Consider the following 72,089-nt stretch of genomic DNA (forward strand, 5'->3'; position numbering starts at 1 on the left):
GTTGCAAACTCAGGATGAAGACATTGTTTCAACTCTTTCCAGATGTCTACAGTACATTAAAACAAATAAAATTAAAATGATTGAACATTGATACTTCAGTACATTAAAAAAAAAACATAAATAGATTACTGTTGATATTTCAGTATATTTAAAAAATAAATGCATTAATGTTAAATATTCAGGACATTATAAATTGAAAATTAAATAGATTAATGTTGAAACTTCAGTCCTTTAAATGATAATGGATTAATGTTGATACGTCAGTACATTAAATGATAATGGATTAATGTTGAAACTTCAGAACATTAAATGATTAATAGATTAATGTTGACACTTCAGTACAATAAAAAATAAATAGATTAAAGGGACATACCCTAGTTTCAACCTGTGAAAATTAACACTAAGTTTAGTTAATCTACAAACCTGTAACACATTTGGATAAAGTTACAATTGAATGAAACATGAGTCTGTGACTTTGAAATGGTGAAATACCCTCTAAAAATAGACTAAAACTCGACTCCATAACTGTTATTTCTCAGACACTCGTGCGTTTTTAAAAAATATGACAAATGCATTTTGTGATATTAAAAACACCAGGATGACCAAAAATACTTCGAATGTACGGAAATTGATAATCTAAACCATAAAATCTAAGTAAAGTATGATTTCAGATATCAAAAAACGGCTATAATAGACAAAAATATGTGTTAGTGTTTAAAAACTAGGGTATGCCCCTTTAATGTTGATACTTTACAGTATATTAAAAAAAAAAAGGATTAATGTTGCTATGTCAGTACGTTAAATGATAAATGATTAATGTTGATACTTGACAGTACATTAAACAATAAATGGATTAATGTTGATGCTTGACATTACATCAAACAATAAATGGATTAATGTTGATACTTGACAGTACATTAAACAATAAATGGATTAATGTTGATACTTGACAGTACATTAAACAATAAATGGATTAATGTTGATATTTCAGTACATTAAAAAAATACCTAATGGTTTAATGTTAATAAGTACTACAGTACATTCAAAAAATACCTAATGGATTAATGTTGATACTTGACAGTACATTAAACAATAAATGGATTAATGTTGATACTTCAGTACACTAAAAAAACACCTAAGGGATTAATGTTGATACTTGACAGTACATTAAACAATAAATGGATTAATGTTGATGTAACTTCAGTATATTAAAATAAATAGAGGGGACAAAAAATATTGTAAAAACAACAAAAACAACTACAAAACTTTAAAAAGCTATACAGTTAATTAACTTTTTTTGTCATAGAAAGTCAAATAAATCTACATTCATATATATATATATATATATATATATAAATTAAAAAATTAAATATTTGTAAGTACAAAAATGTTACATTAACAATTAAAAAAGTAAAACCAACAATATACTTTTGAATTTAAAAACTTATACACATATACTGACAATTTATTTACATTCCCCAAACTCAACATAAATTAAAGAACAAAAACATTTTTTTTTTTAAATTAACAATGCCAATAAAATAGAATACTAACTTTTTCCACCTGTCTCTCACTCTCTTTACGTAATCGAAATCTCCTACACCAATATTAGCACACGTGAGTTACACAGCCAAGGAACCAGATAAACTGAACCATTATTCAGAATCTACAGCCACGCCAGCAATCTTTCCTCCATCCTGTGCGGCTGACCCCTGATATTTGAAGACACGGGCCAAACGAGTGAAGAGCCAGCAATTTGACAGTTGGGTGCTGTAATACATAGGATATATTCAACGATACAGATATAAGTTATAACAAGAGCTGTTTATAGAAGTGGCATGCTATGGTGTGTGTATATATATATATACAAGACTTCAAATTTCTGTTTATATTAGACAAGAATGGAAAGATACTTTCTTTGTATTAGGAATTTTTTTGTTTATATGTACATGCATGCAAATATAAGGAACAATAAACAATTGTTTATCTCGAATGGCACTGACCCTACTTTATAAGTTCTATTTTCAGGTAAATTGAGAAAAACATTAAATCATTAAATTACCTGTATATATTACTTCCAGCATTTTGCTTAAATTATCAATTTTGGAAAATCCATTTTGTTTCTGGTCATCCCAGTCTTTGTAGTAGGTTATCAGAGATAAAGAATGTTAAAGTTTGTTTTGTTTAATGACACTACTAGAGCACACTGATTTGTTAATCATTGGCTATCGGATATGTCAAATATTCTGGAGATTTTTTACATAATCTTAGAGAGGAAATCTGCTATGTTTTTCCATAAGCAGCCATATGCACTTCCCCACACAGGACAGCACATACCACAGGTTTTTTTTATATAGCAGTTCACTGGGCTTACCCTGGATCAAAAATACCTGTAGCCAAAATATTAGCCAAATGGAATTTTTATTAGCCACATTGAAAATGCTTTAGCCAAATTTGTTGTGAGACATTGGTTGGGACCACTGAGGTGGTTTCATCCTACGATGCGAGCACGGCAAGCATGTGCTCTACTGACTGAGATAAATCCTTCTCTCCAAAAATGTTTATTTAATGACACATCAGGGGACAATATTTCCAGTTAAAAGTTACAGTTGGTTTGTTTAATGACACCACTAGAACACATTGATTTATTCATCATCGGCTGTTGGATGTCAAATACTCAGTAATCATGACATATAATCTTAAAGGAAACCTGCTACATTTTTCCACAAGCAGCAAGGGATCTATTACATGCATTTTTCAACAGACAGGACAGTACATACCACACCCTTTGATATAGCAGTTGTGGGACATTGGTTGGGACGGAAAAAGCCCATTCACAGAATGGGTCCCCCGAGGTGGTACGAACCTACGATGTAAGCACCTCAAACAAGCGCTCTACCGACTGAGTTAAATCCCACCCCAAAGATGTTTGTTTAATGACACATCAGGGGACAACAATCTGATTAAAATCAGCTCCACTGGCCTATACTACCGTAAAGCCTTCAATAGAAAGAAATAAAGAAGTGTTTTATTTAACGACGCACTCAACACATTTTATTTACGGTTATATGGCGTCAGACATATGGTTAAGGACCACACAGATTTTTTTAGAGGAAACCCGCTGTCGCCACATAGGCTACTCTTTTATGACAGACAGCAAGGGATCTTTTATTTGCGCTTCCCACAGGCAGGATAGCACAAACCATGGCCTTTGTTGAACCAGTTATGGATCACTGGTCGGTGCAAGTGGTTTACACCTACCCAAAGAGCCTTGCGGAGCACTCACTCAGGGTTTGGAGTCGGTACCTGGATTAAAAATTCCATGCCTCGACTGGGATCCGAACCCAGTACCTACCAGCCTGTAGATCGATGACCTGCCACAACACCACCGAGACCGGTCCTTGAATAGAAGCCTGCCTTTAATAGAAGCCTGCCTAGATTAGGACCCGGGTCTCACAGCGTTGCAAAATAGATAGAAGACTGCCTTGAATAGAAACCTACCTGGATTAGAGCCCGGGTCTCACAGCGTTGCAAAATAGATAGAAGACTGCCTTGAATAGAAACCTACCTGGATTAGGACCCGGGTCTCACAGCATTGCAAAATAGATAGAAGACTGCCTTGAATAGAAACCTACCTGGATTAGGACCCAGGTCTCACAGCGTTGCAAAATAGATAGAAGACTGCCTTGAATAGAAACCTACCTGGATTAGGACCCGGGTCTCACAGCGTTGCAAAATAGATAGAAGACTGCCTTGAATAGAAACCTACCTGGATTAGAGCCCGGGTCTCACAGCGTTGCAAAATAGGTAGAAGACTGCCTTGAATAGAAACCTACCTGGATTAGAGCCCGGGTCTCACAGCGTTGCAAAATAGATAGAAGACTGCCTTGAATAGAAACCTACCTGGACTAGGACCCGGGTCTCACAGCGTTGCAAAATAGATAGAAGACTGCCTTGAATAGAAACCTACCTGGATTAGAGCCCGGGTCTCACTGCGTTGCAAAATAGATAGAAGACTGCCTTGAATAGAAACCTACCTGGATTAGAGCCCGGGTCTCACAGCGTTGCAAAATAGATAGAAGACTGCCTTGAACAGAAACCTACCTGGATTAGAGCCCGGGTCTCACAGCGTTGCAAAATAGATAGAAGACTGCCTTGAATAGAAACCTACCTGGATTAGGACCCGGGTCTCACAGCGTTGCAAAATAGATAGAAGACTGCCTTGAATAGAAACCTACCTGGATTAGAGCCCGGGTCTCACAGCGTTGCAAAATAGGTAGAAGACTGCCTTGAATAGAAACCTACCTGGATTAGAGCCCGGGTCTCACAGCGTTGCAAAATAGATAGAAGACTGCCTTGAATAGAAACCTACCTGGATTAGAGCCCGGGTCTCACAGCGTTGCAAAATAGATAGAAGACTGCCTTGAATAGAAACCTACCTGGATTAGAGCCCGGGTCTCACTGCGTTGCAAAATAGATAGAAGACTGCCTTGAATAGAAACCTACCTGGATTAGAGCCCGGGTCTCACAGCGTTGCAAAATAGATAGAAGACTGCCTTGAACAGAAACCTACCTGGATTAGAGCCCGGGTCTCACAGCGTTGCAAAATAGATAGAAGACTGCCTTGAATAGAAACCTACCTGGATTAGGACCCGGGTCTCACAGCGTTGCAAAATAGATAGAAGACTGCCTTGAATAGAAACCTACCTGGATTAGAGCCCGGGTCTCACAGCGTTGCAAAATAGATAGAAGACTGCCTTGAATAGAAACCTACCTGGATTAGGACCCGGGTCTCACAGCGTTGCAAAATAGATAGAAGACTGCCTTGAATAGAAACCTACCTGGATTAGAGCCCGGGTCTCACAGCGTTGCAAAATAGATAGAAGACTGCCTTGAATAGAAACCTACCTGGATTAGGACCCGGGTCTCACAGCGTTGCAAAATAGATAGAAGACTGCCTTGAATAGAAACCTACCTGGATTAGAGCCCGGGTCTCACAGCGTTGCAAAATAGATAGAAGACTGCCTTGAATAGAAACCTACCTGGATTAGGACCCGGGTCTCACAGCGTTGCAAAATAGATAGAAGACTGCCTTGAATAGAAACCTACCTGGATTAGAGCCCGGGTCTCACAGCGTTGCAAAATAGATAGAAGACTGCCTTGAATAGAAACCTACCTGGATTAGGACCCGGGTCTCACAGCGTTGCAAAATAGATAGAAGACTGCCTTGAATAGAAACCTACCTGGATTAGAGCCCGGGTCTCACAGCGTTGCAAAATAGATAGAAGACTGCCTTGAATAGAAACCTACCTGGATTAGAGCCCGGGTCTCACAGCGTTGCAAAATAGATAGAAGACTGCCTTGAATAGAAACCTACCTGGATTAGGACCCGGGTCTCACAGCGTTGCAAAATAGATAGAAGACTGCCTTGAATAGAAACCTACCTGGATTAGGACCCGGGTCTCACAGCGTTGCAAAATAGATAGAAGACTGCCTTGAATAGAAACCTACCTGGATTAGGACCCGGGTCTCACAGCGTTGCAAAATAGATAGAAGACTGCCTTGAATAGAAACCTACCTGGATTAGAGCCCGGGTCTCACAGCGTTGCAAAATAGATAGAAGACTGCCTTGAATAGAAACCTACCTGGATTAGGACCCGGGTCTCACAGCGTTGCAAAATAGATAGAAGACTGCCTTGAATAGAAACCTACCTGGATTAGAGCCCGGGTCTCACAGCGTTGCAAAATAGATAGAAGACTGCCTTGAATAGAAACCTACCTGGATTAGAGCCCGGGTCTCACAGCGTTGCAAAATAAATAGAAGAATGCCTTGATTAGAAGCCTGCCTAGTTCTGCTATTCTAGCTTTGTCACACAAAATTACCATGTTACACTCGTCACTTCCATTGCATGACGTCACATTTTTAACCACATGGCTAGACAAGCAGGACAGGAAAATGATTTTGAAAAAAATAGAAGCCTGCCTTGAATAGAGACCTGCCTTTAATAGAGGCAGGGTCTTAAAGTGTCACGAAAAAAGAATAGATTCAATGATTTACGGTAGTTAAAGGAGCTGAGTTTAATAAGCTTGCAGGGGACAGATGTATTTAACAATCTCAGTTAACATGAAGTTGATTAACATGAAGTTGATTAACATGAAGTTGATTAACATGAGTTTTACCTAAATTATATTGAAATTATATTGGATGGTTTTTTCTCATTCTAGCCAGTGCACCACGACTTGTATATCAAAGGATGTGGTATGTGCTATCCTGTATGTGGGATGGTGCATATAAAAGATCCCTTGCTGCTAATGGGTTTTCTCTCTAAGACTATATGTCAAAAATTACCAAATGTTTGACATCCAGTAGCCAGTGATTAATAAATCAATGTGCTCTAGTGGTGTCATTAAACACAACAAACTTTAATTTACTGGATGTTTGTTAAATCATAAGCTACCAAATATTACTAACTCACTCTGTGTGGGAGCCAGTACCAGGATATGAACCCAGTACCTACCAGTGTGATAGCTTAACCACTAAAACCACTGAGAAAAAGAAGGAAGGAAATGTTTCATTTAACAACACACTCAACACATTTTATTTACAGTTATATGGCATCAGATATATGGCTAAGGACCACACAGATATTGAGAGAGGAAACCTGCTGTTGCCACTTCATGGGCTACTCTTTTCGATTAGCAGCAAGGGATCTTTTATATGCACCATTCCACAGACATGATAGTAAATACCACAGCCGTTGATATGCCAGTCGTGGTGTACTGGCTAGAATGAGAAATAGCCCAATGAGCCTACCAACAGGGATCGATCCCAGACCGACCGCGCACCGAGCGAGCGCTGTACCATTGGGCTACGTCCTGCTCCCCACTGAGAAAAGAGGCACAGGACTAAATTCTCATATGATTCATCTTAGTACATTTCTTAATAATTTATAAATGTGTGTATCAAAAGTCCAAAGTTTTCAATGTAGAGCTAAATACTTTTTGTTTTCCCAGGTAGGGTAATGTTAACAAACTCTTTATTATTGTTACATTATAATGTTTAATTTGGAAATATTAAAATGTAATTTATAAAAAAAAAAATAATAATAATTCAATACAATAATATTCAAATCAAACAGCTGTTTTGGGGATAAAATATTTCAAAAGTACTAGTAGTCTAAATTTAATTTACAATAAATCCATGGTATTACATTTGTCCAAAATTCTAAAACCCAAAGATATAATCACTTACAAATTTGTTTTTGTTTCTGTTTAACAACACCACTAGAGCATATTGACTTATTAATCATCGGCTGTTAGATGTGAAACATTTGATAATTTTGACATAGTCTTGGAGGAAACCCACTATATTTTTCCAGACAGGATAGCACATACCATGGCCTTTGATATACCAGTTGTGATGCAATGGCTGGAATGATTAGTAGTTCAATGGGTCCACCAACTGGGGATCGATCCCAGATCGACAGCACATCAAGAGAGTGCTTTTTCACTGGGCTACATCCTACCCCTCACAAGGTATGTTAGTATCCTTACGTCGTACCTGTGGGTTTTAGCAGATATCAATAGGTTTTAAATATACTAGGAAATACTTTATTTTAATAACTAATGTTTTATTTCAAGTTGTTTACAAGTATAAAAAGCTAAATAACAGTCAAATGACCAAATATGTTTTAAGTAAATAATGATTTGTTTCAGGTTATATAAAATACAGGCCGTTCTTATATATATTTAACAAGTGGGGATGTAGCCTATTGGTAAAGCACTTGCCTGATGCATGGTCAATCTGGGATCAATCCCCATTGGGCTTTTTCTCAATTAAACCAGTGCACCACAACTGGCATATCAAAGGTTGTGGTATGTGCTATCCTGTCTGTGGGATGATCCATTAAAAAAAAAATCCCTTGCTACTAATGGAAAAAATTTGCGGGTTTCTTGTCCGAGACTATACGTCATAATTACCAAATGTTTGGCATCCAATAGCCTATGATCATAACAAATCAATGTGCTCTATTGGTGTCGTTAAGCAAAACAAATTTTAACTTATTATATTTGACATTATACCTATTGTATTTAAGTATATGTAATATGGACCGAGATCATAGGTCAGCTTTTCCTAACCTGTCATTCAACACAGTGTGACACACAACAGTCAGGGTTTCCTAACCTGTCATTCAACACAGTGTGACATACAACAGTCAGGGTTTCCTGACCTGTCATTCAACACAGTGTGACATACAACAGTCAGGGTTTCCTGACCTGTCATTCAACACAGTGTGACATACAACAGTCAGGGTTTCCTGACCTGTCATTCAACAGTGTGACATACAACAGTCAGGGTTTCCTAACCTGTCATTCAACACAGTGTGACATACAACAGTCAGGGTTTCCTAACCTGTCATTCAACACAGTGTGACATACAACGGTCAGGGTTTCCTAAGCTGTCATTCAACACAGTGTGACATACAACAGTCAGGGTTTCCTAAGCTGTCATTCAACACAGTGTGACACACAACAGTCAGGGTTTCCTAAGCTGTCATTCAACACAGTGTGACACACATCAGTCAGGGTATCCTGACCTGTCATTCAACACAGTGTGACACACAACAGTCAGGGTTTCCTAACCTGTCATTCAACACAGTGTGACATACAACAGTCAGGGTTTCCTAACCTGTCATTCAACACAGTGTGACACACAACAGTCAGGGTTTCCTAACCTGTCATTCAACACAGTGTGACATACAACAGTCAGGGTTTCCTAACCTGTCATTCAACACAGTGTGACATACAACAGTCAGGGTTTCCTAACCTGTCATTCAACACAGTGTGACATACAACGGTCAGGGTTTCCTAACCTGTTTCTAACCTGTCATTCAACACAGTGTGACATACAACGGTCAGGGTTTCCTAACCTGTCATTCAACAGTGTGACATACAACGGTCAGGGTTTCCTAACCTGTCTCCCAACACAGTGTGACATACAACGGTCAGGGTTTCCTAACCTGTCATTCAACACAGTGTGACACACAACGGTCAGGGTTTCCTAACCTGTCATTCAACACAGTGTGACACACAACGGTCAGGGTTTCCTAACCTGTCATTCAACACAGTGTGACATACAACAGTCAGGGTTTCCTAACCTGTCTCCCAACACAGTGTGACATACAACGGTCAGGGTTTCCTAACCTGTCATTCAACACAGTGTGACACACAACGGTCAGGGTTTCCTAACCTGTCATTCAACACAGTGTGACACACAACGGTCAGGGTTTCCTAACCTGTCATTCAACACAGTGTGACATACAACAGTCAGGGTTTCCTAACCTGTCATTCAACACAGTGTGACATACAACGGTCAGGGTTTCCTAACCTGTCATTCAACACAGTGTGACATACAAGTCGGGGTTTCCTAACCTGTCATTCAACACAGTGTGACACACAACGGTCAGGGTTTCCTAACCTGTCATTCAACACAGTGTGACACACAACGGTCAGGGTTTCCTAACCTGTCATTCAACACAGTGTGACACACAATGGTCAGGGTTTCCTAACCTGTCATTCAACACAGTGTGACACACAACGGTCAGGGTTTCCTAACCTGTCATTCAACACAGTGTGACACACAACGGTCAGGGTTTCCTAACCTGTCATTCAACACAGTGTGACACACAACGGTCAGGGTTTCCTAACCTGTCATTCAACACAGTGTGACACACAACGGTCAGGGTTTCCTAAGCTGTCATTCAACACAGTGTGACATACAACAGTCAGGGTTTCCTAACCTGTCATTCAACACAGTGTGACATACAACGGTCAGGGTTTCCTAACCTGTCATTCAACACAGTGTGACATACAACAGTCAGGGTTTCCTAACCTGTCATTCAACACAGTGTGACATACAACGGTCAGGGTTTCCTAACCTGTCATTCAACACAGTGTGACATACAACAGTCAGGGTTTCCTAACCTGTCATTCAACACAGTGTGACACACAACGGTCAGGGTTTCCTAACCTGTCATTCAACACAGTGTGACACACAACGGTCAGGGTTTCCTAACCTGTCATTCAACACAGTGTGACACACAACGGTCAGGGTTTCCTAACCTGTCATTCAACACAGTGTGACACACAACGGTCAGGGTTTCCTAACCTGTCATTCAACACAGTGTGACACACAACGGTCAGGGTTTCCTAACCTGTCATTCAACACAGTGTGACACACAACGGTCAGGGTTTCCTAACCTGTCATTCAACACAGTGTGACACACAACGGTCAGGGTTTCCTAACCTGTCATTCAACACAGTGTGACACACAACGGTCAGGGTTTCCTAACCTGTCATTCAACACAGTGTGACATACAAGTCGGGGTTTCCTAACCTGTCATTCAACACAGTGTGACATACAAGTCGGGGTTTCCTAACCTGTCATTCAACACAGTGTGACATACAAGTCGGGGTTTCCTAACCTGTCATTCAACACAGTGTGACATACAACAGTCAGGGTTTCCTAACCTGTCATTCAACACAGTGTGACATACAAGTCAGGGTTTCCTAACCTGTCATTCAACACAGTGTGACATACAAGTCGGGGTTTCCTAACCTGTCATTCAACACAGTGTGACATACAAGTCGGGGTTTCCTAACCTGTCATTCAACACAGTGTGACATACAAGTCGGGGTTTCCTAACCTGTCATTCAACACACATACAGTGTGTCATTCAACACATACAAGTCGGGGTTTCCTAACCTGTCATTCAACACAGTGTGACACACAACGGTCAGGGTTTCCTAACCTGTCATTCAACACAGTGTGACATACAACGGTCAGGGTTTCCTAACCTGTCATTCAACACAGTGTGACATACAACGGTCAGGGTTTCCTAACCTGTCATTCAACACAGTGTGACATACAACGGTCAGGGTTTCCTAACCTGTCATTCAACACAGTGTGACATACAAGTCGGGGTTTCCTAACCTGTCATTCAACACAGTGTGACATACAAGTCGGGGTTTCCTAACCTGTCATTCAACACAGTGTGACACACAACAGTCAGGGTTTCCTAACCTGTCATTCAACACAGTGTGACATACAAGTCGGGGTTTCCTGACCTGTCATTCAACACAGTGTGACATACAAGTCGGGGTTTCCTAACCTGTCATTCAACACAGTGTGACATACAAGTCGGGGTTTCCTAACCTGTCATTCAACACAGTGTGACATACAAGTCGGGGTTTCCTAACCTGTCATTCAACACAGTGTGACATACAAGTCAGGGTTTCTGCCAGACGGTAAAACAGGTATGGCGCCATACCCAAATGTTTTTGCAGATTACCAGTTGTGGAGCACTGGCTGCAATGGGTCCACCGACAGGAATAGATCCTTGACCGACCACACATCAAGCGAACACTCTACCACTGGGCTACTTCCAGCCCCCACCTATTGTCTCATTCTATTCTTTCTGTTGGCTTTCAATAACTGTTCTGACCTCACTATTAACTGTACTAACAGGACAGATTTAGGTCAGGTCAGGTTATAGGGTTTTATGTGCACCCTTTCTGACCTCACCATTAACTGCACCAACATGACATCTTTGGGTCAGGTCATAGGGTTTAACGTGCACATTCAGAGCAAGCTGTTGTAGCGCACGCCTGTCATGGGCGCAGGTACCAGCCGTGGCTGGCTCCTCTGTCCAGGACAGGAAAAGGGTTGGGGTGGGTGGGAGAGGGGACTGCCCGTACTGGCAGGTGAAAAGGAGCACCAGCAGCCCGACCGGGATCGGAAGCGGGCAAGGGTTAGTTTTGGTGCTATTGAATTGTGAATGTCCCGTAGGAGCAAGTCAAAAAGAAAGGTTGCACAATTTTTATGAAGGAAATTTGGTATGTTTTTGAACAGTTCGCCAAAATATAAAGGGGGATGATAGATTTTTATCTGACAGCCAGATAAAGCCCTGAAAGTTTGCTTTGTTTAACGCACCACTAGATCACCTTCATTTATTAACCATAAGCCATCAGGGCCGTACCCTGATCAAAATCCAGGGACTACTTTTTATAAACAAATGAAACACTATACAAATTAAACCCGGAGATGTGTATGCTATTTTCTGGGATAAAAAAAAAAGTGATACTCTCAGGGTGGCAATTGCCCCCTGCCCCCCCCCTCCTCCCTGGAGAGTACAGCCCTGATTATCTGCCCCCCCCCTCCTCCCTGGAGAGTACAGCCTGGTTATCTGCCCCCCCCCCTCCTCCCTGGAGAGTACAGCCCTGGTTATCTGCCCCCCCTCCTCCCTGGAGAGTACAGCCCTGGTTATCTGCCCCCCCCCCTCCTCCCTGGAGAGTACAGCTTGGTTATCTGCCCCCCCCCTCCTCCCTGGAGAGTACAGCCCTGGTTATCTGCCCCCCCTCCTCCCTGGAGAGTACAGCCTGGTTATCTGCCCCCCCCCTCCTCCCTGGAGAGTACAGCCTGGTTATTTGCCCCCCCCCCCTCTTCTCCCTGGAGAGTACAGCCCTGGTTATTGAATGTCACACATTTGGTAATTTTCTACTCATTGTCTTAGAGGAAAGCTCTACATTTTCCCATTAGCATGAATAAAATGAATGTGATCCAAAGTCAAAGCCACGGGCGTCAACTTAAATTATAGAAATATAATCCTGTATAGTATGTAATAAATAGTACCATTGGAAGAAAAGTAATTTGTAAAATAAACTTAATGATAATATTCCTTTTAAAGGTAGGGTCAACTCAAACAAGAGCCTTATGTGTTGGAAAGATGCATACCCGGACCACCAACACATACTGACACTTTAGCAAATGAAAAACGCGTAATTTTAGAATTAATAAAAAACCATGATTATTCCTGCTAACTGGGAGCAGCCATTTTGTTTCGTTTTTGTGACGTCCAGTGGGAAGGCTTGGGACGAAGTGACTTCAGCTCCTGACCATCTCCTGTATGTACAGTGTAAACAAAAGCAGTAATTTTCGACAAGGCGCTTCTCTTTGATCAACCTGACTTGTAAAACAGCATAAATGACGTAATAATATAATAAACTATTTAACTAAATATATTTCAAGTTGCATTAATGGAACAAAATGGGGTTAAAGTATTTTTCTCTGTTAAATAATCCAAAGAAAAAATTTACACTATTAGGCCTATTGATATGCTACGTTGGAGCAAAAACGACAACCCACGATACCCAAGTGATAATTTTATTTTATTTGGGACTACGTAATTGGTCAGTTCTGTGGTTTTAGATGGAATAGTCTACTTAATCAATAGTTTTACAGAACTATTTACAGTAATAAACCATGTCCATTACAATTTTAGGGGGCGACAGGTAATATTCCACAATACCGGTAGGTATTTTTGTGTCTAGACAGCGTCAATTAATTGGCTCGTCCGGTTACCAATCAAATACACACCTGCCAATCAGGAATCACAGGTAGAAGCAACTAACAGCATAGACCAATTAACTAAGAAAACACTCTGTGTATCATTTCAGTACGTAGGTTAATGCATGGGCAAAACATTGTTAATTGTTTCGACTTGTTGTGTACCCACTTTGACAATGGTATTTTATTTTGTATTGAAAAATAATATATATAGTGCTGGATATACTTATTGCTGGCTTACTGGGATGTGTATTATTACAAAACATTGCAATGTATGACTATTTATCATCCCGCAAAAACCAGGTAGATTGTGTTTCTCTAGTTCTAAGGCTCATTCCTGATGTTACGCGTTAAGTATTACGTAACCACCAGCTCGCCAGAGGGCGTACTCACTGAGATGGTACAAAATGGCTGCACCCGTTATATATAATAGCCGTCACATTTAACCGTTTTATTAATTAACTATACGTTTATACTTGTTGATATTAAGCAATAATGTGCATTATATATTGTTGAATATGCATACCAGGCCAAATGCCTTAATTGTCCTCTCCTTTAAGTAATTTTAAAGCCAGTAATGTTAATTAATAAACAGGGAACATTTTGTTTTCAAAATCTTGATTAATGATATTTTAAGTCAATTGAAAATTTATTAGCAACTACTGTTTAATGTTTAAAATTGTATGGCGATCTCTGAAAGTTGTGTTGCTAATCCTGACAATACCAACAAAATATTCCCTGATAAACAGTAAATATATAGGTCATTATGATTATTAGATAAAAGTCCCAGATATATGCTGTCAGCCTTTAGGAGCTAATTTTTACAACAATACTCACAAGATTCTTATGATTTGTAATTAATGAGTAACAACTACCGACCACTCTAATCAGAAGAAGTTTATATTAAAGAAACATTTTAAATCAACACTAGTCATATAGTAAATATTTTTATAACAATTTTACAACTTGTCAAAATTCCTCGACACCTGTAGTTGACCAAGTTTATTATAAATCAGTTTAAATAATGCATATAATTATTTAACGATAATTTTATGCTTCTAAAATTAAATAAAATTAAGATGATACTTTTTCATTGAGATTATAATACGTAAATCTTAGAATACCTGGTAATGTGATGACCCGATTCGAGCTCGCTTTGTGACACTTGACATGAAAATGGTACAACCCACAGCCACATAAATTGTCGGCTAACTTCGTTAATGATCGTAAGATACTGCGCAACATAATATATAGAGGATGATAAACGAATTTCCAGTTATTATCAAATTTATGTCCCGTGTGAAAAAATTTATTGGATATGTACGTGACAAGATAAATGCTAACGGTGTCTATTCATTACATATAAAAAAAATAATTTTAAAAATCAAATTTAAAAGCTTTTTAAACGTGTTTGGTTTTTTTTTTTTTTTTTTTTTTTTTTTAAACTAACATTTATGGCACTTGCGCCTACAAAGTTAACTGAACGTTAAGCATAAAACACACCAGAGCTGGGTCTGGCTCTGGGTTTGGCATGTTTGGCACCAGTCGAAGAATAATTTAGCACTATGAATAGAAACGTGACAGAACACACGGTGTCTGCTTACTCAAACTACAAACCTGGGAGCATTGAACATGCGCTATACATTATATTGTTTTGAAATATTTTATTGAAAAAAAATTGTCCAAAAGGATTGCACAACAGGCAGAGCCTATATAAGTGGTCTCCTAAACAAGATGGTCATCAGACAATAATCAATATTAATAATCATATATAAAACATAATAACATAATGTCCAACGGCATATAAAGTATTTAACATAATTAATATTTATTAATATATAGTAATAAAAGGTAGAGAGTAGATAGAATAGAAATGGGATAGTCGAGAAAAATTATGATAGTGATGATCCTATTGTTGGCGCTAAACCTTATATGATTATATTCACAGCGCCAGACACGCCAAAGGCAGACCCAAATTCGGTGTTTCGGGCCTTAAAGGTAGCAATCAGTTTCGGTAGTGTTAATTCCAGTGTACAGTTTTTCTTTTACATGTACATGTAGCAAGATTATCTCCATTAACCAGTCAGTAGATCACAATTCTCAATATAGATTTGCAACATTAACTAATGCTTATAGTTATGAGGACGATAATGGTGGTTGTAATAATAAAAATATCAGAAACTGGGCCCAGGAGTAGCCTACATGCCACTGGTAGGGCCTAATTCTTTGTTATGCAAATGTACTGAAATGGTAATCAAATTAATGTTATTGTAAGTAACCAATACCATAATTGGTCCGTAGAAATGATATTTGAAGTGAATGGCATGATCAACCGTATTTTCCAAACAATATTTTACACAGGGCCTATTCATTTTCGGCTATTTTAAGGCATATTTTTCATAGTAGGGCCTAGAACATAAGGTAGGCACCTTAATATTTTGGTCCTCTTGTGTGTGTGTGTGTGGGGGGGGGGGGACTGACCGATCTGTTCATACGGACTTGGATATAATGGATATATATATCATTAATATTTAGTACCGGCCTCGGTGGCGTCGTGGCAGGCCATCGGTCTACAGGCTGGTAGGTACTGGGTTCGGATCCCAGTCGAGGCATGGAATTTTTAATCCAAATACCGACTCCAAACCCTGAGTGAGTGCTCCGCAAGGCTCAGTGGGTAGGTGTAAACCACTTGCACCGACCAGTGATCCATAACTGGTTCAACAAAGGCCATGGTTTGTGCTATCCTGCCTGTGGGAAGCGCAAATAAAAGATCCCTTGCTGGCTGTCGTAAAAGAGTAGCCTATGTGACGACAGCGGGTTTCCTCTCCAAATCTGTGTGGTCCTTAACCATATGTCTGACGCCATATAACCGTAAATAAAATGTGTTGAGTGCGTCGTTAAATAAAACCTTTCTTTCTTTCTTTCTTTAATATTTAGTGTTCATTGGTCCTTTTATATGCTGTCCCGTGTACATAGCTATTTCGTATCAGTTGAGACATCATACACGGCACCTGGATATATAGCCACTACCGATGTGCCTAGTCATTTCCGGTTTCGGTTGTTGCAGACGAAAGTTGTGCAACTTTGACACTGGTAGTTATGTTGTTTTTGTTTATGGTAACTTTAAGTCTTTAATTTTGCTTTAATACCACAATCATTACTACAAACAGATGTATTTATTTATTTCCATTTATTTAGATTAATAAGATTATGTCAAAGTGATTTTTTAAATATCCGAAATGTTCCTATAATTATCTAAATCCGTCATCCATGATGATGATCAAAGTAAAGTTTGTTTTATTTAACGACGCCACTAGAGCACATTGATTTTTTATCTTATCATCGGCTATTGGACGTCAAACATGGTCATTCTGACACTGTTTTTAGAGGAAACCCGCTGTCGCCACATAGGCTACTCTTTTTACGACAGGCAGCAAGGGATCTTTTATTTGCGCTTTCCACAGGCAGGATAGCACAAACCATGGCCTTTGTTGAACCAGTTATGGATCACTGGTCGGTGCAAGTGGTTTACACCTACCCATTGAGCCTTGCGGAGCACTCACTCAGGGTTTGGAGTCGGTATCTGGATTAAAAATCCCATGCCTCGACTGGGATCCGAACCCAGTACCTACCAGCCTGTAGACCGATGGCCTGCCACGACGCCACCGAGGCCGGTGATGATGATCAAATGATCGCTTCGATGGTTGTGAGTTTGTTTTGTTTAACGACTGATTGTCTTATACTGCAGTAGTCTTAGAGAGTAAACCCGCTACATTTTTCTATTAGGTCAGGTCAGAGAATTTAACGTGCACATTCAGAGTAAGCTGTTGTAGCGCACGCCTGTCCTGGGCGCAGGTATCGGACTCAGCCGGCTCTCCCGTCTAGGACAGGATTTTTTTTTTTATATTAGTAGCAAGGGATATTTTTTATGCACCAACCCACAGACAAGATAGCACATCCTGGACCAATTGAATTCCGTCCCATTAACAGGAAAACGTTACTGCGCATGTTCAATCCAACAACCGGATAAATTTAACGATATCATTGTTTACCAGTACAAAGTAAAATAATAATTAAAATGTGTTATTACTTACTTTTGTTGTCAATGAATGTAAATTTCCCACCAGGAAGAGAATATTTGTAAAAAAAAAAAAAGTAACACCATCGAAATCCATCCCATGTGAACGTCACAAACGCGGAATGTATGAAAGACCACACCCATCATAAAATTGAGGCAACAACAATACAAATACAAATTCATTTCATTTATTTCTGTATATGAATTATAGACATAAATAATAATATCAACATCAAAGAAAAAGAAAAACAATACATGTTATAATGGTTACAATATCCTAGCACAATTATAATTTATATACTAGTAACAATATTTAACAAGTGGCAATGTCATTAAGTAGGAGGTCTTGCAACTGAAAGTAAAAGACGTTTGAGCCACCTCAGTGGATCCATTAAACTGATTGTGTTTTATCTCATTCCAACCAGTACACCACAACTGGTAAAGGGCTGTGGTGTGTGCTTTCCTGTTTGTGGGATTGTGGGAAAGTGTATTTGAAAGATCTCTTGCTGTTAATGGAAAAATGTGGCAGGTTTTCTCTGATGACTGAGTCAGAATTACCAAATCCAATAGCTGATTAATTAATGTGCTCTAGTGGTGTCGTTAAACACAACAAACTAAAATTTAAACTAACATTCCTTTCCTTTTCTTATAAGTGTTGTTATGCTTCAATTCCAGAACTAGACATGGATGATTATAACAAAGAGCATCACCAGACGTTGGTTCGCAACAAGCTCAATGCTGATAAGATTAAACTCTGGTTGCCGCCATACACTACAGAAACTGGTGGCAAAGGACTCGTGCCTCAAGTGTGTATATATAACAAGTGTTTTTATTTTGGTTTCTCACAGGCATTTATCAAGGCATTCTGTGGGTCCGAACATACATGTAGGCCCCTTCCAAAAGAAGGTGGCACAGAAAATTCAATTCCTGTACTTAAAATTCCCAATATATATATATAAAATTATGTCTACAGGTTCTAATAAATTAATTGAATAGTTGTTTACTGCATTATTCAGTGGACTAAAACATAACCCAAGTATGATTTACTGGCACTATTATATTATTAATATACAGGGTTTCTGCCAGAGGGTAAAACGGGTATGGTGCCATACCCAAATATTTTTGCAGGTTTTGTTTTTGAAGTTAACCTTTTGACAAAATTAATTACTCTTATCATTGCTGTATGACTTTCTTAACCCTAACCCTAAACGTAACCCATTTTCTTTCAGGGAGAGGCCCCCCCCCCATGCCTCCTGTTGACTTGTTACATTCAATTCCATAGCACCATACCCAAAAATGTCTTTCTGGCAGAGACACTATATTATAGTATATAGTATATTTTTCCTAATTCCCTCAGACATAGGACCCTGGTAAAATATCCTAGACAAATCCCTGTCTCAAATAGATTTAGTGCAGACCAGTGATGGTAACATAGTTAATCTAACATAAAATGTCATTGATTGGGGAAATTTGCATGATTTTATCGTAATTGGGATGGAGTGTTTTGTCTATTGAAAAATGTAATGCATCATTATTACATTAATTTGCAGTGTTCAAGATTAACGGTATCCTGATATCCCGGGGATACTAGAATTTAATTTTGGATACCAGACTCCAAGAACCCAGTATCCCACCAGGATACCATATAATGTTGTTTTTTGTTTTTTAATCCTGCGTTTTTATTTTTCGCTAAACAATGAAAGCCGTCATTTACTGGTGAAGTTAAGTAACAGTATTTTCAAGCTCGTACCCAGTCTAATGCTATGCCATAACAATATCTCCCCCAACTAATACCCAGTCTAATGCTACACTGGGGAAATAATGGCGTAGCAATAGACTGGGAACCGCTAAGTTGCTATTGTTTTTGTTGGATGTTTCCTTCCTTCAAATTTTATTTTTGAGATATTGATTCCACATCTGCAGAAAATTGATACAAGTAGGTTTATCATTAATAATGTCAGAATCACTTATAAATCACTTCTAAATATTAATATATGTTAATATTATTCAAAAATAGATTCCGTTTGATTGCAAATTGCACAAATTCCGCGATTGCAGCGTTGCAATAGACTGGGAATGAGAACAGTGTCGTCCAAGTTTGTTACGATGTTATTTATGAATTTCATTTAAGTGAGATACTAAATTGTCAGGTGGGATACCAGATTTTGAAATGTCAGTATCCAACTGGGATACTGCCCCAAATTGTGAATCTCGAACACTGATTTGTCATAACGGACATGATTACAAAAATATTTACACATCAGATTTTAAAATGTCACCTGCTTTTGGAAAGGAGCTTATGTTTGGTACCGTAGAATGCCTGGATAAATGCCTGGCTCTTAGACCCTCAAGTGTTTTCTATCTAAGCAAATGTAGAAGATAACATTCTCATTGAAGGTATTGGAAATTCAAATAAGATACTTTTTATGTGAAGAGTTCATTGCCGATCTCTGTACGTTTGTGTTTCTGACCTTTGTTAGACATCCAATAATGATATTTGTTGTGGTTTTAGCATCATTAAAAGGTTTTTTAAATTAAATTTCTCCATACTTTTGGATTGCAGGAACTTATAACTAGGTATGCGAAAGACCTTTCTTTCCCTGAAATAGAGGTTGAGGAGATTCTAGAAACTCTCAGACTACACGCTCTTCAGAAGTTGGCAGAACGAAACAAGTTTGAAAATGCTGGAATTGCTACACTGAAAATTAAACTGGCAGGACAAGTAGAAGGGGTATGTTAGACTTATTTTTAAAATATAGACATATGTAATAGTGTTTGTAGAAAGTCCTCCTACTGGCAGTAGCTTATGGGAACTCAGTTGATAGAATGCTGGAGTCTCGTACTGACAGTCAGTGGTTCAAATTTCTTCAGTGGAGTTTGGGTGGGTTTTTTTTTACATTTGGAGCCAACACAGGGACTGAATGTGTTTTTGACACAGTAATACAATTATAACCCAGTCAGGCTCCATAGCATTTCAACTGCCTGTGGCCCACATCACCAAGACATACACGTAGCTTTACTTGATGGGGGAGTAAGTAGTGGTTTTGGTATAAAGCGCTCCTACTGGCAGTAGCTAGTGTGAATTTCCCTATTAGCTCAGTTGGTAGAGCGCTGGACTGTCGTACTGAGAGTCCGTGGTTCGAATCCCTTCAGTGGAGCTTAGTTTTTTTCTATTACTTATATGCCAATGTGCTGGTCATTATGGGAAGCAATCTTTGCTTCTCAAATTTCAATATAGAAGCAAAAACTACAAATTGAGAAGCAGACTTAGTAGAACAAAACCGGCCTCGGTAGTGTCATGTTTAAACCGTCCGACATAAGGCTGGTAGGTACAGGCTTCGCAGCCTGTTATCAGCTCCCACCCAGAGCGAGTTTTAACGACTCAGTGGGTAGGTGTAAGATCACTACACCCTCTACTCTCGCACTAATCACTAAAAACGTAACAACTAACCCACTGTCCTGGACAGGCAGCCCAGATAGGTGAGATATGTGCCCAGGATAGCATGCTTGAACCTTCGCTTCATGCACGGTTGGTCTGGGATCGATCCCCGTCGGTATGCCATGGTATGTGTTATCCTGTTTGTGGGATGGTGCATATAAAGATCCCTTGCTGCTAATCCTTCCTTCCTTCATGGTGATTTACTAATTTTGTCAAAGAGTTATTGCCCTTGAAGTCAAAGTTAGTTTGTTTTGTTTAACGACACCACTATAGCACATTGATTGATTAATCATCGGCTATTGAATGTCAAACATTTGGTAATTCTGACTTGTAGTCATCAGAGGAAACCCACTACACTTTTCCTAATGCAGAAAGGGATCTTTTATATGCACTTTCCCACAGACAGGAAAGCACATACCACAGCCTTTGTCCAGTTGTGGTGCACTGGTTTGAACGAGAAAAAACCCAATCTGCTGAATGGATCCACCGAGGTGGTTCGATCCTGTGATGCAAGCACCTCAAGCAAGCACTCAGCTGACTGAGCTAAATCCCGCCTTGAAGTCAAAGAGACATATTTTTGGCCCGTTAGGAGATCTGTATTGCTTTAACAGTACTCTCAGAATGCTTATTCAAAGTATATGCTTACCTTCATGATCATTTCACATTTTTTACCTAGAATAACTATAGTGGTGTCGTTAAACGAAACAAGCTGAAACTTTAGATCGACCAGTACCTTTAATTAATGTTTTCTTCTCGTCACATCAGGCTAGGAAGAAGGTGTTTTCTGTCGAGATCAGTTTGGACAAAATGGGCTCGGATCTACGTGCCGTCATTTCAGAGAACTGTGGCAAGCCTTGCGAGCAGATCAAGTTGATAAGCAGTGGACGAGTCATTCACGATTCGTCGTTGAAAGATCAGGGCATTCGGGTAAGATTGGCTGGAAGTAAAGAAATATAATGGAAAACTACATTGTAACATGCATCATCTCTATCATGTAAAGAGTAACTGAAAGTTGTATGCAAAAGAAACTAGCATAGGAATATGGATTGAGTTGGACAGCTTTTGCATGGGGCTAGATAAATCTGTCTGACCCTAGGGATAGACTGTTTCTAATTACACATGACGACATAACTCATGTTTTACGAGGACTGACGTCATAATTGATTACTTATTTGCAGAGTGGCCATTTACATTGAATCATTGTTTTAAAAATATTTGTTAAAAATTAATATTGCAACTTTATATTTATGGTCAGTTGTTACATTTTCGTAGCATAATGTGGACAATATTTTTGTATATATGATTAAATTAATTTATTGTTGAAGAATTTAGGAGTGGGTCAACAAAAAAACCCTATGTACTTTCCAATGTTTTTTTTGTAATTATAAGTGGGCAGGAAAAAGAATAGATCACCATTCTAAGGTATAGATGAGGCAATTCCAACCCGTGAAACATTTATCAGTAAATATCGGCCCTCACAAAAACACGTTGTTCCTTGGGTTGTAATTGCCTTATCTATATCCCATGACAGTGATAGATTCTATTATTAGTCCTCTACCGGAGGGAACTATAAGTTTCATCTCCATCCTTCTGTCTGTCTGTCTGTCTGTCCATCTGTCCCACATATAGTTTTCTAGATAATTTTTTTCACAATGCCTAGAGATATCGAAATGTTGTGCTTTATCATGTTACAGATCAAGTTTGACTTTCATGGTGATTTATCTATTTTTGACTAAAGTTATTGCCCTTGAACTTAGGAGATAAGAAAATTTGTTGGGCCCGGTAGGGCACATATATTGCTTTAGAAGCACTGACTGTATTTTGTCATTGTAGAACGGGGCACAGATAATGGTCATACAGTTGGCTCACTCAGAAGTTGAAGCTCAGCGTCAGGAAGACGAGATGTTGGACGTAGTCAAGACAAGAAAGGCCGCCGAACTCCTGTCCTCCAGAATAGACACGGGTAATGGGTTTACTACTGTACTCAGATAGAGCTGCTTAACCTTTAGCAGGGATGTGAGAGCTATGCGAAAACACGTAAATGCGCTTTTCCATTTCAGTTTATCTTCAGGGGCCCTAGAGTGGTCCCTGGACCCCAGCCGCAATAAGCTTTTTTGTTCCAACCCCTCTCACATCCCTGCTTTAGACTACTGGATTAATTTTTTACAAAAACAAGGTTCAGTGGGTGCAAGTTTATAATTTTTACTCACATATATTCACTTAAATGTTTTATAAATCCATAAATAAATTTCATATTTGAATTGGTAAGTATTATTTTCGTGGGTTTTTGTAATTTTTATATTTTAGATCCGTTAATAGTGATTAAAATTAAGCAAAAAATGGAAACGATAGCATTTACTTACGGGCATTTGTGGCCAGCTGTCCAGTTTTTGTCCATTATTCCCGATAACAGTGGTTTTATGACCAGAATTCTTTTTTTAAAACAAACTAATATTCATATCCCAATATTTGGTGATTTTTGTTGTTGGTAAAACAATCAAATTTATTATCAAATTAGCTGTCACAATCAGTTATCGATTCCTGAAAATGACCGCGACATGCTGCCATTGTTGTCAAGCGAAAATACTTGCCAAAATTCCAATGTATTTTCCATTAAAAACACAACCAACAAAAGCTACCATGCTGTAAAATAAACTGTTTCCTGTTAAGAAAAAACTTCCGGTGAGTGTTGTGCACATGCAGGTAGTACTAAACCAAATGACTTCCGGCTCGGTTAAAGTTCGAGGTGCACCCAACTTTTGATAGAGAAGTGAACACCACAAGTCCTGCGATTGGTTATAAATGTGAGTGTGTTGGTTGTAAAAAAAATTAGTTTCAGCTGGGCTAAAAATGTATGCAATTTTATTTCATCTAGTACCACTGTGTCAAGTAGCCTTGTGCTTGGAACATGTATGGGGTACCTGTAAAAAAAAGTACTCAAATTTTGTGCAGAACTAGGGTAGTCATAGACGCTACCTGTTATCTCAGAAATGAGCAGCTTGACACCCACTTTTTTGTGATTCACTTTAAGGGTGAGGGGTGGTAGCATTTATATCCGTGGTGTTTATGTCGATTGATACGTTGCAGGTAGGAGTTTTAGCCACATATGTTACTATTGTCGTCTATGGGATTTGATTTGGTAATATACACCCTGCAGAACGGTGAGAAATATGAATTGGGTAATGCACTGTATACAGTGTACAGTATGTCGACTGGCTTGACGTCGGGCGAGGTATCATAGTCAGAAGGTTAAAGCGTAATTGAACAAATGTAGTGGGTTTCTACTGAAGACTGTTTGCAGGGATAGCCTGTGTGATGACAGAGCTTCCTCTTTCTCTCTGAACCAGGTGTGAAGTGCAGGGATAGCCTGTGTGATGACAGAGCTTCCTCTTTCTCTCTGAACCAGGTATGAAGTGTGAAGACACCAAATAGCCCTAGTTTAAAATGTGCTGAGGTGTCTTTAAACAAACATTCCTTTCCTTTCCTCTCTCACTCTCGATCAAGTGTCAAAATAACCACGTTAGACACCAAATAGCCATAGTTTAAAATGTGCTGAGGTGTCATTAAACAAACATTCCTTTCCTTTCCTCCCTCACTCTCGACCAAGTGTCAAAATAACCATATGTTAGACTCCAAGTAGCCATAGTTTAAAATGTGCTGAGGTGTCGTTAAACAAACACTCCTTTCCTTTCCTTACTTTTGGGACCACCTTTGACCACTGGTAAATGAGGGAAATGGTACTTGTGTCATAACAAAATGATGTTAAAAGAAATGATATGAGGTATTACCCACTGAAATCTGCCAACTACACATTCCTTGATGTTCTGAATAAATGATATTGTATTTTGACAGATGATGATGACATTGTGACTGAATGAATACATATTTTATTTTGACAGATTATGATGACATTGTGAATGGATGAATAAATATTTTATTTTTAATAGATGATGATGGCAATGTGAATGGCTGAATAAATATTTTATTTAAACAGATGATGATGACAATGTGAATGGCTGAATAAATGATATTGTATTTTGACAGATGATGATGCCATTGTGACTGAATGAACACATATTTTATTTTAACAGATTATGATGACATTGTGAATGGATGAATAAATACAGTATTTTATTTTTAATAGATGATGATGACAATGTGAATGGCTGAATAAATATTTTATTTTGACAGATGATGATGACAATGTGAATGGATGAATAAATATTTTATTTTAACAGATGATGACATTGTGAATGAATGAATGTATATTTTATTTTAACAGATGATAATAATGTAAATGAATGAATGTATATTTTATTTTAACAGATGATGACATTGTAAATGAATGAATGATTATTTTATTTTAACAAATGATGACAATTTTGAAGGTATGAGTAATATTTTATTTTGACAGATGATGATGATTTTGAAGTCCAAATTGCTGACCAGTCAGGTCGACCACTCCAGCTTCCTGTTGAAGAAAGGAAGGTAATTTTCAGGGGTGGGAATTATCCGCGGATCAGCTGTTTTCCTCTCATGGAACATTGCATTTCCTCGCATTTTAATCGTCCTTTCCTCAAAAATGTGTCAGATGGCACAGATTTTAACCTAGGATTTCAAGAATTTCTGGGACTCCACTAGATTTCCTCGTTTTTACAATTCACCAATTCCCACCCCTGAATTTTCCATCACTGCTCATTTCAGTAAGGGTATTTCACAAATTGATCACAAGAGGGTGACAGTGTCAGTAAGATAATGGCGGACACACATATGTATTGTGGATGTGACAAACACAAATGGACGTTTATGGAATGTTTTGACTTCATTCATAAAATGGGGAGGGACGTATTTCAGTGGTAAAGCACTCGCTTGATGCGCGGTCGGTTTGGGATTGATCCCTGTCGGTGGGCCCACTGGGCTATTTCTCATTCCAGCCAGTGCATATAAAAGATCCTTTACTGCTAATCGAAAAGAGTAGCCCATGAAGTGGTGACAGTGGGTTTCCTCTCTCAATATCTGTGTGGTCCTTAACCATATGTCTGATGCCATATAACCGTAAATAAAACGTGTTGAGTGTGTCGTTAAATAAAACATTTCCTTCTTCTTTTGACTTCATTCATAAAATATTACTTTTAAAACAAATACTTTATGTAAACCAAACATAGTTTAACTCATGTCCATGTTTTGTAACCCCACCACCCAAAATATAATTTTGTTTGAAATAAATATGCCAAGAGAAAAAATTGTAGTCGATCCACCAGCTGTAAAATAAATATAGTAGATGCCACTCTGCATCTTAAAACTGATCCAAAAGGTAAATGTGTATTATGTAGCTAGCAGATTACAGACATGAATAAAGTTACAACTAATAAGTTTGTCCTAATTCTGAATTTGGTTTTTACATTAGGCTCTGACTTTGGCCATGACTCTGCACGAGAAGGGAAGAGCTGCACTGAAGAGAAGGGAGATAACTCGGGCTCTGTTGCTACTTCTGGAAGCAGATAAGGAGTTCAGGTACAGAATTGTCTTACAGCTGAGACTGAACAGCATTGTCAGCTCAGAATATATATTAATGAGCTTTAAAAACGCCTGAATCCTAACTGAAACCATAATTGTTTTATGTTACATCAATAAATCCATTGTTATTTCAAACAGAACCACATGAACCAAGTAATAACAAACTGTATTAATATTGTTTTCAGTAAGTGCCGGGTAGATTTATTGAAAGCTGTCGACAATTACGCCGTCCTGTGTCTGGATATCGTCTGGTGCTACCTGTGTCTGAAAAACATCTCAGAACTTCCTGATGCAGGTATGTTATCAGCTAGATGGTATGAATTCTTCTTCTTCTTTTTGTTCACTTGTTGACTACATGTCAAGGCCAACAGTGACTATGAACAATACTGTTCTCTGTAGATAACTTCTTGTGCCGTACAGCTTCTTCTGGAGAGTTGTTGTAGTTGTCCAGGTACCCAATGGTGTGAATAAAACTGATGGGTTTTTTTGTTTTTTACATGAATACTTAATCTAACGTCCCCTGCCTTATTGTTACCTGTGTATGCAAAATTATATCCTCTTTTGTTTACTTTTTTTACATGAATACTTAATCTAACATCCCCTGCCTTATGCTAAATTATATCCTCTTTTGTTTAGTTTTTTTACATGAATACTTAATCTAACGTCCCCTGCCTTATTGTTACCTGTGTATGCAAAATTATATCCTCTTTTGTTTACTTTTTTTACATGAATACTTAATCTAACGTCCCCTGCCTTATTGTTACCTGTGTATGCAAAATTATATCCTCTTTTCCTGAATACTTAATCATGCCCATGTTAAACAACAGCAAGTGATGCTAATATTTGTGGATTATATCCTCTTTTCCTGAATACTTAATCATGCCCATGTTAAACAACAGCAAGTGATGCTAATATTTGTGGATTATATCCTCTTTTCCTGAATACTTAATCATGCTCATGTTAAACAACAGCAAGTGGTGCTAATATTTGTGGATTATATCCTCTTTTCCTGAATACTTAATCATGCCCATGTTAAACAACAGCAAGTGATGCTAATATTTGTGAATTATATCCTCTTTTCCTGAATACTTAATCATGCTCATGTTAAACAACAGCAAGTGATGCTAATATTTGTGGATTATATCCTCTTTTCCTGAATACTTAATCATGCCCATGTTAAACAACATCAAGTGATGCTAATATTTGTGGATTATATGACTGGTTCGTGATGTAGTCATTGGGTTTATTGTGAAACACATAAATCAGCAGAGCGAACATTTTTCCACTGTGTCTAGCTAAACACAGTGCTGATGTCCTCCTTCCTTACTGAAAGAAAATTTAACAAGTTACCTGGCATGTTCAGTGTGTCTGAAACTTACAACCCTCCTCCCCACCAACCCCCCAAAAAACCCAACAACACATGACCACTAAAAACCCCAGTAACACCGATATAGTCTTCCACTGCAATTAGGCTAGAAGTCATTGAAATACCTTTATATAATGATAGCTTTTGCTCTTTGTTTCTTGTTGAATTTATCAATGTATAATGGGAACAAGTTGATTAAACTTGGGAAGTGATTTCATACTTAATTTGTGACTGATATATATCAATAAGTGCACACAAATCAAATTACAATAAATTCTGGTAATTACAAACACCACAACTTATTTAGTTAAAAATACACATACACCAGTTTCCAACATCCTTGCCGTGACCTGTTTTATGTAGTGACATCTTTTTCTGCATTTTGTTTTTAGTGACATCAGACAATCGGAATCAAGTACACACATTGTATCAGTTAGAAAGTTTGTAATTATAAGGACATAAAGAAAGGACATAACAAAAACATATTTTCAAATGTTACATAATACATTTTAATGCATGTTTCATTGATTTTTGTTTTCGAGTAAGATGAACGTTTGTGTGTTGTTACTTGACATTTGCAGAACGCAGACTGCGAACGAGTGAAGACTGCTTTATCCAGAGCTATGGTGCAAACAATGAGCGGTTAACTGCAGTAAAGGTGAGCTGCTTTTTTTTTAATACACTGACAAATGTTAAAGACTCAGTTTTATTATTTTTAAAACTAATATCTAGTTAGTAATTCTTCTAAAATCAATTATTCTTTTAAGAATTGAGTAAAATTATTTGATTTACATTTTTTACAACTTTTTTCTGGGAGGTTCTGTTGATCTTTGTTTATCAGGGGTGGGACGTAGCCCAGTGGTAAAGCACTCTCCTGATGCACAGTCAGTCTAGGATCAATCCCCATCTATGGGCCCATTGCTCTATGTCTCAATCCAGTCAGTACACCTAGACTGTTATATCAAAGGCTGTGGTATGTGATATCCTGTCTGTGGAATGGTTTTTATAAAAGATCCCTTGTTACTAATGGAAAATGTACTAGGTTTCCACTTTAAGACTGTATGTCAGAATTAACAAATGTTTGTATCCAGTAGCTGATGATTAATAAATCAATGTGTTCTAGTTTAAAGTTTATTTTGTTTAACGACACCACTAGAGCACATTAATTAATTAATCATCGGCCGTTGGATGTCAAACATTTTTTAATTCTGACATATAGTCATCAGAGGAAACCTGCTACATTTTTCCATTAGCAGCAAGGGATCTTCATATGCACTTTTCCACAGACAGGAAAGCATATACCATGACTTTTGACCATTTGCTATGCACTGGTTGGAACGAGAAAAACCCCAGTTGGTTGAATGAATCTACTGAGGTCGTTCAATCCTATGACACGAAGCCTCAGGCGAGTACTCAACTGATTGAGCTAAATCCCGCTCTACGTGTTCTACTTGTGTTGTAAAAAATTTTTTAAAGAATACAAAAAACTTGTATATTTTTCAGGGTGGTACTGGCAGTGAGCAGGCCCAGGCTCTCTTTATGAGACTTCACCTTCTACAGGGGATTGTCGCTTTTCACCAGCACCGAATAAACGATGCCGTCCAGCTTCTTAACAAGGTAAAATATCACATGACCCAACCCCCCCATCACGTATGTAAATACAAAATTCCATTCAGTAATAAACTCGAAACTCATCTCACAGATCGAAATAAAAAATTAATTAAAATATTGTTTGAACTAGTCAATAAAGTTACAAACAATTGTGTTTTCAAAAGACTCTAACGTCTAAGTTAGTAAATACTGTTTTGTTAAAGTGCAGCTAAAAGATCCTTTGTATCTAAACAAATATTTATTGATGTCTAAAGCCTCTCTATACATTTTACAAATACATGAATTTTCGCAATTTAGAATAAAAATAAATTGGAAAAAGGTGCCCTTTTTTTATTATCGCCGATACCATCAATTTATCAACTGCAAGTGTTATATATGTTATATAAATAAAAAAAATTAAAATAGCATCCGTTGGATGAATGAAGTGTTATATATGTGGAATAAGTTCCATAACATATATTATATAGGGAGTATAAATTACTTCAACTCAAATTAAACAACATTGCGATTTCCTGCCATTTTAATTTTGTTTTTATTCTGATTCCCGATATTGTTTTGTGTAAGAATTAGGTCGTAAAACATAAAATAAAAAATGCCTGGTCTAAGGTGACAAACGTAATATACTACGATTTCTAAATTTCTAACAGCCAAATGGAAAGAAAGAACAAGAGAGAGTTGGTGAACTGATTGATTTCAGAATGTTAATTACTGGCATTTGTAATTGAGGGGCAGAACCTAGCCCAGTGGTAAAGTGCTCGTTGATGCACAGTCGGTTTGGGATCGATCCCTGTCGGTGGGCCCATTGGGCTATTTCTTGTCCCAGCCAGTGCACCACGACTCGTATATCAAAGGCCATGGTATGTGCTATCCTGTCTGTGGCATGGTGCATATAAAAGATCCCTTACTTCCAATGGAAAAACGGGTTACCTCTCTAAAACTATATATCAAATAACCAAATGTTTGACATCCAATAGCAGATGATTAACAAATCAATGTGCTCCAGTGGTGTGGTTAAACAAAACAAAACTTTTTTAAACTTGTAATTCATTACAAGAAAGTAATAAAGTGTTCAAGTACGATAAACTTTCATTGTTTATTATTATTATTTTTTTTTTTTTAATTATTAGGCCGAGACTGAATTTAAGAATCTTCAAGTGGATGAGGATAAAATAACTCAAGGTAATCATGTTGTCATTGCATAATATCTAAATTTATATTTTTACCAAACCTTCGAGGGTAAGGGTTTTGGAATGTATGGTATCATATTTCATATTATGCACACCACTGTATAATGTGCACATCTTCACTTTTACTGTTTTACCCGACCCTTGGTGATGTTGATTGACAAAAACTGGTCAAGAAGGCAGTACAGTCCTTGGTTTTTGAAAATTATAGAGGAGTGGAAAATAGCACACCTCAATATGCTAAGGCGAGTAAAAAAAAATTACTCTCCAAAATAAATGATTCCCAGTCTGGAGCTCCACGCGGTAAGATGTGTTTGTTTTGCTTGTACACACTGCACGTGCTTTCATGTGCTCGACTTGGGGGTCCTTCATTTCGTTGTTTTTGTCAGCGAAATGAAGTTTTCTACTGGGATGTATGCAGCCATTGGAACTGATTGAACGCTGGAACGTTTCTCGTTTCGACAGCCTGCACCATCAGGTTTGATTCTTTTTTAGCGAGATTCCTTGCTTCCACGTCATCTCTCCGTCTGACTGTCGACTTGGTTTTTTTCATGACTCGTATGACGGCCATTCTGCAGAACGCCACGGTTGTTCGCGTTTAGTCTCTACATGTCCGAGCTTGTCCTAGCAGCACTGGAAGATTGACCGCCCCACTCTAAGAAGAAATAGGAAGCGGGGTCCGCCCCTACTACTCTTTTTCTAGACTTTACCTTGCTTTATAGTGATACCATCTCGTATCCTCCGGATTCAGGCCCGTCCGCACCATTATACCATCCCATGACGACTGGACTATACCCTAGTCTGATACTCTCTCTCGTTCAGACGGATCCGGCTTCTCAAGATCTGTATTTCAGCACAGCACTAAACCTTCAACTCTATCGACTGTCAATCTAGGGGTTGCCTTGACGGGATGCAACCCATCTCGTCCCTTTAAGCTGTGCACCCAAACGGCCTTAACGAGGCCACTCGCGTGGACATATCGATCGGATTTTAAACTTTTAGATCTGTTTTCAAAATTTTATGTCGAAATTACTTTTTTAAAAACATTTTATTAAATAGTCCGATCCACTTCTTTCTCTTATTTAATTTTGGACTGCCCTTCTAAAATGCTCCAAATTATGTAAATATTCGGCCGAGCAGTCAATTCTTTTTATTTTTGGCTTGTAACCTTCTTTTTTTTTTTTTTTATTCTATTAATGTTTTTTACTAATTGCTAATTTCAAAATTCTGCTCATTTTCACCCCACCCTCCATCCCGAGTCAAGCCACCAATCTTGTCGGACTCGGGATGGGCGTGTTCGAAACCCTAGTGGTATATGGGCATGTTAAACTAGTTATCATCATCACCAAAATAAATAAAATAGGCAGTGTAGCTCAGATTGGATTTTGACTGGTAAGTCTACAAAATTGTCTATTAAACCAGTATTTCCCGATTTGTTCAACAAAGAGAAATACCAGTTTAACGACTGCATGGAAGCCAATGCCATGTTTTTAATTTTTATTGTTCTAATAAAAGGACCTTCCTATCAGCTAAATGAGCTATGTAAACTTGTAAACAGTGGAAATAAATATACCCATCTATTTTATGTACGCCATTTGTTGAGTGTAACATGTGCTGTTTTTCACACTCGTCAGATTGAAATTATGTGCGCTGTACGAGCGCGATCACATCTGTGCACCTTAAAAAGCAAGGTCTGCAGTATTTTGTTCACTGCATGCATTAACATTGTTTTTGTTTTTGTTTAACGACACCACTAGAACACATTGATTTTTTAATCATCGGCTAGTGGATGTGAAACAGTTGATAATTTTGGCATATAGTCTTAGAAAGGAAACTCACTACATTTTTTCGTTAGTAGCAAGGGATCTTTTATATGCACCATCCCACAAACAAGATAGAACATACCACAGCCTTTAATATACCAGTCGTGGTACACTGGCTGGAACGAGAAATAGCCCAATGGGCCCACCGACGGGGATCAATCCCAAACCGACTGCATCAAGCGGACACTTTACCACTGGATGTCAAACATTTGATAATTTTGACATACCGTAGTCATAGAGAGGAAACCCGTTACATTTTCGCATTTAACATGGAGCCCTAACTCACTTGTTGAGCTGTTGCAACTGTACAATCTTGCAGTGCACTGCAAAATGTTTTGCAAAGACAGTGTGATGTTGATTAAGAGAGCCTAATAGAGCTTTGTGAATTAAGACTGGTTTAGGGAAGCAGTACTTAAACTTTCCCAAATGTCAAATGTCATCATATCTACATCTGCAGGGCTAACTGGCAATCGCCAAATTCGCAAGTTGCGAATTTTGAAGCAGTTGGCAAATTTTATTTTAGTTTGGCGAAATAATTTTATGTAATAATTGATATTTTTTTGAAAATAACTGATAATGTCTGCAATTTGTTAAGTTTAATAGACAATTTGGTGAATTGTTTTGCTCACCCAGAGCTAGTCCTACATCTGTTATTTCATTTACCAAGGATATCTTGAGGTCGAGAACTGGTCCCATGGCACAGTATTCACCAAAACATTCTAGGTTTATTATCTCCATCCAGTGCTAATGGTTTGAAAATTGATGGTGAGTAAGGAACTGCTCTCCTGACATTATGTTAGAAAGCAATTGCTCGCAGTTTCAAATTCACAGTAATTTTGAGTAAATAAATTAGCGACATCAGCGTTTAACAAGGCGATTAGTGTTTTGCCCATGCAGATATCATTTTGTGAAAGCACACGCAAGTGAGGGCAATTGTTCGCATCAGACTGTAAGGACTAGCTGTTATGAGTTGTTTGATTTGGTCACTTCAGCATCGAGATAACGTTTGAAATTGTTTTGTTCTGTTTTAGTTTTATTCATGGGGTTTTCCGAGAGAGAAGCCAGATTGGGACTGAGAGCTTGTAGGAACAATGTCCAGCAAGCTGTGGAACACATAATGAACAAAAGAAAGGTAAAACTAGACAAACTTATACACTGAACAGATAACTCTACATATTATGTAGTAAAAACTAAAATTCTTCCCACTGCCCCCTTTCCTTTCTCTCCTCTGAATTCCATTCTCATTTCTTACTGATTTGAGAACTTATATCTTTCAACTTCTTTCGCTGTCCACCTCCACATCTCTGTCCTTGCTTCTCCATCTGCGACATGCTTGTCTCTTGTGGCTATCTGTGGCACACACCTGCCATTTCCCATCAAATTTTTGTTGTGGGCTTAGTCTGACCACTTCGTGGAGTGTTCAGTAGTTACTTCTGGCATTGTTAAGAGGCACTTGTAACCACCTACTATGCACCTCTACTACCGGTGGTCGTTAGTTAGTGCTCTGGGTCAGACCTATTATGTAGTCATTAAATACCATTTATCTTGTTGTTTCAAAACATGTTTAACAAGTGAAAGTTGATACATTTCAAACAATGATGATATATTATCAAAGAATGGTAAAGGGGCATTCTCATTATGTGAATCGTCTGTAGTCTTGGACGTTCTGATTTTTGTAGGGCTGACAGGTCGGTGTGATTAATTGCATAATGAGAACGCCACTTAATTTTAACAAATCTAAAATATTTTTTATGAGTTATTTGTGTTTTAAAAAAAAATAAAAAATTGGTACATAGACAAATATATATTAATATCAATGACTTTTAAGTTTCGTATAAAAATAATTCTCATTATAATGGATATTTAAATAGTGTATACATACTTACTTTTATCTTTGCCCATAGGAAAAAGCAGAAATAAAGAAAAAGAGTGATGAAGAAAGAGAAAGTAAAAGATTGTCCAGAAAATTGGGGAAAACTGCAAATGGTCAATGGTAGGTTTACTGTGTTAATCATGTCAGTTGGATCACTGCAAATGGTCAATGGTAGGTTTACTGTGTTAATCATGTCAGTTGGATCACTGCGAATGGTCAATGGTAGGTTTACTGTGTTAATCATGTCAGTTGGATCACTGCGAATGGTCAATGGTAGGTTTACTGTGTTAATCATGTCAGTTGGATCACTGCGAATGGTCAATGGTAGGTTTACTGTGTTAATCATGTCAGTTGGATCACTGCGAATGGTCAATGGTAGGTCTACTGTGTTAATCATGTCAGTTGGATCACTGCGAATGGTCAATGGTAGGTCTACTGTGTTAATCATGTCAGTTGGATGACTGCGAATGGTCAATGGTAGGTTTACTGTGTTAATCATGTCAGTTGGATCACTGCGAATGGTCAATGGTAGGTCTACTGTGTTAATCATGTCAGTTGGATGACTGCGAATGGTCAATGGTAGGTCTACTGTGTTAATCATGTCAGTTGGATGACTGCAAATGGTCAATGGTAGGTCTACTGTGTTAATCATGTCAGTTGGAACACTGCAAATGGTCAATGGTAGGTTTACTGTGTTAATCATGTCAGTTGGATGACTGCAAATGGTCAATGGTAGGTCTACTGTGTTAATCATGTCAGTTGGATCACTGCAAATGGTCAATGGTAGGTCTACTGTGTTAATCATGTCAGTTGGATCACTGCGAATGGTCAATGGTAGGTTTACTGTGTTAATCATGTCAGTTGGATCACTGCGAATGGTCAATGGTAGGTCTACTGTGTTAATCATGTCAGTTGGATGACTGCGAATGGTCAATGGTAGGTCTACTGTGTTAATCATGTCAGTTGGATGACTGCAAATGGTCAATGGTAGGTTTACTGTGTTAATCATGTCAGTTGGATCACTGCGAATGGTGGTCAATGGTAGGTCTACTGTGTTAATCATGTCAGTTGGATGACTGCGAATGGTCAATGGTAGGTCTACTGTGTTAATCATGTCAGTTGGATGACTGCAAATGGTCAATGGTAGGTCTACTGTGTTAATCATGTCAGTTGGATGACTGCAAATGGTCAATGGTAGGTCTACTGTGTTAATCATGTCAGTTGGAACACTGCAAATGGTCAATGGTAGGTTTACTGTGTTAATCATGTCAGTTGGATGACTGCAAATGGTCAATGGTAGGTCTACTGTGTTAATCATGTCAGTTGGATCACTGCAAATGGTCAATGGTAGGTTTACTGTGTTAATCATGTCAGTTGGAACACTGCGAATGGTCAATGGTAGGTTTACTGTGTTAATCATGTCAGTTGGAACACTGCGAATGGTCAATGGTAGGTTTACTGTGTTAATCATGTCAGTTGGATGACTGCAAACAGCTCTCACTCTGTTGGCTCAAGCTGATAAGTTTTCATTTTTAAAAATAATGTGTTTTAAAAAAAATTAATTAATTAATCGTTGGATGTCAAACATTTGTTTTACCGACACCACTGGAGCACATTGATTAATTAATCGTTCGATGTCAAACATTTGGTAATTGTTAAACATGGTAATTTTGACATGTAGTCTTCAGAGGAAACCCATTACCTTTGTTCATTAGCAGCAAGGGATCTTTTATACAATATCCCTACAGACAGGACAGCACATGCCATGGCCTTGGGGCGCTGGTTGGGATGGGGGGAAAAACCCAGTCACATCATGTGTCCAATGAGTGGATTCGATCCTTTAACCGAAGCACCACAGATGAAAGCTATCGATTTAGTTAGATCACTTTGTTTTTGTTTGTTTTGTTTTTTTGTTTTCTTTCTGTGGTAAGAAAACTGTTATATTTTTATTCAGGCATGTTATTCTTCCGCTAATTTGCGGAATTCCGCTTTTAATTATTTTTTTTCTTTCATTCATTTTCCTTGTCTTCGGCACGCATGTATCATTTTCAGCTTTTTTAGAAATGTTTCAATCACATGCCTGTTTATTGCAGGGTGAACGTGAGCCACTATAATGCGCTTATAAATATGGGATTTTCGAAAAAGGCTGCGTCGGCATCGTTAAAACAGACGAACAATGACATCAATCAGGCCATAGAGGTACTGATCACATGAAATATGTTTCATTTTCGGAAACTCGTCTGAGAAATAAAACTGTTGTCTTAAAAGTTATTCTAATTCCTTTCAGACAACAAAATAGTTTGATATTGGAGAGCTAAATTTCGAATTTCTTTTCACTCAGTTGTGATTGTTTTTCTCACCTACTTCAGGGTTTGGAACCCAAAAGAGTTTATCAGCTTGGCGAATGTAGTCAGAAAATAAATATTTCGCCATATGCTAGTTTCAGTTAGCCAAACAAAATATTACCAAATTAAAGTTCTGGAAGGAAATGTAATTGATATACTATGGCCAGTTAACACATTTATTCTTGGAGAAAATGAAAAAGGGATATACATGTATTCTCTGAATGACAAAATCTTAAGAAATGATGAATGAATTATGAATTGTGTGCAAGCAGATAAATGGACAAAATAAACCATATTCAACAAATTTCAACTTTGATTCACATTTGGTATTAGATTTTATTACAAAAAAAAAAAAGAAAAAAAAAAAGGAAAAGCAATTACCGGCAGAAAATTGTCAAACTAACAAACAGAATGAAAAATGAGAACACTGAAGATAAGTAACGGAGAATCTTCTCTTATTTTATTTTTATTTTCTTAGTTTTATTGTCATTATGCTTGTAACATCTGTTGAAGGTTCTTCAGAATCACCCAGAGTACCTGGATATGTCCGATAACACACACGAAGTCATTCCACTCACAGACGACATGATAGCCCAGGTATGTTCATTCTCTTTTTATCCTACATTGGTTTTCCTCTTTTTCTTTTTCTTAATCTTTTCATTGGTCTTCCTTTGTGTTTTTGTTGTTTTTTGTGTGTACATCACATTCCTATACTTACCTTTGATTAACATCCAGTAGCTGATGTGTTTTTGTTGTTTTTTGTGTGTACATCACATTCCTATACTTACCTTTGATTAACATCCAGTAGCTGATGTGTTTTTGTAGTTTTTTGTGTGTACATCACATTCCTATACTTACCTTTGATTAACATCCAGTAGCTGATGTGTTTTTGTTGTTTTTTGTGTGTACATCACATTCCTATACTTACCTTTGATTAACATCCAGTAGCTGATGTGTTTTTGTTGTTTTTTCTGTGTACATCACATTCCTATACTTACCTTTGATTAACATCCAGTAGCTGATGTGTTTTTGTAGTTTTTTGTGTGTACATCACATTCCTATACTTACCTTTGATTAACATCCAGTAGCTGATGTGTTTTTGTTGTTTTTTGTGTGTACATCACATTCCTATACTTACCTTTGATTAACATCCAGTAGCTGATGTGTTTTTGTTGTTTTTTGTGTGTACATCACATTCCTATACTTACCTTTGATTAACATCCAGTAGCTGATGTGTTTTTGTAGTTTTTTCTGTGTACATCACATTCCTATACTTACCTTTGATTAACATCCAGTAGCTGATGTGTTTTTGTTGTTTTTTGTGTGTACATCACATTCCTATACTTACCTTTGATTAACATCCAGTAGCTGATGTGTTTTTGTTGTTTTTTCTGTGTACATCACATTCCTATACTTACCTTTGATTAACATCCAGTAGCTGATGTGTTTTTGTTGTTTTTTCTGTGTACATCACATTCCTATACTTACCTTTGATTAACATCCAGTAGCTGATGTGTTTTTGTAGTTTTTTCTGTGTACATCACATTCCTATACTTACCTTTGATTAACATCCAGTAGCTGATGTGTTGATTGTTTTTGTTGTTTTTTGTGTGTACATCACATTCCTATACTTACCTTTGATTAACATCCAGTAGCTGATGTGTTTTTGTTGTTTTTTCTGTGTACATCACATTCCTATACTTACCTTTGATTAACATCCAGTAGCTGATGTGTTTTTGTAGTTTTTTCTGTGTACATCACATTCCTATACTTACCTTTGATTAACATCCAGTAGCTGATGTGTTTTTGTAGTTTTTTCTGTGTACATCACATTCCTATACTTACCTTTGATTAACATCCAGTAGCTGATGTGTTTTTTATGCTGGGATGTCATTACAGTTTAACTTTATAATAAAGTAAAGTTACCTGCCCCCCCCCCCCCCCCCCAGTTTTTTAGTTTTTTAAAATTTAAAGGGACAGACCCTAGTTTCAACACGTAAAAATTAACACTAAGTTTAGTTAATCTACAAACCTGTAACACATTTTGATAAAGTTACAATTGAGAGAAACATGAATCTGTGACTTTGAAATGGTGAAATACCCTCTAAAAATAGACTAAAACTCAAATCCATAACTGTTACTTCTCAGACGCACGTGCGTTTTTAAAAATATGAGAAATGCATTTTGTGATATTAAAAACACCAGGATGATCAAAAAACACTTGGAACGTACAGAAATTGATAATCCATACCATAAATTCTAAGTAAAGTTTAATTTCAGTTGTAAAAAATATGCCTTAGTGTTTAAAAACTAGGGTATGTCCCTTTAAAATCTTGCATTAAGTTGCTTTTTGGCTCAAAGGAAAAAGTTCCATTGAGTTAACTCCCTTTAATAGTGATATACTTCGTGTGGTTTCCACTGACTTCAGCTGCATAGTGTACATACTGGAACATTCAATTAATGTATTTTTGTAAGACGTTTTTCCCACACTTAAACTAAAAATAAGAATAGCAAATTCTTTTCATTATTGGGAATATAAAGTATAACGTAAAATAGATCTAAAGTGTGTAGCTAATAGTTCACAATTTTATATTAAAGTTTAACTTTTAATATTGGATATGATCTTTGTACTTGGACTTTGCTCTTGTTTCTCAGTTGACTTCCATGGGATTTGACTTCGAAATGGCCAGGGAAGCTTTGTCACGGCTTAATGGAAACATCCAAAAGGCAGCCGAGATGTTGCTCAAGCATGGTGGCCTTTTGCCGTTAAGCAGTCCAGAGTGGTCTTCAGAGTCAGGTGGGGTTTTTTTAATTTTTAATTTTTAAACATTATTTATTCAAATAAATGAAGTGATAGAAGTGATGACAATGTTGTTTACCTTCTTGATTGTACAGCTGTGTTATGGTTGCATAATGGCCAAAACGATACTGATCGAAAGAAATAATTATAAGGGATGACGCCAACATTTACAGGAAAGAGTGACTGCAACCAAAACTCAGGGCCCATGCTTATAAAACTTTGAGAGACCAGACTCAATCTCTAATGACGTTACATGCATGCAATTTGTATGGCGTTGTCATGACCTTAGTGTCTCAGACTCTTGTTAAAGTCTCGAGTCTAGACTCTTAAAAGTTTCATAAGCACCAGGCCTGATCCATAGTGTTGGGAAGTTAACTGTGTTACAGGGAAGGAAGAAAGAAATGTTTTATTTTAACGACGCACTCAACACATTTTATTTACGGTTATATGGCGTCAGACATATGGTTAAGGACCACGCAAATATTGAGAGAGGAAACCCGCTATCACCACTTCATGGGCTACTCTTTTCAATTAGCAGCAAGGGATCTTTTATATGCACCATCCCACAGACAGGATAGCACATACCACAGCCTTTGATATACCAGTCATGGTGCACTGGCTGGAGCGAGAAATAGCCCAATGGGCCCACTGACGTGGATTGATCCCAGACCGACCGTGCATCAAGCGAACGCTTTACCACTGGGCTACGTCCCACCCCTCGTGTTACAGGGATTCATCACATTACTGACATTCAGTCTCACACTACTGACATTCAGTCTCACACTACTGACATTCAGGGCTACATTACTGACATTCAGTCTCACATTACTGACATTCAGTCTCACATTACTGATGCTCAGTGCTGCATTACTGATATTCAGTCTCACATTGCTGATATTCAGTCTCACATTACTGATATTCAGTGCTACATTACTGATATTCAGTCTCACATTACTGATATTCAGTGCTGCATTATATCTTTGTACTGTATACAGACATTACAACACTAATAGTGTCCAAGATTTGGTCTACATTACCAAGTGTTTCCCTTATTAATACTTTCTCAGTATATTTCACCTATAAAAATTCAAATGAAGTAATTTGATTTTCTAGTAGAGAAAAAAACAACATTGTGAAAATCTTTTAGAGTGTAACAGACAGTGAATGCAAATGATGTCACACGTGTTTCAAAGCAGTGTTTTGGAAATAATATATGTACGTGCGTAATACTTTAACATGTTTGTATACCACAAAGGTTTCGAGCATGTAAAATAATATATGTGACAAGTTTTTCTGTTTTGAAGTATACTTACATCTTGTTTGATATCCTGTAGCCAGTGCATTTTTTGGTTGGGGTGATGTTACTCACTCACTCACTCACTGACTGACTCACTGGTTTACTCTTCTCAAGGGCAAGATGTAGCCCAGTGGTAAAGCGCTCGTCTGATGTGCAGTAGGTGTATGATTGATGTTCATCGGCGGGTCCATTGGGCTATTTCTCATACCACGACTGGCATATCAAAGGCTGTGGTATGTGCTATCCTGTCTGTAGGATGGTGCATATAAAAGATCCCTTGCTACTAATGGGAAAATATAGCACATTTCCTCAAAGACTTATGTCAGAATTACCAAATATTTGACATTCAATAACCAATGATTTAAAAATCAACCTGCTCCAGTGGTGTCGTTAAACAAAACAAACTTTTAACTTTTACTCTTCCTATTTATTTCAGATGGATCATCGTCTCCGTCAAAGTCTGATGAAAATTCCAAGATGGAGAAAGACGCCATTGAGAACTTGATGTCAGATCTGTCTCGTGACGAGGAGGACTACCTTGACCTGGCACTGCAGGAGGAAGCTCAGTTCCTGTCCGAGTACAAGACTCTGCTCGCCAGCATTAGCGACGTTCGATAACCCGTAGATCTGTGTCTTTAACAGCCCATTCAGTACCTTCCTAAATCAGAGACAGCAAAGGTCCAGATTTGTCCATAATCCTGGATTTTAAACGTTAAAACACTAATACGACATTCGATAACCCATACATCTGTGTCTTTAACAGCCCTTTCAGTACCTTCATAAATCAGAGACAGCAAAGGTCCAGATTTGTCCAAAATTCTGAATTTTAAATGTTAATTCACTAACCGATTTAGTTCCTGCCTGAGTACAAGGCTCTCCTCACCAGCATAAGCGATGTTCGATAACCCGTAGATCTGTGTCTTTAACAGCCCTTTCAGTACCTTCATAAATCAGAGACAGCAAAGGTCCAGATTTGTCCATAATCCTGGATTTTAAACGTTAAAACACTAATACGACATTCGATAACCCATACATCTGTGTCTTTAACAGCCCTTTCAGTACCTTCATAAATCAGAGACAGCAAAGGTCCAGATTTGTCCATAATTCTGGATTTTAAACGTTAAATCACTAATACGACATTCGATAACTCATACATCTGTGTCTTTAACAGCCCTTTCAGTACCTTCATAAATCAGAGACAGCAAAGGTCCAGATTTGTCCAAAATCCTGGATTTTAAACGTTAAAACACTAATACGACATTCGATAACCCATACATCTGTGTCTTTAACAGCCCTTTCAGTACCTTCATAAATCAGAGACAGCAAAGGTCCAGATTTGTCCATAATTCTGGATTTTAAACGTTAAAACACTAATACAACATTCGATAACCCATACATCTGTGTCTTTAACAGCCCTTTCAGTACATTCATAAATCAGAGACAGCAAAGGTCCAGATTTGTCCATAATCCTGGATTTTAAACGTTGAATCACTAATACATTCTTTTCATTTTATTTGGATCTTGATTGCCATCGTAATTTCAATTAAATGTACGTTCCCTTAGCCAGCATTAATAACTTTTGATGACCCATAAATCTGTGTCTTTCTCAGACTTCTCAATACCTTCCTAAACCATAAAGATTAAAGCTACATATTTCTGGATGTTAAATGTTAATTCAGTAATGGACTTAGTTCCTGTCTGAATACAAGGCTGTCCTCGCCAGCATTAGCGACATTCGATAACCTGTAGATCTGTGCTTTTCTTGGTCTTCTCAGTACCTTCCTAAGACAATAAAACTATAGATGTCTGGATTTTAAATGCTAATTCACAATCCAACTCATTTCCGGTCTGAGTAAAAAACTCTCCTTGCCAGCATTAGTGATGTTCGATATCCCATTGATCTGTGACTGTCAGTCTTTTCCTAAACCAGGGCCCGTGCTTATAAAACTTTTAAAGTCCAGACTCAATCTCTAATGACATTATACGTATACAATTTGTATGGCGTTGTCATGACATTAGTGTCTCTGGCTCTATTAGAGTCTCGAGTCTAGACTCTAAAAGTTTTATAAGCACCAGGCCTGAGATGATAAAGCTCCATATTTGTCCAGAAATCTGGATTTTAAATATGAATTCACCGACTAATACATTCTTGTCACACGCATAAAGCTCCATATTTGTCCAGAAATCTGGATTTTAAACATGAATTCACTGACTAATACATTCTTGTTACTTTAGGTTGATCTTCGTCACCATCAAGATCTGTTCTTGTTGGAGAATTGACTTCCAGCAATACAGTGAAAGCTCTCTAAACTATTTCTCGTGGTATGTGCTATCTTGTCTGTAGGATGGTGCATTTAAAAGATCCCTTGCTGCTAATTGAAAAAGAGTAGCCCATAAAGTGGTGACAGCAGGTTTTCTCTCTCAATATCTGTGTGGTCCTTAATCATATATCTGACGCCATATAACCGTAAATAAAATGTGTTGAGTGCATCATTAAATAAATAAAAACACATTTCCTCTCTAAACTGGACTCTGAACAAACCGGAATCCTGTTAAAACTGACCAGGTTTCGTTGTCACAAATTTTCTAAATTCTAAAAAACGCAATCCTCTATACACCAGATCCTGTCTAAATCAGATAGATATTATGTGCCAATCGTGATTTTCCCCCCCCCTCCTTTTTTACTGCAGAAAATAGCATACACATTTCAGGGTTTAATTTCTACAGTGTTTCCTTTGTTTATAAAAAGTAGTGCCCCCCCCCCCCCCCCCCCCCCCCCCAAACCCCGGATTTTGATCAGGGTACGGCCCTGATGTAGTTACATGCGTGCAAGACATAAATAGGTTTTGTAAATTCGGCCCTTTGTGTTCAACAAATATGTATATAATCATATATTTTTTAAAGTTCATTGTGTAGTCTTGCAATAGTTGGTTGAGTGTTTCTAAAAAATTTGAAATGTATAATGTATGTTAGTGTACTATGGAATACAGTGGGTACCTTTGTTTATGAATTTGCATGGAGTAGTTAAAACCTGATGGCTTAAAGGAATGCTAAAGCAAGGCTTTTGGACTGGTATGCATATTCAATGATATATAATGCACATTATTGCTTAATATCAACAATTATAATCTTATAGTTAATTAATAAAATGGCTAAATGTGATGGCTATTATATATTATGGGCGCAGCCATTTTGTACCATCAGTGAATACGCCCTCTAATAATAGTTTTGTTATACTATCAAGTCATGTATGTTGTTTTACACCTCTGGTTAATTAAAGTGAAGCGCCTTGTCGTAAATTACTGCTTTTGTTTATACTGTGCATACAGGAGTTGGTCGGAGCTGATGTCACTTCGCTCCAAGCTATAGTACCGAACGCCACGAAAACAAAACAAAATGGCTGCTCCCAATTAGCAGAAATAATCAGGTTTTTTTATTAACTCTACAATTACGCGTTTTTCATTTGTTAAAGTGTCAGTATGTGTTGGTGGTCCGGGTATGCATCTTTCCAACACAAAAGGCTCTTGTTGGAGTTCAGTCTCACTTTAAGGTGTCAGTATGTGTTGGTGGTCCGGGTATGCATCTTTCCAACACAAGGTTCATGTTGGAGTTCAGTCTCACTTTAAGGTGTCAGTATGTGTTGGTGGTCCAGGTATGCATCTTTCCAACACAAGGTTCATGTTGGAGTTCAGTCTCACTTTAACCACAACACCACTGAGGCTGGTATGTTCTACATGTATACCTGCTGACGTGTGCATTTTTCCAAACCATAAAGCACATATTGTATTAAAATGTCTCTTTAATGGCTGACTTTGCCCTCTCCAGTTTGCCTGGAAGGAAGGAAATGTTTTATTTAACCAAACCACTAGAGCACATTGATTTATGAATCATCGGCTATTGGATGTCAGATATTTGGTAATTTTCACACAAAGTGTTAGTGAAGAAACCTGCTACCTTGTTCTGTTAGTAGCAAGGGATCTTTTGTTTCCAACATCCCAGACAGGATAGCAAATACTACAAGCTTTGATAGACCAGTTGTGTGGCACTGGCTGGAACGAGAAATAGCCCATTGGACCCACAAACAGAGACCAACCCTAGATGGATCAAGCATCATGCCAGCACGCCTCCACTGGGCTATGTCCTGCCCAAATTCAGTCATTTAAGGCTAAGAGTTACACATTGATGCTGCGAGGTTAGGCTGACCATTCCCGCTATGGGGAATTTGGTCTCATCTTGTAAAACAGTAATTTAAGGCTAAGAGTTACACATTGATGCTGCGAGGTCAGGCTGACCATTCCCGCTATGGGGAATTTGGTCTCGTCTTGTAAAATAGTAATTTAAGGCTAAGAGTTACACATTGATGCTGCGAGGTCAGGCTGACCATTCCCGCTATGGGGAATTTGGTCTCATCTTGTAAAACAGTAATTTAAGGCGAAAGAGTTACACATTGATGCTGCGAGGTCAGGCTGACCATTCCCGCTATGGGGAATTTGGTCTCATCTTGTAAAACAACATAAATGCCCAGTTAATTTAGTAAAGTATTTTGTAGATTAACCTACAATATTTCAGCTCTATTAAAGTTAAAGTTTGTTTTGTTTAACAACACCACCAGAGTACATTGATTTGTTAATCATCGGCTATTGTCATGTAGGCACCCACTACATTTTTTTTATTAATAGCAAGGAATCGTTTATATGCACCATCCCCCCAGACAGGATAGCACATACTACGGCCTTTGATATACCAGTTACGGTGCACTGGCTAGAGCGAGAATTGTATTAAAGTGACATACCCTAGTTTTTAAACATTATTATAGCATATTTTTTACTATTGTTGTTTTTGGTGGTGGAAAACGGGACATTACCTACGGTAGATTTTATTGTTCATTGTACTAAGTGTTTCCAACACAACGAAATGCATTTGACTTTCCTTTTTTTTTAAATCCATACCTCTGAGAAGTAATTGTTATGGAGACGAGCTCGTCTACCTTTTTGAGGTTATTTCCCTGTGTCATCGTCATACTCTTGTTTCACTCTATTGTAACTTTATCCACATGTGTTACAGGTTTGTAGGTCAAGTTTGTGTCCATTTACACGAGCTAGGGTCTGCAACCTTAACGGGAGGTTTTGGTATTGTTCCCTCTGTAAAACCTAATGGCCAAAATCAACTGGAACCAATGTTTGTAGACTAGGGGCCTAATTCACTAAACTCTCGCAACTTTGCAATCTCGCGATGCAATGCTAAAATACTTGCAAAGAGGATGCTTTGTTGTCTAACGGAGCCTAAGAGAGCTTTGTGAATAGGCCCCTGTGGTCTGATTTCAATCGGATTAATTGTAAATATTTATTAATGTCTCCCAGAATACACATCTGTGATTATAATATTTTATAAAATAAAGAATTTATCTGTGTTACTGTATGCGTTTTGCTTTGTTACTTATTCTGTACGTAATAACTTACATCACTTAGTTGTGTTATGTTAACAGTATAATAGTTGTTTGTTGGAAATACGTGCCCCTAAATGTAAATTAGAGACACTGTATTACTGATTCCATATCACACTCGTGAATCATATCACACAGTTTAATCATATCACACGGTTTAATCATATCACACGGTTTAATCATATTATATATGGTTTAATCATATCACACGGTTTAATCATATCACACGGTTTAATCATATCACACGGTTTAATCATATCATATGGTTTAATCATATCACACGGTTTAATCATATCACATGGTTTAATCATATATGGTTTAATCATATCACACGGTTTAATCATATCACACAGTTTAATCATATCATATGGTTTAATCATATCACACGGTTTAATCATATCACACGGTTTAATCATATCATATATGGTTTAATCATATCACACGGTTTAATCATATCACACAGTTTAATCATATCACACGGTTTAATCATATCATATGGTTTAATCATATCACGGTTTAATCATATCACACGGTTTAATCATATCATATGGTTTAATCATATCACGGTTTAATCATATCACACGGTTTAATCATATATATGGTTTAATCATATCATATGGTTTAATCAGTTCAAACATTTAATGAACATGGCATTTGACAGTCTTGTAGAAAGAAAAAAAAGCTGCTGCTAAGTTAATTTTCTTTACCTTTTACGCTTTTCCACAAAGGTCAAGTCAGGTCAGGTCATAGGCTTTAATATGCACATTCAGCACAAACTGTTGTCACACACGCCTGTCATGGGCACAGGTGTCAACTTTCGCCAGCTCCTCCGTCCAGGACAGGAAAAGGTTTGGACTGGGTGGAAGAGGGTTTTCCACAAAACAACACAACCTTTGATACATAAAGTTAGTTGTTTTAATGACACCACTAGAGCATATTGATTAATGAATCATCAGCTGGTGGATGTAAAACACTTGACACTGCAGTTCTGACTGTGTTACTCGGGGGTGAGGGGGGTGGGGACAGCAAGAGATCCTTTAAAAACATTTTCCAAGACAGGACAACACATGCCACAACCTTTGATATATTCCCCAGAATGAGGACATTTCATTCTGTGACCTATACATTTCACTCACTGATGAACTATGCCTAAGAGGCCAGCAGTGGCAATGAGTGACAGTCCTGTATGTTGTATTTTTCACAGAATATATTCTGACACAGAAATTGTATGGAACTGCATGGCGTAATTAATGGTGGTGTGTAACCTTTAACTGCATTTTCCCATAGACTACTCCAAGAGGCCAGCAGTGTCGGTGAATGACACCGTCCTCTGTGGCTTATCTCTGGCCCCACAGATTCTTCTGAATTATTGTTGTTGTCAGGGGTGTTGTCTTTTTTGCTTTCACCTGGCCCCACAGATTCTTCTGAATTATTGTCGTTGTCAGGGGTGTTGTCTTTTGTTGCTTTCACCTGGCCAGTAGCTTTACTTCCTGGGGTGTCCTGGCTCCATTCAGCCATTTGGGAAGAACCGCTTAGTTCTTTTCTTTCGCCTAATGACTACATCTCGACACCATCCTCTGTAGCTCAACACCACCAGAGCACACTGATTTATTAAATCGTCTATTGGATGTCGAACATTTGGTCATTTTGACACAGTCATAGAGAGGAAACCCGCTACAGTTTTCCATCAGTAGCAAGGGATCTTTTATATGTACCATCCCACAGACAGGATAGCACTTGCCACGGCCTTTTATATACCAATCGTGGTGCACTGGCTGCAACGAGAAATAGTCCCAATGAGCCTAGTGACGGGGATCGCTTTACCCCTCGGCTGTGTCCTACCTCTAACTAGAAATAACAACAGAACACCAGTTTTGATTTTACATGCCTTCTTTACTTGCACAATGACATGTACTTGGTAAAAGACAATAAACTATGTTTTTTTGATATTTTTCAAAACATGACGGAGACCCAAAAAGATCCCCTGAGACTAGTTTGACTAACCACAACCTAATAACACATAGTACAATACAGAAAATTACAATAACCGAAACAGAATGACGATTTCAAAAATAATTATATATATATTTCAATGTTTTGTCAATAATAATAATATAGGTATATATATATATATTTGTTTAAATACACTTAATACTATTTAAGATAAATCCAGTGAGTGGCAACTGAAAATGAATTGATCAAATGTTTCAAGTCTGTTTTTGGTGTTTTGATGGATTTAAAAAATACCAGTTTTAAAACGTTTACCCACCCCAGCTCAGAGAAAAAAAAAAAAAAAAAACCCCACTCCCCTGGAAACAAATAACATAGAACAATACCAACCCATATAAATGAGATTGCCTGTTTTGTTCATAGATTTTTTTTTTTACAGCAGCAGATATCAAATTTGCCATTTTTAAAACACTTAAAAACCACCCTGCATATATTCACCACTTTAAAAAAATAAAGTGTAAGAATTTTTAAAAATAATTTTAAATTTTGGGAGTTTTTCTTTACTGCAAATTAAAATAAATATTAATTCAAAAATTAACTGTAATTTTACCAGTTCTTTTTTAAAAGAGGAAAAAATCGTTTAGTAACCATGTATATATATATATTAACACCCCCCCCCCCTCCCCCACATTTTTAAGCTGTTAAATACCATTGCATAATAATATTCACCTTTCAGATTGCTTTAGTTTCTAACAAGTCCAATTCAAGACATCCATTCAATGTACCATACTGAATCGGTCATTTTGCTTAACAAGCATAACATAAATGTAACATGCAATGCAAAATGCCAGATATATTGCAAAGAATATGTATATATACATATATAACTAACAGATATATATCTATATATGTATAACAACACAACTATATTTTGATCAAATTGCATTTAGGTTGAAAAACTAATTCACAATTAATAAGAAACAGATTTGCTATCGGAAACCCATCTTCAACAATTGGGCAATTCCATGGCGACATTTTTAGATATTGAATTTTGAATACCTGTATTTTCATCACAAGATACCGGTACTCAACAGACTGCTAATATAAACATTCATAGACTTTGGTGGCCATTTACATTTTTGTACCGTCAGTCGCGATTTATTAAATGGCTGCCAAAGACAACTTAAGAATTTGTATTGCAGCATTACGTAGCCTGAGGTCTTCTGATATGAACCAAACAGCATGATATGCTTGGACACAAAAGTAACAAAAACAGAGGTATCTGAAATCAAAACTGTCTAAAAATGTAACGTCGGTTACTATGGAACTGCCCAATTATTTGTTTTAAAAAATTGCGTTTGTTATTTTATTGTTGATCTAGATGGCCATGAATAGATATTGTACAGGCATAACAGAAGAAAAACAAATACACTTCACAACAGACTACTATAGTTAGTACTTCTGTACGAGGAAGTGGGAAGTCAATAATGCTTATTGTAAGGCCCGCTTTTCAATAAAGCGATTTCGCATTCGAGTTTATCGATACTGTGCTTATACACAGTATCTTTCTATATAGACAATTTCACGCGTGGGCAATCAGCGCACTAAAAAGAAAAACGTCTGGCAATTTTTGTTTTCATGCCCAAGTTTTTCAGCGCAGTGACGTCATAACACAAAGTGTTTACTAGTGGCTTGGATAATAATCCACTCGCGAAACTGCAGATACGGAAAAGCAAAGCAGAATCATGTTACAAAAAAGCGAGCCTATGGTTTATAAGAGAAGATGAATACCCTTGAAAAATTTGATTGTACAACAATACATTTAGCATGCAATAACAAAATACATATTCAGACTTCATTGTTCGTAATATACAAGCATTTAAAGCCTACTTCTGTTTTCCTTCCACAAAACAATACAGTCTTTTAGAAACCACGTACACAATGGAAACAGCATTTATATAATATATATATATATAGGAATAGAAAACTAGCTAGCGACCGAAAAAATGGTCCACATAAATGCAAAAATTGATATACAAGACAAATTATACAATTTTAACCTGGTTACAAGACAAATTATACAATTTTAACCTGGTTACCGTGCCGATTAAGGCACCCACATGTAACACCTTGATAAAATAAATTATACACATCATTTACAGGTTGCCGTGACAACAATTGCAAAAACTCACTGTCCTTGAGATTCTGCGTTGTGACGAAAATATATTAATTAATTAATAACATTAACAATGATAGGCTGCACGTTTTGTTTTTGTTCTTTAAAATTGTCCTCATTCTGTTCCATCACTGAAGGAAAAAACCCTGAATAAAAACAAAAGTGAAAAATTGAGGTTGCTTAACCACCAAGATAATTTCAAAACAATGTTCGGCATTTTCATATTCAAAATGGATTCAAAATTAACTGGTGTACATATTAAATTATCTGTAAGGTTATTACACATCCTACTTTCAAAATGGATTCAAAATTAACTGGTGTACATATTAAATTATCTGTAAGGTTATTACACATCCTACTTTCAAAATGGATTCAAAATTAACTGGTGTACATATTAAATTATCTGTAAGGTTATTACACATCCTACTTTCAAAATGGATTCAAAATTAACTGGTGTACATATTAAATTATCTGTAAGGTTATTACACATCCTACTTTCAATTTTTATTTCGTTTTATGTCCCGATATTTGTCTTCATAATTTTTTTATTTAAAAGGACATTTCCCATTTTAATTTAATATAATGTTTAGATAACACCTTGGGAGTCTACTGAAACCAACTTAACTGTTTATAACTTTTTTCATTTTCACTTTAACAATATGTTCAATATATTACTCATTTATATAATTAAATCCGATTTAGCTCTGACATTTCACGTAAGCATCTGGTAAAACATATTTGCATTATTGTTAAGAAGTAGAATTTATTGCATAATACGCCTTTCTGGAGGTAAATTGCAATTACAAATACTGGTAACTGAAATGTTGATTTTACATTTCAGTTTTAGTCTTGAGTCGGCTAAAACCAATTCAGTTCAAGCCGTCTTTAAATATATTCTCAGTGTTCACATTTTAACCCTTTCACCTTTCGGTTTCCCCACCACACTATCCATATTATACCATGATGAAGCATGGTACACAACATTGGTAGAAAGGGTTAAAACATGGGTCCACCTCTACTTATGCATCACAGCCATCCAACAGTTACTTAATGCGAAGTGTGGTCATTATGTAATTGTTGAACAGGCTCTTTAAAAATTATAAATTTATCCACAGCTGTCGACATGCAGTGTGGCAAGAAATATACAGACAAACTGATGACAAAATATATAAAACTATCACAGACGGACACAAGACAGACTAGGGTTGTCGATTTCAGATCCATTTTCAGATCGCTACAAGTACAAAAAGAGAAGATAACTGGCCTGACTAAAGTCATGCCTTGTTTGCACCACTGGAGAGAGAGAACGAAAAAGCTGCACCACTGATAGTGACGATACACAACAATATAAAAGCATGGGTTTTATGTTTAATGCCTTGGTTCACAGGTATGAACATTTAGGCCCTATTTCTCGTTGCTGGTTCAAGTAAGCAGAGTTTTCTGTATTTTTGTCAGGTTCATCGGGGTACGAAAAAACCTTCAAAAAAAACAACAACATGTGCAAAATAATATGTGATTCAGTGATATTGTTCATATGAAAGTTTGACATGCTTTTTTTGTTGTCATAGCCAGATGAACCTAAAAAGAACGACAGATAATCCTTATAATTTTTAACATGAGGATGTGTTTAACAACACCACTAGAGCACATTTTAACGCCTTCGGTTAAAAATGACATTTGCCGGATCAAACGGGCATTAACACCCACAAATCTAAAAACTCCATATGGTTATGTCCATTGTAAACTGAATAATTTTTCTACGGAACTAAATGTATATTTGATATTTCTTAAAAAAACATACCTGGCTACAAACAAACTGTAGACCCTTGAACCGCCAACATGGCGTGTTCCAATTGCTAATGACGTCACTTTCTAATGGCGTCATTAGTTTTCCGGGTGTTATTTTCATTTGATCTCGGAACAATAATGTAATTAACATCACAGTACAGAACACACCCGCCATCAGTTTATGATTTATAAATTTAATAATTCCGACAGTCTCAGGGGAAACCTGCTACAGTTTTCCATTGGCAGCAAGGAATCTATTATGTGCATGTTTTCACAGACAGGATAGCACATACCATAACTAACATGAAATGTAAAGTACAGTTGATCTTCTCACAAGCCAAATTTCATTCATGAGTTGTGGTTGAATCAACATCAAGAAATTGGGTCTAAAGGTTTTTCCCAATGTTTGCCTGGGGGTATGGGGGGGGGGGGGGTTAGATCAATAAGGTTGAGGTGTGGGGTGGGGGTGGTCGTTAATATCAAGGGGATGAAAATCTAGATTTAGTGCCACCCAAGAACAGTTTCTGACCTTGTTTGTTGATAAAATGTTATCAGTGACCACTACGTGTTCTAAACGTGTGTTCTAAACGTGTAACGTTTTCTTGAGGGTTTTTTGTTTGTTTGTTTTAATATATTTTCATCTCTGAATACCAGCAATGTCGGTTTTGTAATCTAATCTTATTTTAGTTTTTTGTTTTTGTTTTTCAATTTTTTTTTTTTTACAAATAATGCATGACATAAGTGAAAAATGGTTTAAAAATTGACCCCCACCCCTACCTCATCAGTGTCCTGCATTGTTGATAAAATAATGAAATGACTGCACCAGCAGAGAATAAAAATTCAATGAAATGACAGTAAACTATGGAAATACAGCAAAATGAACACGGATTCCATAACAGTACAAAAAAGAAGCTCACCAAAAAATAAATTAAAAAAATTCATAATTACAATGCATGTGTTTTAAAGTATAATGATAACAGGAGAAAAAAAAAGGAAGAGGAGAGGCTGACTGATACTGAAAAGTTGCCCAATGGTGAAGAAAGAATATACATTACTTAAAATATAAATTTTCAATTATCCTGACATCCAGTTAAAAATAGTAAGAAAATGCGACAGAATTCATTTCGTCCCTGCAATACACTAGCGTCTGCACAACAGAAGTCGACATAACACCAGACATTACAATATACTAAATATACACCAAGACACAACACAGCACAAAAGACAGTATACAGAGCAACAGTCGGGCTCTGTGACTGTGTCGGGTTACGGTTGTGTTAAAATTCATATTAAACCTTTGGTTAAAGCATTCTGTAGGGCAGGGATTACTAACAGGACCGTAGGTGATTTTACACCATCCACCATCACTGATTTTATATTTAATACCTATTCAGGATATTGGTCATGGGATAGCCACCGGTACTTCCATAGATTAAAGAGAGGTCTGGTTAACATTTTGGGCGAGCTTTACCCAGCTCAAATCGCGAGCCCAATAGTTTTCCACTTACTTCATAACAGGTTTTCGCAGACCTGTTTAAAAGCAAAAATATATCATTTTCTCTTTTCGTGAATACTTCACCTGACCTTTGACCTATTGCATTTTACCCCTTGTCAAACTGGATCGAACATCCCAACAGCCAATCAGATGGCTGAAATCTTCCACTGAATCCTGGGCCAAGTTCAGCCAGACCCAGCAGAAAAACAAAAGTTCTGCTAGACTGGTTTATGCTCTTCACGGGAAACCATATGGCCATGTCGGATACCAATCAAATAGTTCGCGAACGTTAGCAAATTTTTTTCTTTCTGGCTGAACATGGGGTTGGCTAACGTGTCCGGTCATGGGGTAGAATGAATGGATGTTAACGACACCCCAGCACAAAAATACACATCAGCTATTGGGTGTGTTATGGGATAGATACATGTACGACCATAGGTCAAATCAAGTTAAAACATTTCACCCTGCCATTTGACTATTCATCACATTCACCGAGATGCATTTTATTAAGTACTATTTTAGGTATCCTAATAATATCTGGCCAGGTGCTTATAAAACTTTTAGAGTCTAGACTCGAGATTCTAACAGTCTGAGACACTAACGTCATGGCAACGCCATACAAATTGTATGCATGTGACGTCATTAGAGATTGAGTCTCGACTCTATAAAAGTTTTATAAACACGGGCCCAGGTTGTCACCTCCTGTAAAATCACAACCAGTACAAATAAGAGAATGCTGCTTTAAGACACTGACAGAAAATATTGCATACTGTATATAAACAGAGTTATTTCGATAAAACCCACAAAAAACCACCACCCTGGTACCATGATTCGCTAGATTATTAAAACTTGAAAGATAAGCAAATAAAATTTTCCGAGGGCTTTTTGTCATGCATCGCTCTTTCGACATTGTCTGCAAACCTGGGGCCTAATTCACTAAACTCTCGCAACTTTGCGATCTCGCAGTGCATGCAAAAAGACTTGCAAAGAGGATGCTTTGTTATCTTGCAGAGCCTAAGAGACATTTGTGAATTAGGCCCCTGACCATGAAAATAATTGAGGGTTGTGATTAATTGCTCCCCTAATTTAGATGATGGGGAGATTTTAAAGATACACATATTATACCATAGTGAGAATTGATATTTATTCTTTTTTGTCGTATTTCTTTTTCTTTTCTGTCATATTTCTTTTTTTCGCAAGCTAAGGGGAGCCAAACTAATCTTAGGGGAGAGATGGGGAGCTAAAGTGATAGCTCCCTTTAATGTTGAGATCTATGATTGTAAAGTCACTTAAACTTTAATTACTCAGTTTGAGTTCCATCCGAGGTACTGGGGACATTTTTCATTTCTGTTCTGGCTTCAACCCACTGAAAACATCACTAGACTCCAATAGAAAAGTATAAATCTACATACACAGATTTCATGAACCAACTTCATGGGTGCAATAATGGCTACGTCTTCCAAGAGAATGGCAAACTCATGAGGGATAATGCCCAAGCAGAGTAAGTTCTGTGTACACCAGAGTCGGGGACACTGAGATGACTTCAGGTAAATAAAGGTGCCATTTGGCCCTGTCAAGTAATTGCATGTACATGTATGCCTCAAAGAAAAATACTATGTACTAATTCTGACACACAGACATCTCCTTATTAATAACCTTTGTGCTGTTCTTAAAACAAACAAAAAACAATCTGTTACATGTTTGTGACAATTTAAAGTTTTTCTTAAAAATCAATGAATAAAAAGTGTAATGACTTGTACATCAATAACAAAGACACCTAACATGAATACATGGCCATTTGTAAGCAGTTAACATGGATATTCCTGGTGACCTCATTGTTAATGGAAAAACATAATGACGTAACCAGTAAAATAGATACATGTACACAACACAAAACATCACAGAGAAATGACAGACAAAAAATAATTTAGCACACAAGTAAATATAAGAAACTGTATATCCACCATAGAAGACGCAACTCCTGTTTGAGGGAGGTCATATTGCAAGTTTTAAAAAAATGGGTGCAGGGGATAATTTTATAACACACTAAACATGATTAAAAATGAATAATTTATGAAACCCTGTTGTAATCAAATAAAAATTAGTTTGTAATTAATCCACATTAAGTAAAAATCAGTAGTTGTGCACAAACGCCAAGTTCTTTGATCTTTGTTCAATCTATCTCTGTTCTGAATGTTAATGTTCTTGTCGTAACATAAATATAGTTATGAACATTACTAGGCATCAAAATGAGGCCTTTGTTAAGATGTAAAAAGATCACCAAACAGCATATTCATCTTAAATCGGGTATTGTAAGAAAGAACATCTCTATGACTATCATTTTATTGTATCTAACATGTTTGTTGACATTTTGTCAAGAGAAAGACAAAGATGAAACCCATTTCCACCACAATGGTTATACCTACTACTAATGCAGCAAGACAACCTTTATATGCACTTTCCCATAAACAAGACAGTACATACAAATATGTGCCTTTAATGTGCCAGTCGTAGGGGGGCACTGATAGGGATGGGGGAAAAACAACTAAGCCCAAAAGATGACCTCTTTATCAAGTGGCTGCTTAATATAGGTCAGTGTGTACTATATTAAGATGATTTAAGAGCACCATGGTTAATTTTTACAATAATTTGCAATATTAGATTTAAAAGACCAATTGTGTCCTTTGAAGACAGGTGGCCACTTGAGCAGGTTTGACTATACATGTATATTAGTCAACACGTAGTTCAGTAACCTAATGTGATTTACTAATTAATTTCAATGATCATTAGTAATGGCCAATAAACTCTTTCATTCATTAGCAACTTGTAACAATGTTGATAGTCAAAATTTGGAAAAGAAAATGCATCCTGATATTTTATACACGTACAAACATTTTGTTCAGTATCGCGCTGCGATTCGCTATGCAAGTTTCAGAGATTGCTACACACACAATTTTAAAACATTAAACAGGAACTGCTAATCAAATTTCATTTGACCAGAAAATATCGCTAATCAAGATTTTTGAAAAACAATGTTCCTTTTTTTAAACAGCCTGTCCGGCTACCATTAAAATACAAATTTCCAACCCTGCCTTGTCTATGTAAATGATTTTATAATTTAAAAAAATACTAATAATAAAAAAAGTTTTCTGGTGGATACACATTGCACATTACGACGACACACACGTACGAAAACAATACCACGTATGAGTATCATACGGCCACAGCCTCAGTGACTGAATCGACAACAATATCGACAAAGTTCGAACTGCTCGTCTTTTCAGTCTGTGACTGCGATCCATAGACACCATTCTCCATTAACAAGTCCAGTTTCGTCTCTGTGATCGTGCTTGATTTGAACAAACCACTCACAGCCACCGCCGATGATGATGATGATGTTGATGATGATGTCGACGACATATCTGATGATGCCGACGAATCCGTTCCATCAACGTGACCGAATTCCGAGAACGCGTCGACGAGATTTTGTGACTGAGAAATGAATTGCGACGATGACGCAGATGACGCAGATGCATCAGACTCTATCTGAAAGTCGTCGTACGAGCTAGCGATGGCCTCGTGGTTGAGCGCGTCGGCTACGACAATGGCGCCGTAGTGCTGCCGGTCCATGTGCGACGAGATCAGCGGACACTTCTTGGCAAGCTGGTCCCGCGTTGTCGTCGTCATGGTGACGTAGGTGGAGCAGTCTGCCCGGTTGGCCGCCGGCTGCGCCGAGGACGCGATGTTATTGTTTGTGTACGACGGGGGTTTGTGAATCGGGTTCAGCATCCCCGAGATCGGTTGCAGCTTCTGGTTGTTATGGTGGTGGTTGTGGTTGTTACTGTTGTGGTGGTGGTTGTTGTTTTGACAGCTGGAAGAAGTCAGATTTGTGTAGCCCGAGCTGAGATGCGAACATGATAACAGTGAACCGTCTTTCGCCACGATGGATGATGATGACGACGCGCAGTAGCTATGGTTACCGCCGATGACACCATCGACCGACGCCATCGTCGTGAGATTCTGGTATGACTTGGGGAAGTCTGAGCTCTCCAGAGAATTGCTGTTGTCGCTGGAACAGTCGCTGGATTCCGAGTACGACGTCTCGTCTTTGAACGTGAACACAGAGTTTGTGGGTTCCGTTGAATACACTTCCTCCTCGCTGTCATTGAACAACATCACGCGCGGGAGTGGAGGGGCTCCGGGGATATGAGTGCTAGTAACAGTGAACGGTGCACCGTTTAACACCTGTTGATGATGATGTTGTTGCTGCTGCTGCTGATGTTGTTGTTGTTGCTGCTGCTGAGCTTCCATCGTTGCAAACTGCACCTCCTGCATCATAATGTTACACACTTCAGTGTTCTGACAGTCGCGACAACTGCCTTTCTCATTGCTGTTAAACATCGACAGATCCACATTCCCATTATCAACACCACCATCATCATCGTCGATAACACCACCACCATCATTATTATTACTATTACACACGTTCCCCGAATTGCCATTTTGTTCCTGACCGTAATTATTCGACTTCACGGGACTATCTTTCTTCTCCAATTCCAACCTCATCAGAGTGTGGATAAAATGAGTCCGAACTCTGATCGGATTGAACTCGATCCGACCCGACGTATTCCCGCACCCGTCTTTGCTACACCCACAGGGAAACGACAGCCGATCCACCTGACACTGAATCCCACCCAAACTGCACGTGCACGTGTCCGGGTCGCAGAAAACCTTACAATCGCACCCGCACACCTCCCGCGAAACCCGGATGTCCCGGCACTGGTCTTTCTCGACGTTCTCGATCTTTCGAACGCCGGACGACCGGAGCATCATGCGTCTCTGCCGGATGGGCACGGGCTGGAGGAAGTAGTACTCGTCGTATTCGCCCTCCGATTCGCTGTCCGAGGAAACGTCGGGACTGTTGGGGTCGGTCGTGTTGAGGAGTGGGCTCGGATACATCTTTCCCTGGCGACGCTGTTCGGCGAGGATCGAGCGGTGAATCCGTTTCTGCTCCTTGGCGTATGATTTCATCGAGAACTCCTCGGCAGTCAAGTGTTTGTCGGCCATTCCTGAAATATACAGCAAACAGAGAAAAGTGTTAGGTGAATTAATTATGTAGACAACTGAAATCTGTTTGTCGGCCATTCCTGAAATATACAGCAAACAGAGAAAAGCGTTAGGGAAATTAATTATGTAGAAGTCTGAAATCTGTCATGTGTTTGTGGGCCATTCCTGAAATATATAGCAAACAGAGAAAGTGCTAGGGAAATTAATCATGTAGAAGTCTGAAATCTGTCAAGTGTTTGTCGGCCATAACTGGAATATCATTCAATATTTATGATAAAACAAACTAATATTACATACACATATGAAAACAATTTAAAGACATACGACCGGCTACATATGTACATTACATACATTTTAAAACAACTCGTAAGATAAATCGTATCTAATAATAAAGTCAAAATAATGTGCCAATGACCTACACAATACACTGAAATTAAGTGCACAAACCAACAAGAAAATCAATATAAAGTGCAAAATGACCTGTGCGATGTATTGAATTACAGTATGCACATCATTCATTCATTTCAACTTATTTTTGTGCTTATATCCAGGACAGTGGGTTAGTGGTTAGTGTGCACACCAACATCAAGGAAGGAAGGAAGGAAATGGTTTGTTTAACGATGCACTGAACACATTTTATTTACGATTATATGGCGTCGGACATATGGTTAAGGACCACACAGATATTGAGAGAGGAAACCTGCTGTCGCCACTTCATGGGCCACTCTTTTTGATTAGCAGCAAGGGATCTTTTATATGCACCATCCCATAGACAGGATAGCACATACCACAGCCTTTGGTGTAACAGTTGTGGTGCACTGGCTGGAACGAGATCAACCAGCTTTCAGTCAGACAGGGGTAAAATACTCTTTGTTATCAACCAAATTCCATTATCTTATTAAGCATTGTCCATGACCCTGATAATTACAAATATTACATTGTGATGCTGCCATTTTCAGCTTATGCTATTTCAAATGGTGGGACACTAATTGGAATCACTTTTCATTTTCCATAAATTTTCATTACCCAACTCAAAATTCCAGGCCTGGAAAACACCCAAGTTACACTTTTCCAGATTCTATGACCCAAACGAATCCTGGTGGTTAAAGTAACAGAGCCTAATTTTTAAACACCATGAGATATTTTTCACCAGAGTAACGACGTAATTTTAACAAGTGACGCCATGATATGAGGTTGCTTTTTCAATACAAGCTCAGAAAATGCATGTGAAATATGACATAATTTCTTCATCTCCTTCTAGTTGTGGTTGAAATATTTTGAGACGGTCCTTGTTATTTATAAAAAAAATATTACACTCACATGTGAGTTGTACTGATTTGACGAAACGAGTGTCAGAATTTATGTATTACCCACACTCTCGCAATACAACAATCCACTTGTTTCGTCAAATCAGTATGATACACAAGCTCGTATAATAGTCTATATATGAAGAGTTTCATCGCAAAATGTGATAAACCCCACTATACACACTCAATCCTAAAAACGTTTTATTCCAAACCATTATAAACACTACGTCAGTTTCTCTGCAATCTGCGATATATCCTCAGACAATTGTATCGCATTTTGCTGAAAACTGAATTTGAACTTGTGTTTGTCTACGTATGAACAGTGTCTGAGTGGTGTTCGCACAATGGTTTTTAATATGGTGTTTATCACGTTTTGCGATTAAACTCGTCATATATTTATCCCTATTTATACCTCACAGACTTCAGTTTCACTACATTATAAGTTTACCCAGATGTCTTACAAGTCTGTAGATTAAAGAGACAGACCCGTGTTTTTAAACACTGAGGCATATTTTTGACTATTATAGCAGTTTTTGACAACTCAAATCATACTTTATTTTTAAAAACGCACGTGAGTCTGAGAAGTAACAGTTATGGAGTCGTGTTTTAGTCTATTTTTAGAGGGTATTTCACCATTTCAAAGTCACAGACTCATGTTTCTCTCATTTCTAAATTTATCCAAATGTGTTATAGGTTTGTAGATTAACTAAACTTAATGTTAATTTTCATGGGTTGAAACTAGGGTATGTCCTTTTGACCAAACTTAGTGTCCATTTTCATGGGCTGAAACTATAGAGTATGCACCTTTAAGACCTGACCGGAGAAAAAAAAAACACTTCAAGGACACAGTAGATTTACTTACCAAGTGTTGAACCACCTTCACTCGGGACACAAATAAATCCCTGCGTTCGCGGGAAGTAGTACACGTTGACACCAGCAAACTTGACACTTTTCTTAGATTTAGATTTTTTGTTTGGCTGGTTCATTCCTGAAAAGAAAATTTAAAAAGCATATAAAAACAAGAACATCATGAGGCAAATTTACGAAGCTTGTTTTTTCTTGAACGTAGGTGTGTAAGCATTGTAAATGTATGTAGTTACAGGTGCGTAAGACATAAAACAGGCTACGTAAATGCAGCCCTATATCTATTAAGTAGTGTAAATAAACATAGGATTCATCAAGCCAGGCTATTTGATAAAGTTTATTGTTTTACTGCTTCAACAACAATATCCTAATCCCCCGTCACGAGTAATAAACTAGCTCTTATACGGCTAGCTCTGGCACTCGCCAGTTACAAATTCTGAAAGCAGTTGGCAAATTTTATTTTAGTTTGGCGAAATAATTTCATGTAATAATTGAAATTTTTTACAAAATAACTGACAATTTCTGCAATTTTTGAAGTTGAATAAACAATTTGGCGAATTGTTTTGCTCACCCAGAGATAGCCATGTGTTAACAATCTCTTCAACCAATGAAATTAACATGTATGTTACAGTCAAGAAAACATTGAATAATCAGCAAGATCTCGCCATTTCAGGGGAATGATCGCTGTTGCCCCCTATCACTCCCCTCAGACTAAATAGCTCCCCATAAGTTAAGGGACAATTAATCACTCCCCACAAATTTTTTCACAAAGTCCTCTTATTGTTTTTTTTTTTTTTATTAATACATAACCTGATCTTTTATCAAAGTTTTTTTTCATATTATTATTTTTTTAATTATCACAGTGCCTCCTTAGCCATCTGGCCTTTAAAATCCATCTCATCTATTCCTCATCTGGCAGCTCTTTCTGTTTCAAATTCTTTTGCTGTCCAACTCCATATCCCAGTTCTTGTCTTTTGGCTATCCATGCCACACCTGCCATTTCCCATCAGTATTTAACTGTGGGCTTAGTCTGACCACTCAGATCTGAACAGATCAGGCCCTTTTAAGGGCCCCTATGGACAACCTAGGGAGACAAAACAACGCCATCTAGGTCCAACTACTCTCGACTCACTAATTTCAAAACTATATGTTGCTCCCTATTTTTAATTTTTGGCGGACCGTTAAAAATTGTGCCTAATTTCCTTCACAAAAATGTGCACCCTTTCTCTCTGGCTTAATCCTACGGGAGTTTCCAAATTCCATAGCACTACACCACTCTCTACCTGTTACCGGCTCCGGTCAGGCTGCTGGTGCTCTCTTGCACCACCCAGTGCAGGCCAAACCCCCTCCTACCCACCCCACCTTTCATGTTCTGACGGGAGGAGCTGGCCGAGGCTGGCACCTGTGCCCATGACAGGCGTGCACTACCACGGCTTGTTCCGAATGTGCAGGTTAAACACTCTGACATGACCTGACCACTTCTGAGTGTTCAGTAGTTACACCTACTATACTCCCCTTGTACCGGCAGTCGTTAGTGTTGTGCGTGAAGACTAGATTTATTAGCGGCAGAGGACGAGGATGCCAGGTGGGTGCAGGGAAGTACAGAAGGACTGTACATGTGCAGGTAATTGAGACAGGAAGGTGATGGTTCAGACAGCTCAGAAGACAAAGAGCCAGCTTTGACAGGATTTGAACCAGTCGTCAGCTTGACTGTCCAGCAGCTTATTCTCTGGACCACAGAGCTGACTCTTTTCAATCCAATTTCATTTTCATATTAAGATGAGTTAAAGTTCAAGTTGGTATTGCTTAACGACACCACCAGAACACACTGATTGATTCATTAATCATCGGCTATTGGATGTCAAACATTTGGTAATTCTGACACATAGTCATCGGAGGAAACCCGCTACATTTTCCCATTAGCAGCAAGGGATCTTTTATATATGCACTTTCCCACAGACAAGAAAGCACATACCACAGCTTTTGACCAGCTAGAACGAGAAAAAAACTCATAACAGTTGAATGGATCCACTTAGGTGGTTGAAACCTGCAACGCAAGCACCCCAACTGAGCACTCAACTGATTGACCTAAATCCCACTCCTCATTAAGGAACAAGGGCAAAAACTGACCCGATCCCATGTACCGATTGACCTAAATCCCACTCCTCATTAAGGAACAAGGGCAAAAACTGACCCGATCCCATGTACCGATTGACCTAATCCCACTCCTCATTAAGGAACAAGGGCAAAAACTGACCCCATCCCATGTACCGATTGACCTAAATCCCACTCCTCAGTAAGGAACAAGGGCAAAAACTGACCCCATCCCATGTACCGATTGACCTAAATCCCACTCCTCACTAAGGAACAAGGGCAAAAACTGACCCCATCCCATGTACCGATTGACCTAAATCCCACTCCTCACTAAGGAACAAGGGCAAAAACTGACCCCATCCCATGTACCGATTGACCTAAATCCCACTCCTCACTAAGGAACACGGGCAAAAACTGACCCGATCCCATGTACCGATTGACCTAAATCCCACTCCTCAGTAAGGAACAAGGGCAAAAACTGACCCCATCCCATGTACCGATTGACCTAAATCCCACTCCTCAGTAAGGAACAAGGGCAAAAACTGACCCCATCCCATGTACCGATTGACCTAAATCCCACTCCTCACTAAGGAACAAGGGCAAAAACTGACCCCATCCCATGTACCGATTGACCTAAATCCCACTCCTCACTAAGGAACAAGGGCAAAAACTGACCCCATCCCATGTACCGATTGACCTAAATCCCACTCCTCACTAAGGAACAAGGGCAAAAACTGACCCGATCCCATGTACCGATTGACCTAAATCCCACTCCTCACTAAGGAACAAGGGCAAAAACTGACCCGATCCCATGTACCGATTGACCTAAATCCCACTCCTCACTAAGGAACAAGGGCAAAAACTGACCCCATCCCATGTACCGATTGACCTAAATCCCACTCCTCACTAAGGAACAAGGGCAAAAACTTACCCCATCCCATGTACCGATTGACCTAAATCCCACTCCTCACTAAGGAACAAGGGCAAAAACTGACCCCATCCCATGTACCGATTGACCTAAATCCCACTCCTCAGTAAGGAACAAGGGCAAAAACTGACCCCATCCCATGTACCGATTGACCTAAATCCCACTCCTCAGTAAGGAACAAGGGCAAAAACTGACCCCATCCCATGTACCGATTGACCTAAATCCCACTCCTCAGTAAGGAACAAGGGCAAAAACTGACCCCATCCCATGTACCGATTGACCTAAATCCCACTCCTCACTAAGGAACAAGGGCAAAAACTTACCCCATCCCATGTACCGATTGACCTAAATCCCACTCCTCACTAAGGAACAAGGGCAAAAACTTACCCCATCCCATGTACCGATTGACCTAAATCCCACTCCTCACTAAGGAACAAGGGCAAAAACTGACCCCATCCCATGTACCGACTGACCTAAATCCCACTCCTCACTAAGGAACAAGGGCAAAAACTGACCCGATCCCATGTACCGATTGACCTAAATCCCACTCCTCAGTAAGGAACAAGGGCAAAAACTGACCCCATCCCATGTACCGATTGACCTAAATCCCACTCCTCACTAAGGAACAAGGGCAAAAACTGACCCCATCCCATGTACCGATTGACCTAAATCCCACTCCTCACTAAGGAACAAGGGCAAAAACTGACCCCATCCCATGTACCGATTGACCTAAATCCCACTCCTCACTAAGGAACAAGGGCAAAAACTGACCCCATCCCATGTACCGATTGACCTAAATCCCACTCCTCACTAAGGAACACGGGCAAAAACTTACCCCATCCCATGTACCGATTGACCTAAATCCCACTCCTCACTAAGGAACAAGGGCAAAAACTGACCCGATCCCATGTACCGATTGACCTAAATCCCACTCCTCACTAAGGAACAAGGGCAAAAACTGACCCGATCCCATGTACCGATTGACCTAAATCCCACTCCTCATTAAGGAACAAGGGCAAAAACTGACCCAATCCCATGTTAAGATGAATTTTTCATTAAAGAACAAAGGCAAAAATAGTGACCCACTTATTTTTTTAGCTAACTGATTACCAGAACATATGGGGAAATAGTTTTAAAAAATTTAAATGTCGTTATCTAGAAATGTGACCTTCACCTTCAGACTGCGCCATCTCAGACGTTGGCACGTCGATGCTGCTGTTGGTGGCGCCGCTCTCGTTGCTGCACTCGTCACTCTCCGAGGTGGGCGGGGTTGGCGAGGATCCGCCCAGTGCGTCAAACTTTCTCTTGGGCATCTCGTCTTCCTGTCACCGGGCCACGGACCAAACGTAGACACGGACAGTTTCACCCGGTCATCACATCTGAGAAAGAAAAAATAAAATAAATAATATTTATTAAATAAATAAATAAATATTAGCCACCCCCTCCTTAATCGTATACTGTATTATTAGACCACTCACCCTGAAATTTTTTTATTAGACCAATTAAAACTGAGGGACACACCGCTTCACCATGTCATGAGATTTGAGAAATTGTGGGTTTTTTATAACAGATCAGATAAAACTTAGAGATGGGCGGGGTTGACGAGCAATCCATCCAAGATCGTGAGATTTGAGAAAAATCAAACAAATATTAGACCAGTTAAAACTTAAGACTGTTTCACCCTGGACGTCATGAAATCTACGAAAAACAATAAATTATTAGATCTAAGAAAGAAAAGAGAAATTAATTCAGCTAAAACTTAGTGAGAAAGAATAAAAATTATTAGACCAGTTAAAACTTTGAGACAGTTCAATAGATTTGTTTTTATTTAACCAGTTAAAATTTACACAAACAGCCCACCATGCCATGAGAGATCAAAAATCAAAAACATTATTACACCAGTTTAGGGTATGGATTTGTACATCCAAAATTAACATTGTTTTAATACAAAGGTTAGACAGTAATTTAAACATTCCTGTTAAAGACGCATAACAGTGAAAAAATTAAGTCAACCATCATTCATTAATCAGTACCGGTAAGTATATCAAATGTGGATGCTTTTCTGTGACCACGAAGGATAACATTCAAGGAATCACACACAAAACAAAAAAGAAAAAAAATAGAACAGAAGTACTAATTACATAATAAAGGCAAAAATAAAGTTTTATTGAAAAAAACACCTTAATAAATTAAATAAAAACAATGATTCAGTTTTTTTACTATCAGTAGAGCTTGGATCAATCAATTACCAATTGTTATAAAGATTAGTTACATGAAAGTCAATACATACATGTATTTACCTTAATTATAATATAATTTAATACATTTACATTCATTTCAAATTATAATTTCAATAATGTATGTACATTTATTTCCAACTGCAAATTAAATTTAGCATACAGGTACATACATATTTATTTTAAACTCTAATTAAATTATATTTTCCGTACCCATCTACATTTACAAGTTCCAACACTGGCTTATCACCTAACTGACTGATCATCACTGTGATCACTATGTATCACATAACACACAAACTCCGCCTTCACTGCCACCAACATCGAATTCGTCCCATTAACACATTTGACCAATCAACACCGTAACAAAGAACTCAGAAAGCAGTTTCAAATAACACACCAATAATCAACTTACCACTATATAACAATGATAATCCCTTTATCACAATTATCTCTATCACTGGGTCACCAACCAATTAAGATTAAACTCTTGAATCATAATAATCCACCAATTCTTAGAATTAGCCGTCCTAATCTACGTTCCTCTCCTTCCCTGATCTGGCCAAAAATATCCCCATCTGTCCCTTGCTCAGAAACATCCTATTTACTGGATGATAATGTTGGTTGCCATGGAGATACGTCCCATTTCTCTGCGATTTGCAGATCCGACAGTTCTGGCCCATTGAAAAAGATTGGCAAAAATCAATATTTCCCCCTGTAGACGTGGCAGCCTGGCTCGGCACTGATCAATACCGCCAAGCTACTCCAAATAGCGGACTATTAATCAACAGAGATTTCAGTATATTACTGCCATGGATTAACCCTCTTAAATAACTTTGGGACCAGATAACCGGTCCCATCATGTAAAAATGTAAACTGGTTCATGTTAAGTTAACTTGTAACCTGATAAATATATAAATTTGTACATTGTGTGGTGAAGCTAATTAAAATAATTGTCTATTTAAAATAATTTTGGTGTATTATTTCCATGGATTAACCTTGTGAAATAACTTTGGGACCAGATAACCAGTCCCACTATGTAAAATGCAAACCGGTAAATGTAAAGTGAACTTGTAAACTAATAAACGTGGAGTGAAGCTAATTAAAATAGCTGACTATTAATTAAAAATAATTTTCGTGTCTTATTCACACGGAGTAACCCTCTAAATAACTTTGGGACCAGATAATCGGTCTTATTAGAACCCAATAAATGTATGTGTATTCCGTAAGGTAAAGCTGTTAAAACAACTGTCCATTAACATAGCAATAATTCTGGTTAATTATATAGAGATTATTATACAATCTTGTGTGTCGTACTGATTTTATGAAACGAGTGTCCAGATTTTTTTATTACCCGAGCGAAAGCGAGGGTAATACATGAATCCTGACACGAGTTTCGTAAAATCAGTAAGACTCACACGCAAGTATAATAATTTCTTTATTATCCATATTATTATTGTTGTTTTCTTTATGAATAACAAGACCCAACTCAAAATGTTTCAGTCACAACTAGAAGACAACGACTAAATGATGTCATATTTCAAATGCACAGTCTGAGCTAGGATTGGAGAAGTGTCATGTTATGACGTCGCTTCCCAAAATTACATCATTCTGGGCTAGCTCTGGGTGAACACAAAGTTTCGCCAAATTATTTATTAAATTTCAAAAAAGACAGAAAACCAGTTATTTTCTAATAAAATATAGTAAAATTATTTTGCCAAATCAAAATGAAATATGGTGATTGCCAGAGATAACTGTGTCATTACACTTGTTATTACACGTGTGCTTCGTATGATTATTAACTCGGTCATGTTGAACCATATGGATAATACTTCCTCAGATTAACCCTCTAAATAACTTTGAGACCAGTTATCCAGTCAGTGTACAATGACCTGTATCCCAATACTGCATGGTTTTACCATTCAAATTAACTGTATATCAATTGTTAAAGGTGCAGACCCTAGTTAGTTTCAACCCGTAAAAATGGACACTAAGTTTGGTTAATCTACAAACCTGTAACACATTTGAATAACATTACAAAAGAGAGTGAAACAAGAGTCTGTGATTGTTGAAACAGTGAAATATTGTTTAAAATAACTTAAAGCTCGACTCCATAATTGTTATTTCTCAGACGCACTGTATGCATTTTTAAAAATATGAAAAACGCATTTTGTGGTATTAGAAACACCAGAATGACCAGAAATACTTCGGTTGTACGGAAATGGATAATCTAAACAATAAAATAGAAGTAATATTTGATTTCAGTGATCATAAATGGCTCTAATAGTGAAAATAATGCTATAGTGTTTAAAACTAGGGTGTGACCCTTTAATATTTTGGGGGTATTATGTCCATGGATTAACCATATAATTGACTTTGAAACCAAACAATCACACCCACATCGTAAATGTAAACCAATAAATGCAAAGTTATCTTGCAACATAATAAATGTACATGTGTATGAATATTAAATGGTGAAGCTAATTAAATAAAGTTAAAGCTTGCTTTGTTTAAGAGTACAATCATTTGTTTAAGAGTACAATCATTTGTTTAAGAGTACAATCATTTGTTTAAGAGTACAATCATTTGTTTAAGAGTACAATCATTTGTTTAAGAGTACAATCATTTGTTTAAGAGTACAATCATTTGTTTAAAAGTACAATTAAAGCTTGCTTTGTTTAAGAGTACAATCATTTGTTTAAGAATACAATTAAAGTTTGCTTTGTTTAAAAGTACAATCATTGGCTATTGGATGTCAAACATTTGGTAATTTTTTTAGATATATAGTCTTATAGAGGTCATCCATTAGAAGAAAGAAAGAAAATGTTTTATTTAACAATGCATTCAACACATTTTATTTAGGGATAATATCACTGTGTTTCATTGTTAATGATAAGGATTTATCACAAAATTTAGATTTAGGGACGAGATGAAATTACTACACCTATTAGAAGTATCTGTGAGACATTTTATAGTGTTTTATTAAAGAAATCCCACAAATATAAAAAAAACTATTTAATTATCTATTCTCCGTACTTACGATATTCAATGAAAACGCTTGTAGCTGTATTAAGTAAAAGTATGATATAAAAAAAAAATTCATTCTCTTCGCATGATTTCACCGACTTAGGAGCAAACCAAATGGCAAATTTATCAGCATTGTAATCTGTCTTTTCAACATGATTTATTGTCATACAGAAAGAAAGAAAGAAGTGTTTTATTTAACGACGCACTCAACACATTTTATTTACAGTTATATGGCATCAGACATATGTTAAGGACCACACAGATTTTGAGAGGAAACCCGCTGTCGCCACTACATGGGCTACTCTTCCGATTGGCAGCAAGGGATCTTTTATTTGCGCTTCCCACAGGCAGGATAGCACAAACCATGGCCTTTGTTGAACCAGTTATGGATCACTGGTCGGTGCAAGTGGTTTACGCCTACCCTTTGAGCCTTGCGGAGCACTCACTCAGGGTTTGGAGTCGGTATCTGGATTAAAAATCCCATGCCTCGACTGGGATTCGAACCCAGTACCTACCAGCCTGTAGACCGATGGCCTGTATTTTCATACAGGATACACTAAAAGAAATATTTTCGTTGGCTGTTAATTTCTGTTACAAGACATATGGATATGATTGGACTTTACATTTTTGAGCCGTGTTTCAACATCATATTGAATTATTTCGAGGAATTTTCCTGGTTTAATTTTGTACAAAAACCACGTTGATGGGGTAGGTCTACAAGTTTGTATCTTGCTAACATATTTTCACTTAAAATTTATATAAATACATGAAATAATATGCATTTACTAAAGGGCAAGTATTATTTTCAAAAGTTTTTCAGAATTGTGCGATATTTTAAAGCAGTTAATGTTGTTTAAAATTGCCTTTAAAAAATCAAGTCATTTCCATCATGTCTTCTTTATCAATTTTATTGTTACAAAAAGTATGTTTTAAACAAAAATAAGGTACATCAGATTGTGATATAATTAGTTCTCATGAACCTGCTTGCACCCTTTTGAGAACACAAACTAGAAGAGCAGACCACAAGAGACATGCCGGTGACTGCTGCGAGTGGTGGATGGGTGCACGTTCATTGCTGCTAACGAAGTGTTAAAATTACAATAGCATGAAATAATAACAAAATAGTAACAATAACATCATTTTCATCTGAAGTTTGTAATTTTGTTGAAAATTATTTATATCGATGATTAAATATAATAGAAGACGTGGAATTAATATACTAACGAAAACAACACACATGAGGATAAGTAACAGCATATTGGATGAGTTCTCAGAATTTTGTCATCATGAAAAATCCTATTTGCCCATGACAGCGTACATATATCGTCCGATTTATCACGAAAATTAACCAATGGAAAAAAAGCTTACATGAAAGTTGTATTAGAATTACAGTTATATGGCGTTGGACATATGGTTAAAAACCACACAGATATTGAGAATATTGAGAGAGGAAATCTGCTGTTGCCACTTCATGGGCTACTCTCTTCGATTAGCAGCAAGGGATCTTTTATATGCACCATCCCACAGACAGGATAGCACATACCACGGCCTTTGATATACCAATCCTGGTGCACTAGCTGGAACGAGAAATAGACCAATGGGCCCACCAACGGGGATCGATCCCAGACTGACTGTGCATCAAGCGAGCACTTTACCACTGGGCTACATCCCGCACCTTTTCCATTAGAAGGATCTTTTACATGCGACATCCCACAGACAGGCTAGCAGCTACAGGTACCACAGTCTTTGATATATCAGGCATGGTGTACTGGCTAGAGTGACAAATAGCCTAATGGGCCCACCGATGGGGATCGATTGCGCACCGACCAAGCATGTACCACTGGCGAATAGTTCCAGATCGCTAAGAATTGAAAATCAGTGTAAACTATTTACGGGTTAAGCAAAAAAACAAATTTAGGTGACCCAAGTTATTTTTACATAACCCGTGGCCATGAACATGTCAATAATGTCCTAAATTCAATGTCCCAATATAAAATGAGAATAAAACAACCATTCTCGAAATTCAATATCCCAATATAAAATGAGAATAAAACAACCATTCTCGAAATTCAATGTCCCAATATAAAATGAGAATAAAACAACCATTCTCGAAATTCAATGTCCCAATATAAAATGAGAATAAAACAACCATTCTCGAAATTCAATGTCCCAATATAAAATGAGAATAAAACAACCATTCTCGAAATTCAATGTCCCAATATAAAATGAGAATAAAACAACCATTCTCGAAATTCAATGTCCCAATATAAAATGAGAATAAAACAACCATTCTCGAAATTCAATGTCCCAATATAAAATGAGAATAAAACAACCATTCTCGAAATTCAATGTCCCAATATAAAATGAGAATAAAACAACCATTCTCGAAATTCAATGTCCCAATATAAAATGAGAATAAAACAACCATTCTCGAAATTCAATGTCCCAATATAAAATGAGAATAAAACAACCATTCTCGAAATTCAATGTCCCAATATAAAATGAGAATAAAACAACCATTCTCGAAATTCAATGTCCCAATATAAAATGAGAATAAAACAACCATTCTCGAAATTCTCAGAAGCCTGTAGCACTAAACAAGGAAGGAAATATTTATTTAATGATGCACTCAACACATTTTATTCACGGTTATATGGCGTCAGACATATGGTTAAGGACCACACAGATATTGAGAGAGGAAACCTGCTGTCGCCACTTCATGTGAACATCATGTGAACGCTTTACCACTGGGCTACGTCCCGCCCCTATGTAAATAAAGGGTGGTTTTTTCAGCATTTCAGATCAAATCAAATCTACTTTGTGGAAATAATTTTATGCAAACAAACAAAATAATAAACCAGATAGAAAGCTGAAAAATAACATCCCTGTTATACAGAGTAGGACTCTGAGACTAAGTACAGCGATTTAGCTCAGATTTTTCAGCATGGTCCCATGTCCCATGGGATCACTTAATC

At 37.7% G+C, this 72,089-nt stretch overlaps 3 protein-coding genes across 4 annotated transcripts in view; 1 reads left to right on the plus strand and 2 right to left on the minus strand.

Moving 5' to 3' along the window:
* Nucleotides 1–2,137, minus strand: part of LOC121387611 (titin-like) — a 132,150-nt gene extending 130,013 nt beyond the window's left edge. Inside the window, exon 1 of the mRNA XM_041518770.1 lies at nt 1,555–2,137. The gene's annotated coding sequence lies outside the window, so the exon portion shown is untranslated. The remainder of the gene's footprint in view (nt 1–1,554) is intronic.
* Nucleotides 2,138–16,473: 14,336 nt separating this feature from the next.
* On the plus strand, nt 16,474–43,491 carry LOC121387827 (NEDD8 ultimate buster 1-like). Of its 2 annotated transcripts, none has more exons than XM_041519046.1 (17): nt 16,474–16,498; nt 18,159–18,289; nt 20,047–20,214; nt 21,688–21,849; nt 22,756–22,885; nt 25,337–25,410; nt 26,330–26,436; nt 26,625–26,734; nt 28,387–28,463; nt 29,309–29,422; nt 30,544–30,595; nt 33,455–33,555; nt 34,328–34,416; nt 36,390–36,495; nt 37,155–37,238; nt 39,297–39,438; nt 41,175–43,491. In XM_041519046.1, exons 2-17 carry the CDS (start codon nt 18,167–18,169, stop codon nt 41,354–41,356), a joined length of 1,821 nt encoding a protein of 606 aa, XP_041374980.1. In that variant the 5' UTR covers nt 16,474–16,498; nt 18,159–18,166; the 3' UTR covers nt 41,357–43,491. The 2 variants fall into 2 exon arrangements, with proteins under 2 accessions (XP_041374980.1, XP_041374981.1); XM_041519047.1 differs by having other exon boundaries at nt 16,475–16,522.
* Nucleotides 43,492–55,283: 11,792 nt separating this feature from the next.
* LOC121387382 (cysteine/serine-rich nuclear protein 3-like) overlaps nt 55,284–72,089 on the minus strand; it is a 23,526-nt gene continuing 6,720 nt past the window's right edge. The window contains exons 2-4 of the mRNA XM_041518480.1: nt 65,025–65,229; nt 60,827–60,952; nt 55,284–58,659 (exon numbers count right to left, since the gene is read on the minus strand). Coding sequence (XP_041374414.1) covers nt 56,804–58,659; nt 60,827–60,952; nt 65,025–65,163 — 2,121 coding nt within the window. The 5' untranslated portion in view covers nt 65,164–65,229 and the 3' untranslated portion in view covers nt 55,284–56,803. The remainder of the gene's footprint in view (nt 58,660–60,826; nt 60,953–65,024; nt 65,230–72,089) is intronic.

This window comes from Gigantopelta aegis, chromosome 13, assembly GCF_016097555.1.
Source record: "Gigantopelta aegis isolate Gae_Host chromosome 13, Gae_host_genome, whole genome shotgun sequence".
NCBI lineage: Eukaryota > Metazoa > Mollusca > Gastropoda > Neomphalida > Peltospiridae > Gigantopelta > Gigantopelta aegis.

What these genes read in the sequence shown, in the direction of transcription:
- LOC121387827 (XM_041519046.1), top strand. Translation starts at nt 18,167, where the DNA reads ATGGATGATTATAACAAAGAGCATCACCAGACGTTGGTTCGCAACAAG. An exon ending in CTCAGAACTTCCTGATGCAG is followed by an intron (nt 26,735 to 28,386) that starts GTATGTTATCAG and finishes TGACATTTGCAG; the next exon opens with AACGCAGACTGCGAACGAGT. An exon ending in CAGACGACATGATAGCCCAG is followed by an intron (nt 37,239 to 39,296) that starts GTATGTTCATTC and finishes CTTGTTTCTCAG; the next exon opens with TTGACTTCCATGGGATTTGA.